The sequence below is a fragment of the Falco cherrug genome, chromosome 13 (assembly GCF_023634085.1).
Source record: "Falco cherrug isolate bFalChe1 chromosome 13, bFalChe1.pri, whole genome shotgun sequence".
Classification (NCBI taxonomy): domain Eukaryota; kingdom Metazoa; phylum Chordata; class Aves; order Falconiformes; family Falconidae; genus Falco; species Falco cherrug.
Window position 1 is genome coordinate 34595442 of NC_073709.1, and position 69733 is coordinate 34665174.

Genomic DNA, 69733 nt, shown 5'->3' on the forward strand with positions numbered 1-69733 from the left:
CAACATCAAGTGACTGACATGTGCAGGGTCTCTCCTGCTCAGACTGCAACAAGTTTCCCAGGAAGCTCCCCAAGGCATGGACATTTGGGTCTGAAGCCCCCCGGGCCAAAAGCAGGTGCTGCCAGGGAGCAAGAGCCCATGGCAGGCTGGCCGTCACTCAGCAGGCAGGTGAATCTGCTTCCCCACGCCCCACTCCATCCAGCCTGCTCCCCCCGCCCCACACCCCCATGCTTTCTCCCCATGCGACAGCTGCAGCAGGCGCACACCAGCCTCCCGAGCCCCCGGCTGACGCGGGGCACTGGCACGCTCAGCCGGCAGCGCTGGCCCCGCTGCAGGAGGGCTAATCCACAGGCTGCAGAGGAATCACTCATTGACCCAGGGGAGGGAAAGCCCATTTATTTAGGCTACTTGAATTTGGCACGCACAGAACATATCACAGTAATGCACGGGAGGCTAAGGGGTTTGGTTTGTTTTTTTCTTTTTTCTTCTTCTCTACAGACATACAGGAAAACTCTATGCAACTCCCATGTACACATTACACAAAGGAAACAGCTTTAATCAACCACCAGTGAAACGTGGAAGCCTTTTAAGATCTCTGGAGCTGGCACAGGAATGTTCTCTACCCCCCATACAAAAAGGCATTTCAATTTCAGGTCAGACTTTCTAGGTGATATTTCCATGCATTTCTACAGAATTAAAGAAGCTAACAGACAAAAAGCCCAGATCAAGCCATATTAGTCAGGCTGATTGGTTCTACCAAGTTAGATCAATAGTAATTACGGACCAAGTGACCAAAGACTGGGGCTGAGAATACCACTTTTTGAGATGTGGTTTCTTCTCATTGTACTACCCATAGAACTGGAGCGCTCTGATAGAAGTATCTGCATTTGTAGAAGCCTCAGAAGCATCTGACCCACTAGTGTGTATTAGAGAAACAAAGGTAGTTCTAAATTAAACTATATCAACAAAAAAAGCAGTTTTGATAGAATCCCTCAGGCTGAAAGAGAACTCAAGGCATTTCATAACAAGAACATTGAACCTCTAGAACAAGTGAACCTTTAAATATTATTACTGCACTGTGAGTTTACAAGAGTGGATTAGGACTACTTCTCCAGAAAAGTGTGTCTACTTTATCTCTATTTCACTTCAGGATTAGCCTTTATTAGTACTGCTCTGCAACTGCTAGCACTAAGAATTTAACCCAGTTTTTGTGCCAACAAGTTGTTTTAGCCTAACTTTCACTACAGGTTTACAGTTTTGTATTAAATGCTTATAGGGGAAACTGATTTCTGAGTTTGGCAATTTGACCAGTAGCCTCAAAAAGACTGACTGAATTTTGCTTTTTGCAATTTAGAAAATTAAGAATAGGAACCAGATTGTTCTCACCCCCACCCCCCTTTTCATCCCATGATACATTGACACATTGCAGCATTGGACCAACATTTTGGGAGACCTTTAGTGTTAATCCATCAGGGAAAGTACTGGGCTGGACAACCAATGCAAATATTAATACACCAAGATAAATCCTTAGATTTGATTTATTTAGGGTCATTTGTACATACGAGCTACATCTCCAAAATCTACTTTATTCTACAAGACAGCTTCCCTACAGTTAGTGAAACCCTTGCCTAGAATGGTTGCTTTACATAACTGATATATTAAAACATGGAATGCTTGTAGAGTTGTGGCACTGTATGACATCTACACGGGACTTCCTTCAAAAGCTACGACTAGGGAGCCTCCTAGCTTCTCAGCAATGCAAGCTCGGTTGAGGTCCTCTGGCCCATTTGCTTGGCATTCGTGCTTTATGCCTAAAAAAAGAGGTAAAACACTCAATAATGCGGCATTCCAACATGCTAGTAATCAATCAAACGTACTTGGTAGTAACATTAGAAGAGGCAATCGGGTCACTCAAGCAGGTAAGCCCTGCCTTAGCTTAGGCATTTGGATGGTTTTCTCTGCTGTGTGTCAGAGGAGACATCTGGCTACACGCCAAATAGCAATGCAGAAATAGCGGGGAGAACATTTTCACTACATCCGTGCTCAGACTGTTCCCCTTTTCGCTGCAGGCTCTCTCAGGAGCGGATCTCTCCTTTCTAGGGCTACCCTGGGTATGGCGGGTGAGGAAGCTACATGCAAGCAGGCTCAAATGGCTGACTCAGCTCCCGCTGGCTCTGGAGAGGTGGGTGAAAGAATCAGAGTGAGCATCTGGGCTGTAGAGACCAGAAAGGCTTTGCTGCTCCAAGGAATCAACAATGGATTCTTTTTTTGGAGGGCAGGGAGCTCAACCCAAGCCTGTCTGATGTGGAGAAAAGCTGAATTTCTTCAGGATTTTTTTTTTTTTTTTTTTAAACTAACTTCCACATATGCAGCACAGCCTCCCTGGGTAGTTCCAGTCCACTGGCCAGCTGTCCTGTGAAGGCTGGCACTGCTGCACAACGATCCTGTCTGTCTTGCAGGCTGCAAGATTTTGGCCCAGTGCAGCAGGAGGAACTGAAGGGGGTCAGTGCTCTCTGGCTACAAGCCAGGCCGACTGAGCATGAAATCTCTGAATGCTGCAGCAAGATGTTTACTCCTTGGTTAACCGTGTCTGACAGGCTGAATGGAACTCTGCTTCTCCACGTGGAGATGCAATGCCTTTTGAAATGAGTAATCACAACCACATCTCTAAATCAAGCACATTGTTAATTACTACCATTGCACAAGGTGTTTGAGTTCTCATCTCTCACTAGTATCTCAAAAAAACCCAGCCATCTACAACCAAAAACTAAATCCCAAACCAATTAGCCAATGGTTAAGCCTTGCTGTGAAAGCATTCTAGATGCCAGGGACAGCTAGCAGCATTAGCTGTGTTACATACCTTGAAACTTCTTTTTGATTGCATCCTTGGAGCTTGCGTAGATCATCTTACTTTTGAGAGGTGCTTGTTCTGGTGCCCTGGTGGGATACACCAAGAAGTGTGATTAGTGACATTTACTACCCAGCACAGACAGAAGCAACATCCTACCAGTTATGAACAAGGTGAAACGTGTCAGGGCTCAGAATATAGGCATCACGCTGCCTGACTCATTTTAAGCCTGCCATCTTGCCAGTCTGGGCCACACAAATACTCAGAGACCTCACCCACAGTGCTTGGACTGCATGTTAGGAATGAGCAAGTTGGGAAGACTGCTTACCACAAGAAAAACATCAGCTCTTCTTTTTTGGATTCCTTGGTCTCAAAGCTTGCATCATACAAAGCGTAACGGCAATCCTTCTCAGGAAGCATCTGCACAAAATGCTTGAAAGGGTCGGTAACTGTCACACCGACATCTCCCACCAGAATCTCTTTGCCTTCTTCCACAATAATGCACTTTTTGTCTGGACTGAGGCAGAAGATGACAGCCTTCTTCCTTTTCTTAATTTCCTCAGGTGTAGAGCACTTCCGCACTTTCATATCATAGAAGATACGGCATACCTCATCGGCAACTTGTACTCCAGATGCCTGCAACGACAAGAGCAAAGATCTTTAGGGCTACCACCACAAGTTTTCACAACTACATTACTGCATTGCCTTAAATCTGAGGCTGGAAGACAACCAATACTGGCAATAGCCACCAGTGGCCTGAGAGTCTCGTCAGAAATGGCTGCAGGCCCCCCTTTTCCAGGCCAAGTAAAGAATCTGGAGTCTCGATGCTGCCCACAGCCAGCTGCCAAACCAAAACTATTCTGAAGAAGGCACAATCCTACTTATACTAAAACATTGTTTTGGGGTAGTTTTACATGCATGTCCACTCCTTGTCCCCTGAGATTCAGTTGTGGTAGATCCTTTGGCATTACAGCAGCTTAATTTTGTTACTCATTTCAGGCTGGCTAGACAATCAAGTCCACAAAGATCTTCTGCTCAGTTTCCTAGCACGCTTGCTAGCAGCCTTAGGAACATAGGTAAAACATGACCAGATTCCATGTTTGTCACATGGATCTGGTTTAGAGATCAAGACATGTGGGGTGTACTGGGAGTATAGTGGTACAATTTTTAGCTGAGCAAGCCAACTTTCAGAATTCACTCTGAATTCAGTTTTAAAGGGAGAACCTGCAAGTCTAACAGTTAAAGTGTCTTCTTCCCAGCAGTTCCTCCACCAGTCTTTAAAGCAAGCTGCTTGCCTTGCCAGCCTCCCCCACCTCCAAAGACTAACAGGAAATTATAGTTACTTAGTGGTATCCCCCTGTGCTAGCTGTAATAGGTGCAGATGCAGCATTACCAATCTAATGTTACAGGCAGTTGCACAGAATAAAGAGGACAAGACCTAGCAACAATGATGAGATGCTGAACTGCATTTTCAGTCTGCTGCTTTTTTTTTTTGGGGGGGGGGGGGGGAAGGGGGAAAAAAAAAAAAAAGTAGGGTAGAAGCATTTGTAGCCAGGTTCTGTTTTCAGAGTGCAGTTAACTTGGGAGAGCTTAAAAACAGCTGTGCAACAGTGAATACTGCAAGTATGGGAAGCCATACTGGCCAGCAGAGACTGCTGGAAGTACATCATGGCCAGAGCAGTAAAGACCAAACTGAAGCCTGTCCAACACACATTTATCTGCTCAAAATGCTGCATGCCGTGTAAACAGAGAGATTTCTTTCTAATACTGCTTCTTCCTCTGTTGGTTTTTGGTCTTCTAAATTCATATAGCATTATCCTCAGATATGGCAATCATATCTCGGAAGGAAAATCACCCTCCTCCCTCTGTGTAAACTACTACACGTCACTGTTATGAGCACAGTCAGCAGTACTAAACAGTCAAGTAAAGCATCATACAAGGTATACTAACTGAAAAAGCCTAAAGGTTGTTCTACATTGTATTTTTCCTTAAGCTCAGCCCCAAAACGATGCATTTTGTGGGAGGCGATGTACCTTGTCAGAGTGGGAGTGTTCTGAAGAAACAGCATTGTTCAGCTGCAAAACCAAGGAGATCAGTGGTGAAGGTGAACTGCTTAGTGCTAGCTTTCAAACAGGCAGCCCTTGTGATGTGGTTACTGATTGGACAACTACTTAAGATGGTTTTGTTTTTTAGGTTTTTTTAAGCCTTCATCAACACCTACCTACCATGCAGGACCTCATATAAGCCCAGATTCTCCTTTGTACCATCACCTCTCCTCTAACTTCTAGTGACTGGCCAAGCTTTGCTAACCCAGTGAAGAGAGGTAGCACAGCTGGCAGAATCTATTATCATGGAGTTCAGCATCTAGATCTCCCAAGTGCCAGTCATGCAAAACCAGGGCAATCTAATACAGCAGTGAACCTGAGACAGAAACTTTACTTTAGCGTGGAGAATAGTGATCTTTAGGGGTTTACTCAAATACAAGGGACTTCCCTCAAGTTTTACAATGAATTGCTTGTCTATGAGGGGTAATCTATCCAGAATCCCTTACATTTACTTTGGGATAGGAGAAGAGGGAGCAAAGTGACTGTGCCTCAACTCCCTGGCAGGCAGCCACCCTTCTGCATATTGCCAATAAGTCAAGGAAAATAAGTGGAGAAAGCCTATTCCAGGATAAATTCAAGCAAAAGTGCAAACATCAACTCAAAGTGACTCATGTTCCTATGTTACCTCCTCCATATGGAGGACTAATGAGAAATAAAGGTCTTTTTCCTCCCATCCCTGTGTTTGGTGTAGGCAAGAGTTCTCTGGGAAGACTGGAAGCAATACAAGGTTGCCCTAATAAAGCAAACAGTGCAGCAACTAGAACTATTGCATCATTCACTAAGGAGAAATCCACAATGAACTCAAGACAATCTCCCTCCCCCAGCTCCACCTCAGTAGCTGACAACAGGCGTTAATACTCAGTTTACAGCCACTAAACCCTCAGGATCCCAAGTAGAAAATGCTTAGGAACCCTGAACTGTCATGGGAACGAGTCTAGTAAATCGCACAGAAGTGGTTCATGTCACCTAGCTCTACCTTTGTCAACTCTTAATCTTTGCTCCAAGACCACAACAACTAATTCCCCTGCACCAATTCTTGTTGCCAAAAAGTTAACTTTGAAAGCTCAGCAGCGTGTCAGAACCAAGCAGCAGCAACCAAACTGCAGGCTGATGCAAACTCTTGTGCAGTCAAGAGCATATGCTTGTGCTACTGCACAGCCAGAAACGTATCTCCCAAGTCGGGAGACAAGTTGTTTCCTTATAAAGAAACTGAGCGCTGCTGGCAAGTCATTTCAGATTCCAAAAATGTTGAGAGTACTTAGTTTGGAAACTCAAAATTCACTGTTAAACTGCAGCTGATAACTGGGACAGACCAGAAGCTGAAGGGACAATAGTAAGAACTGGGTTTTTCAGCTTTCCAAAGCAAAAGGCTGTTAGTAGCTGGTGCTATTTCTTTTTACAGCTGCTATACAACCCCCGGATTCATCACACAGGCTGACATTAGCAGCCATTATATTCCTAGAGACAATGCAGATTTGTTCCATCTGAGAAAACCCTATAGCTGTGTCACAGTATGGGTTGAAATGAACCCATAAACTCCCAGTGCAGCTAACTGCTTCCAAAAAGAGGATCTACTTCTGTTAACTGTAGGACGCTTCAACCCTGGGCTTGTACCAGCCACAAATGGCTTCATAAACTACTTAAAAAGGAAATAATCCAAACCCTAGGCAGTTTTTGTTGTAAGGTGCTTGCAACCATTCTGTGTAGGGCAGCAACACGATGACTGTTAAAAGCACTGGAACAAGGAAAAATGCCACACTTGTATATACATGTCCCCACTCGACATTTTAACTGTCTCTCTGCTGATCTCTCCAGAAGAATAGCTGACAAGAAATTGCCACCCTGCCAGCAGTGACAAAATAAACGTTTGTTAGTCTGGTTTCTCTCTTTGGCCCACTATCGCTCTGCTCAGAGGATTCAATACAGCACATGATTTTGTGCATTCTGGCTTGAACACTGCAGGGCTACAACTGCTAGCATGGTTTTGTTCCTTTTTCAGTATGAAAGCAGTTAGCAAACTCTGGACTGGTGCATGGGTGGCTGTCCATTAGGCAGCACATTGCAGATACTTGTGGCATACACAACCATAAGCTGATGATGTTTTGCTGTAGGGGACAGATCAACCCTGTAACAGAGGCAACACCAACTTAAAACCATCTTCAGAATACAACTGCAGAGGAAAGGCTACATTCAAGCGGCCAGCCTGTTCCTGTGTCAAGCACCTTAGCTGCAGGGCCTGTTAATCTCACCGAAACAAGGCAGCTGCAAGGAGGCAAGCCACCTAATTACCAGATGGGAAAATGATGCTAGTGCAGCATTTTCAGGGAGACATTCAGACAAAAAGCGACAGAGCAAGTTTCTCTGAAGGAAATCAGCAAAAATGAGCTCTCCCCCAGTACCTCCACACAACTATTGCAAAGGCAGCATGTCTTACAGGCAGTGTTGCCTCGTACATTATTCTGGAATGCTTATACCAGTCTCTCCATTGTATTTTCATATAGACTGCTGTAGGCACATGAGGTAATGGTTGCATTAAATGCCTTGTCAGCATGCGCTGCAGTAACACAACAGCTCTTATTCCCTAAACAAAGCCATCGTTCCTGCCTTAAGTGCAAAGCACTGCAGAAGTCTTGTGAGAGCAGAATGCCATCCCTACACAGGGCAGCCTGAAGAGAGAGCCTTCTGTCTAGCAGGCTTCCAACTGCAAGAGCTGTCCCCAGCTGCCTCCACTAATAGCTTCCAACATTTTGCCTCCATCACCAAGTACCCTACAACCGAAATTTAATCTAAACTGTGAATGACTGAAGAATAATCCAAAGCTTTCTCAAGAAAATCCCCATATACAGAAAGCCATTTCAGGGGTGAGACACATGCCAGATGCCTGAAACTGGATTTGTAGGAAGCCTGCACTGAAATGCAACCGTAACACAATGAAATCTGCCTTCTCTTCTGTTTGGAAGCACCATGAACTCCAGCATTTTCCTTCAATGTTTAAAATATTTTACCTAGGAAAAGCCTTTGTTCCCTCCTCAACTACAAGAAAGCCAAGACGACTTTAAACTAATGACTTCGTTTGCCTCAAGGCAAGTTTGAAGGACTAAATTTGTCTTGTTAGTATTGACAATTTTACAGTGTGGGTTTTCTTTCCTGTGACCAGAACCTAATAGCCCTCCATAGCGGTGCCTGTGCATGCGTTACCTACAGAGACATGTCAAGATGTAGTTCTTGACTTGTTTTGTTTGGGAACAATGCACACACATTGTGCACCCGCGTGGACTATCCACAGCTGTTCAAGTGGAAACTTTTGCTTCTTGGAAAAACATCATCAATTTTTTCCAGAATTTGACACCAAAAACTTCTTAAAGTATGCCTTGTTTAATTGCAAAGGCAGATTTGAGAACACAGTGCTCCCATGTTTGCTAGGCACACTACTGCCATGCATTTGGTTCTCAGTTTCTTCAGCAAGTGCCCCGTTTTCCCCTTTGCTTGGCATACCATCCCTCCTATCTGCCTTCAAAATACCCTGCCACTGCTAAACTGTCCATGGAACCATGCAGCATTTCCATCTGACTCAGTAATGTGTCATAGTACATCCCTGGCACAAGTATTTTTTTCAATTAACTATTAAATATTTTCTATTAACCAACCAACTGTTCTGGGACAGCAGCATTCACAAAGCTGTCCCTTGCTTACATTGCCATGCAATACCCTGGGACATCATCAGAACAGAGACCTTGAAGGGAAAACTAAGCCAAGTTGGTTGCGAGCACCTAGACAGAAAGGGAGGGTCACATAGCCTGGCTGCAGCTAACAGACTGGGAGATTTTGCCAAATCAGGCCTCTGAAAAAGTGTCAGCTACAGCCACCAAGCCAACTGAAAATGTGGGTGGTTAAAAATATAAGGATCTTAAATACTGCTTTGCTTTTAATCTGTTATTTGAGCACTGAAGCAAACCCATCTGATATTACCACCCCCACTGTGCTGAGCAGGAAAGGAGGCAATGCATGGAGAGACAAGTTTAACTTCACCCCAAAGACCAGCACCAGTGTTGGAACACCAGTGACTTACGAAGTCCCAACAGGCTCATGTCTTCTGCTACCTATAGCCGGATATATACCTATACCTACAGACTGCCCTGTTTACTCCAGGCAGCCTAAGCATCTGAAAGTCCAAGGCTTACATTCAGATCTGAAGCATGATAGGAAGCACAACTAACTGCCTTTTTACCACTGTTGTGTAAGAAGCCATTATTTGCATACCATAAACCAGCAAGCAGTAGTCATTTGCATATCACTTGTAGGCCAATCTTGCTAGCTAGACTCGAGTTTTTTATTTTGCAGTATTTGCTTTTTTTTTGGGGGGGGGGGTGCAGGGGGAGCAGAGGCAGAGGGGAAGGAATCTGAGTTCTGTTCAGCTTTTTTTTTTTCTACTGCCAATACGAAAGGTTATTGACTAGACGAGGGGAGATAAGAAAGCAATTGTGAAAAAAACCAGCAGAAAAAAATTCCCCTGAATTCCTGGAGGTCACTTCCTCAGCTTTCAGCCAAAGAGGAAGTTGTCACCTTCTCCGAGCTACCACAAACTTCATTCCTGATATAATTATCCAGGTAGGTAGAACAAGCAATAACCACAAAAGGCAATCCCAGCAATGCTGCTGAAAAAGAGGAACTGTGGTAGCCAGTAGCAGGGCTTAAGTTTTGAGTAGTACCTATTCCTGTGTTGAAACATTTTTGAGGTAATGTGGGTGATAAGCTGGTATACAACAGCACTCTTGCAGGAAAGCAAAGCTCCTCTAGAAACACATTCAGCACAGAGATCAGCTAGTACAAGCCCAAGTTGACTGTATGGATTTTCTTGTGGCCCTCCAGGCACCTATGGCAACCTAAAGCTTAAATCTAACCCATAAAAAGAGGCTTTAAAGACCTGCTCTGGGCACCCAGATACTCGTTACCAAGATACCCTTCCTAGAGGTTGCTGTGAATACTGAACAGTCGGGCAAGTGAAAGGCTCCGAACAGCTTTACATACAAGTTCTGGCTGTCTGCAAGCTCTACCACATGAGATCGCTTAGGTCAGCCCTTGCTCCCAGCAGGAGCCTCTTGATAGCAATATTCTGACAAGGCAAGTAGAAACATGCCAGACACCCACACTACCAATTGTCATGAGGCTGTCATCTTGTATATGAGGCATATGTACCTTGTAATTACACAGATTTGGGAACAGTACTGACTAACAACCAAGAAAAATAATTTGCACGGTCCTCCAAAGACCATGGAGTCATTTAATCCAGCAGCAAAGAAACTCAACCTTGTGGCAAGACACAAAAGCAGAAAATCCAATGCTCTTTTGATACCAAATGATGCCCTCCTGCTGGCATTGCTGTACTTTGCCAGAAGGCCTACACTCTTTGCCCAAAATAAGTTCATTTGCAGCAACTGGAAAGCATCTTAAAAAAGCCAACCCAGACTGTTCCAAAAAGGAGATCACTATGAGAAATACTAGTTTTGACTGACTGGGGAATTCTCTGGTTCTGAAGCAAGATGAAGCCTGACACACTGAGTAGTCATTCTAAACTAGGTTTGCGTACTGCAGAGGTGGTAGCTAGCCTGTTCAGACAAGCCTACTTTAAACAAGAGCTGCAAGTCTCGTCAGACTTTTAGCAGCTTCATCTGTGACTCCCATTAGCTCTGCTCCACACTGCTGACCAGCTCTAGATGCTTCAACTCAAGTGTGATAGGAAGCAGGGAGATTAGTAACATATCCTGGCTGCCGGGTCTATGCAGACTAAAAGTTTATTTACTGGATATACCACATGTTCAAGAAACTAATGGTAAATACCAGGGTAAGGACTCGGTAAGTAACCCCTCTACTAAATGCAACTAGGCAAGTGCATGAAAACACACAGATGTCTGTTGCTGGACAAGTGCTTGTGCATAACTCAAGCAAAAACAGGACAGCAGCTGAAACTGTATCAGCTAGTAATTCAAGTGAATTTGTCAGTCGCAGTAGCCTGAGTTAAATGAGGATGCAAACTTTTAGCAACCAAACAGAAAATGAACCACCATGAAGCTTAATAGCTGTTTGGTCTATTCTGCCCCATTTATGAACGGAGTCCCCTGCTGCCTTCCTAAAAGCCAGAGAAAACAGGCAAGCCAGTGTGCACGTTTAATGCATTTCTATGCTCCCTGTTCCCAGCATTGTATTTTAGATTTAAATATTTCCAACATTGTTTCTTCTCTGTGCAAAAAAAACAAGACAAAAAAAATAATCTCCCAAGCCCCTTCGGCAAGTACCTTCAAATTTAAGCTTCTTCAAGCGGCCGCTACAAAAACGTTTTGTTACAAGCAGCTTTTTCCTTCCGCGGGTTTTGCTTCCCCTCTTTTGTCTGCCGCCAGGACTGCTGACTCCAGCCGGGCCTGATTAAGGGCGGCCCGGCCCCGGGAGGCCGCAGAGCGGGGGCCCCGGCTGGCGGGAGAGCGGGTGGCTCGTCCCCGCCGCCGTTTTCTAGGCCAGGCCCGAATCCCCTCAGCTTTGGGGAAGATGGCTCCCGCCCGGGGCCGCCCGGCGGGGCGGATGCGGCCGAGGCCGCGTTTCCTCTGCGAGGGGGCAGCTCCTCCAGCCCCCCCGGGGAGGGGTGTCCTACTCATCCCCCCCGGGGCCTTTCGGCGACCCACTCCCCACGCAGCCCCCCGGGGTGTCTGTGTGGGGGGTGGGGGCACCGCCCCTCCCCCCCCCCCCGGCCTCGCCCTGCGGCACGGGGAAGGGCCGCACATCGCGCCGCCGTCCCATCCTCACCCCCACCCCCCCTTCCCGCCTCGCTCGGCCGCCTCACCGCAACACCCCCCCCACCCCACCCCCCCGGTGAAATGGACGCGCCTGCCCCTAGTGCCTGTGTGCGGCGCGGAACGTACCATCGCCTCACGGGGGGGGTGGGGGTGGGGGGGAGGACCAAGGGAAGAGGACAGTTCCATCACCTCAAAGGGGGGGAGTAACCTCCCGCCGCCTCATGGCGGGATGGGGGAGGGGAAAGGGAAAAGAACGGATCCACCGCCTCAAGTTCAAAGGCGAACGGGAAGAACCGGGCGGAGGGAAGGAGAAGGAAAGGGGAGCGCGATATCATCGCCCCGCCAAGGCACGGCAGCCGGCGCGGAGGCCGGGATGCGGCAGGCGGGCGGTACCAAGCGCCCCCCTCCCCCCTTTCCCCAGAGATGAAGGCGAAGGAGGGGAAGAAGCCCAAACGCCCCACTCCCCCTGCTGTGGCCGGGCTCCCTACCATGGTGTCGGCAGAGCGCGGTGCGGCAGCAGCTGCTCCCCTCGGATGCTGGGCGCGGCGCGGGCTCCGGCAGCAGGAAGGGAAGCGGCGAGGGCGCGAGCCGGGCGGAAACGCTGCCGACGTCACGGCCGCCGTGCCCGGAGGAGGAAGCGGTTGCTATGGTGGGAGCCCCGCGTGGCAACGCCCCACACCCGTACGCCCCACCCGGCTCCGTGCGCATGCGCCTTTTTGCCTGCACAGGGGTGGGGGGGAGCTCCCCCCCACACCCCTTCCCCACCTGGCTGATGGGGGTAGGTTGCCCAGTCACAGGGGGGGCTGCCGGCTGATTGACGGGCAGTCACCTGCCGGCCGGCCAATGGCGACGTGTTTTCCGCGCGGTGGGGCGGGATTACCTGCCCCAAGGTGTGCAGCGGAGGCGCTGAGGGGAGAGCCGTGGGGCCGTGAGGGAAAGGCGCTGGGCGTGGGGGAGCAAAACGCGGACTTGGAGTGCTGGGAGGGAGGCGAACGGGGCCGAGCAGTCCTCGGGGAGCCGGGGGGCAGCTAAGGGGACAGCTGCAGGGCGGCTATGGCGCTGGGCCGAGCAGGAAGGGAAGCCTGGGGAGGAGGCGGCCTGAGGAGATGGCGAGGAGGAAGTGCGGGGCTTTGCTTTCGGGTTTTTTTTTTTCTTACTTTTTTTTTTCATACCTAGTTTGGTGCGATCTCAGCCAGGCACTCCTGATTGGCCCGGGCCGGCCGCGCTCGCTGCCTGCTGCAGGAAACCCTGCGCCTCGCTGCACGGCCCCGGCCCCGGCCCCGGCCCCGGCCCCGCGTGGGGCGCGGCCGCCGGTCTCTCAGGTGGCTCAAACAATGAGCGGTTTGTCCCCGGCACAAAGCTGAGCGCTGAGAAAACGCTGTTGCTGTTAAGAGCGGCGGGTTGGAGAAGCCGCTGTTCCGTGTTCATGGCAGCGCTGCTCACTCGAAACGCTACGAAAATATTACTTCCTTAACGTTTCTGGGCAGTAAAGCTCGGGCTTTCTGTAATCAGATTACAGAGGCACCTGCTAGTGTTAAAAGATGTATAGACAGTTAGGTTTCATTATTGGACTGCAGTGATGTTCCTGGCGTGAACTGATGAGCAAAAAGCCCCCAGTATCGAGCTTATTTAATGACTGCCTGCTTGTAAGCAGAAAACAAAAAAGACTCGGTTGCATGTTTTCAGGGCTGTGGTCTAAGGCAGCAATACTTCGTACCAGGTTACAGCTACCATGAAGCTTCAACATAAAAGGTGTGAGCTGTATATCAGTTTTCACCCATATTGCTGTTCTAATTGAGAGTGTTACTTCCCCCCTTCATTCCCTGCCCCTGCAGCATACCCCAGTAGATGCCCTCTCTAAATGCTGTCACAACTGTTCACGTTAGATAGAAGTTGCTGAAATTCATATTGAAGATGCATGTATTGGAAAAGCATTCCTGTTGCATTAGGCTCTTGTGTTGGGTGGCTTACCCTGGCCAGGGGTCCCTTTTGCGAGAGCATTTGTACCAGTTTTCACCAAATCGTGAAACTAGCAAGAGACCTAGCAGTACAACTTAAACTTAACTTGGGGTGGGTACGTTGTTCTTTCCTAGGCTCTTTTTTGATTTATTTAATCAAGGAATGCTTAAATTTGGACCAGGGTCTTAACTTACTTTGGAAGTAGTAACAAGAATTGAGTAGGGACACGTTTAGTGTTTGTTTTTTGTTTTTTAAACATACAGTTCTAAATCAAGTCAGATAAAATGCGTGTGTAATAGTGGAACTTCAGTCCTACAAATACATTTCTCTGGACAACTTGTTCTGGTCCTGTCTTTCTGCTGTGACTGTTAGCCTGCTGGCAGCGCATGCTGCATGGCTGAGAGAGAAAATCAAGGCGGGCACTGTTTGGTTACAGGGACCTCCCTGCACAGTGCTGTAGCAGAGCTGCATCTCTGGTGGCACATAACAGAGAGCTTGGGCAGCCGTGCCTTTTAGTCTTAATTGATGTGGGTAATTTGTCTATTATTGTTACAAGCTTGTTCTTCGTAGATCAGTTGCACTATGAAAGAGGGGTACAGAAGTGAGACATCCTGGGGAGGAGGGGAAGGGACGATGTAAGGCCATGAGAACAGGGCTGGGGCTGTTTCATGTTGTATACTTAGAAGGGAAAATTGGTTGGAACTGGCCTGTTGGATCAGTCTGTTTCAAGAGGTCTCATTGCATTTTTCGGAACACTGCAGTGGGTTGAGAAGGTATCTAGCTAGTTAAAGGAACCTCAGCAAGGACAGGGACTCCTTCACCAGCAGAGTAAGGGAGATCTCTCTCACTTGTTTCTGCCTCATAGGAAAGATGCGCTTGCTCTGGGAAGGGCATTTAGCAAGAACCATGACGGCTTTTTGAAAGGTTTAATTCCCCAAAAAACAAACCAGCATAGCCCGGTGAGGCATAAACACAGCGGCTGTGGTGCTTTGAGGAAGCTAGACACAGGAACTGTGCACCAAAATGCATTGACAAGTGCATGGCTCATGGTAGTACCAGTCTGCGTAGCATAGGGCTCCACAGACTCTGTGCTGTACCAGCACGGGCACTGGGAGCTGCCTGCCAGTGATTAGCAGTATGTATGTCATGGTTTGGGGACCCCTACTGTATGTAAATCCTGTGCTGCTGCTTGCGTAGGGGAAAGTGAGTCTGTTTTTCCAGTCCTGCGCTGCTCTCTGGCTCGACAGCCCCACTCCTCATGTGCCTGTGACCTTAAGCATCACCCTAGCCATTTGCAGCGCTGTGTGTTCCCCTCTGCTTGAAGCAGGGTGCTCCTGTGGCAGCTCTGTAGCCTTGATGCCTGAACCAAGGGGAAGCTCCCTGTTTTGGGGAGGGTGGAAGGAAATTTTGTTGCTGCTTTTTATGAGCTCCCTTTGCCCAGTCCTGCCCTGTTGATGGGAGGGGGACCTGGGGCAGAGGTGAGGAAGTAGTGTGGTTTATTGCCATGCTGACGCTAGCTCTCTCATGGCTTACTGCTCTGCTCATGCACACCCTGTTACGGCCAGCTGCTGTGGTGGTGTATGAGTGAGCAAGTTAAAGGCTTATCAGAGTGAGACTTACCCCTTTGCCCCAGGGTTTCAGTGCAATACGAGGCTGTTAACAAAGAAAGAAATCAACGCTGTGGATTGATACAGCATTGTGGAGATGGAGGGTTTTTTACTAGCTTTGCTGCTTTTCAGCACTGAGTAAGCTTTGTCCTTTTTCCTAGCATTAGTGCTATAAATGAGGCTGAAAGCTCAAGCTGGATGTTTGGATGAACCACCTCGAAAGGTGAATTCCCCTCCCTCTCTTAAGGCAAATGGCATTTGCAGTTAAGCTGACACCCCACCCCACCCCAATCCATTCCCCAGCCACGGGGAAGCCCAAGAAATTTCAGCAATCCTGTAGCTGGTGGTGACCTGCTTTGGCTTCAGTCTGAAGCACCAGTGTGAACTGCAGCTGAGCAGCTTCCATCCAGTGACAGACCACTTCAGAACCCAGCATGGTCAATATAAAAAGTCATCCATGAACTCCCACCCGGTAACAAGACCCTGCATCAACAGAAACCAAAGATCAATACATCCATCGCACCGACTCTCTAGCATTTGAGATGGTGACTACTTGCTTACTTTATATGCCTCAGCTATTTGAACTCCCCCTCCCGTCCTGCAAGTTACTGACTCATTTCCTCCTCTAAAACTTTCCTTTTTTAGCCTTTCGCTCTGAAGTATTTGGTAGCTGTTTTGAGCTGCCTGCTCCATGCCTTACTTAGGCAAACTCCTACATGGCAGCCCTGCAAGCCTTGCTTTTGTACCATGGAAATCGTTTTTTTTTCCCTGATGTTTTCAGTTCTGAGGGGCAGTTTTAGCTACTGACTATGCTCCTCGTAGGCAAATGGCTTTTTTGCTGTTTGAAATCAGGGAGGCAGACAATCAGCAAAGCAGCTGGTGAGCTGAGACTGCTGCTGCTTATGCTAATTGCTGTTGTCTCCCTGTTAGCCTCGGCATTCCCCATCTGTCTGCATCCACCTGCTGTCTTTTCATATCCTTTCGCCCTAATCTCACAGTTTGAGCAGGGATCACAGAGACTTCTCTTTGGCTGGACAACCACCCCACAACCACAGAGTACCCAGATGGCAGGATCAGGCCCTGACGTTATGTGCTGTCTCACACAGCAAAGAAATGGGTGGGTGTCCCCTTGTGCAAGGCCTGACATGGTGGTGGCCCTGAGCTTTGGTGTGGCTGATGGATGCTACTGTAACCGCACTAGCTGAGTGTGCCTGAAATGTAGTCCGTTTTTCCCAGGGCTTCTGGAATATTGGCTCTGTGCTCTTGGCATCACAAGGCTCAGCAAAGATAATTTTAGACAGGAACAGAAAGTCTCTGTAAACCTTACAGTCATAGCTGTTTCACCGGCAGAAACAAAAGCCATGAGAAGCCCATTGCTGTGCATTGCTGAAACGTTCTGCCTTGTAGATGCACTGGAGCAAAAATTTAAAAGGAAATTTTGGGGGAGGAGGAGAACCTAAAAGCAATTTCCAGAAACTGCTGTGATGCTCCATTCCTTTTCCGAGGAGATGGTGTGGCACAGCAGGCAGCATGCAGGAACCGGGAGCCCCAGTCTGGTCCAAACGCCTGCCCCAGCCAGTTGGGGTGAGGCTGGGCAAGATGGTTTCCCCCCTTACCTTTGTTTCCCATTTATGGAGTGTTAATGTTGGCACTGCCTTTTCTATAATACAATTTGAGTTTTCGTGGACATTGGAGCTGGATGTTACTTATAAACATGTGCTGTTTTTACAGTAATGAAAATGCTGTTCTGAATTACTAAGGATGAATGCCAGAACTCATATTCTTTTTAATTTGCTGTCAACTTCCACCATTGCTGCAGGTTGCAGTCCTTTTAATTTCTGTACAGTAAAAATTCAGCAGGCTCTGAACAACTGGACCAAAATCTGACCCTGCTTGCTGCTGTAAAACCGGACTGATTTTATCAGCTTCATCAGAACCATTCTGGATTTAGTGTGATGGGGCAGGTAGCCCAATGCTTCGTTACCCCTGGGGCATTTTCACCACTAGGATGGAAGGAGGAAGTAACACAAAGTGGCAGCTCAGGAATGGAACAGCCCTACGTTAATGTAAATATGCAAGAATGACATTAAGCTGCTGTCCTCCCTGGCTTGGGTTTTGTTTGAGTTGTTTTTTTTTTTTTTTTTCCCCTTTTTTCTTCTCCCCTTCGCTTTTGTTGATGTTAAAGCACCTTTGAAGTACTTTGTATGATGAAAATGAAACACATCCTGCCCTAGAATCAGCTTTAGGACTAAGCGCTGCTCAACTTTTGCTTAAATCCTCAAAATAAGCAATGAACAAAACTTGGAGTAATGTGTTGATTTCTCTGCTTACATACGAATTGGACCTTCAATCCCTGTCAGTCTGAGAAGGGAGGCTCATGTTGAGAACACTGAGGCCTTGAACTCCTCTTAACCAGTGCGTAAAGCTTTAAGCAGTATCTCTGGCGGTATTACCCGAATGCTTTGCAGCGTTTAGTGTGGGGAGGCTCCTGAGCTTCTGCTGTGAGGCTGGGCTGTGTGTGCAACCCCTTTTATAGAGGGGGAGGGCTGAGCCGAGAGAGGCTGCCTGCCTCTCCCAGCCTCAGGCAGGAAATCTGTGGTAAGTCTGATGAAGTCTTTGCTGTCTTTACAGGGCAACACCCTAACCTTTAGGCCATCTCTGCGCATGCAAGATGATAATGCTGCTGTATGAAATGAGGCATGGCTGCATGGATTTCTTGGAGAATAAGCACTTGTGGCTTATGTGGGCTTTATTCCAGGGGTGGAGGTGGTTGCTGCTGAGATATATCTGCAGTGCCATTAATAAGGTTTTATTTCCTGACTAAACTAACCCCCACGGCTCTCACACGGTGACCCAGACAGAAGGTTGTTGTTGCAGGTTGTTTTTTTATGATAGGGTTTGCACTTAGCTGCATCAGAATAATGAAGAAACCTTTTGGGGGTGCGTTGCTTCTGCAAGATGGCTCTTTCTCCTGGCTGCGGAACTGCAGGCCTGTTTGTGTTTGGGGCTGTGACCACCTGTTGAACCTGTCTAAGTTTAGCTCTCAGGAATGGGGGGGGGAGCTTGGCTTTTGTTACTGGGGTGGTTGAAATTGGGAGTTCATTATAAGGAGGGCTTCTGAGGGTGAGATTAGACAGCATGTGAATTAGCCCTACCACATTGTATTACTGACTGTGCAAGGTGCTGTACCGGCATAGACTGGAAAATCCCCACCCTAATCTGCTTATTGTCTAGCCATAAGATAAAGAAACACACAGGGTAATGAAAAGGGAAGCAACAGGGCCGTATTAGTCAGCATGATGGATGCTCATTAACAGCAGCCTTATAGCTGGGAAGATTTGTTAAAGAGTAGTGAAAGACCCTTCAAAACTTTCCAAAGATAATGAAGTAGCCATGCATGTGAATTCTGGGAATGTGGTGGTGTAGGAAGGTGGGTGCTCCAAGAGTTTCGGGTGGTTACTGGAGTCCTGAGTTGCAGAGGCAGGTACGGAGAGGTGAGCGCTCCTTTCCAAAGGACAGCCCTGGCTGCTGTAACAGTGGTGAGAAGCCTGTGGAGTATAACTGGGGTGGGCAGCAGGACAGATCTGCCCGCAGCCCGGGACTGGATGGGTCTAAGAGCTATGAGAACTGGCTGCGCCAGTGGTGTTATGGGCGGGTGCTAGGGAGAGCAAGGGCACCAGGTTGCGCTTGCTTACTTTTTTGCCTTCCGATATATCAGGTAGTCTAAAAAGGGTGTTGCTTTCCTGATGAACCTGCCTCACACATAGGTAGAAAACAGTCCTACCGCTTCTGCCACTTGGACTGTGTGAGGTGAGGTGGAGGAGTAGGAGGATGCTGCAGAGAGACAAACTGGGGAAGAGGAGGGTCTGTGTTTCTTGGAAGTGTGCAGGCAGAGAGCACACAGCCATGGGTGGGAACCTCTGACGGTATCCCTGACCTCTCTCCTATCTGTCTTGTGGGTGCCATCAGCCTGTAGGATGTGGTCTTTATGCGTAGATCAAGAATGGAGTCAAAAGTGGCTTGGTAGCTATAGGTCTGCTAGCCACCTGGGCTCATAGCTGGGCCAAGGTGAGCTATATGTTCCTGTTGTGGCCAGCCTTGTCCAGTGAGGTGGCTGTGGGGAAGTCTTCGCTGACAAACAGGGCAGTGTGAGAGGAGCAGACCCTTCCCACCCTTTAGATCTGTTCTGCACCTGGATCTGTGATGGTGGCTCACATTTGGTGTGCTGGCTCTCCTCTGGCACACTGGGAGGAGAAAGGCTAGCTGGTCTGGTGGGGTGAACCAGCTTGGTGAGCCCGTGCGCTTCCTGTCTTCAGCAACCGATGGCATCTTTCTGAGCCATTGCATTGCCTGAGTAGCGCAGCTGAGGTCTCTTGATGGGTTGTCACCCAACAAGCCGTACATGGGTTCTGGCAAGGACTGTGACTGCACCTGCATTTCTGAAGGAGGCCAGGAAATGTGGGTTGCCTGTTGATGGTGTATGGGTTGAATCTGGGCTGCCAGAGCAACTTCTTCCTTGTACAGGCTACCCTACAATCCTTCCCTAGGGCTCTGACACTTCTGCTGGTTCAAAAAGACTTGAATGTAACGCAAACACAACTCCTGGACAGTGCTTCCCCTGTCAGATCCCCTGTCACAGAAGTCTTTTTCCCAACGTAGAAATGCTTTGCTCATGCAGTGCTCCAAAAGGTACTTCTGACCTTCATTTCCTCTCCAGGGGCCTTGCCTCCGGGCAGGCAGTCGATTTACCTTCTCTCCTGGTTCCTGGGTCTCTCGATCTCAGATTCAAAGTCAGCCTCACCTCGTTTCAGGGAGGAGGTGAGCTTGCAGCTGTGAGAAGCCCCACTGGGGAGGCCAGGCCCTGGAGCAAAGCAAGGCTGGTGCTTCCCTCTTTCTGCAGTTCTGAGGACAGTGCCCATCAAATGCAGGTGGAGCAGAGAGCCGTTGTCCCCTGCCGGGCCAGCTGCCTGCCGGTGACTGAAGGCAGGGCACCATCTGGTGGCATGAAAGGAATTTGTCCGCACGTCTGTCAGAGAGCCGTCCCTTTCTCAGCCAAACACAAACTAGTCATTTCCAACTCTTTTTTTTTTTAATGTTCTGTGGCTTTAAGCCCCTCTGCGGCTTTCCTTACCTGCCTGATGTTCTTGTTTCTCCCCAGATGCTGCAATGACCTCTTGCAGAGCGGCTTAAGCTGACAGACTTGGCCAGCTCTAGGTTGTTCCTGGAGCATGGTGAGATCTCTTAGTCCAGGAAGGAGCATTACAGAGGTGCAGAGGGAGCTGCCCAAGGACAGGCTGTGCTAGGGCCTGAGATGTGACAGCGCCACTCCCATCACAGTTGTCCTAGGTCAGATCAGAGGTCTGTCTAGCCTAGAAACCTCTTTCTGCCAGCAGATGCCTGGGGAAGGACAAAGGCTGTGACTGGCAGCAGGAGATCAGCTAGATGGTCTGCCAGCCTCCAGCATGCAGGCAGGAACGTCTTGAATTTGACGTTGTGCCTCTGTTTTGAATAACCTTCTGTGGATTTCATCCTTTCTGATTTTGACTCGTCGCCACTTGAACCCATGAAGACTCCTAGTGTTCACTACACCTTGTGGAGGGGCAGCTGGGCTTTTGCCCCTGGGCTGGGAGGTGGGAACATGTGTCTGAGGTTGCGTGGGCATCTTCGTCTTCGTGCTGGGGCTTGTGGCTCAGAGCACATGCCAGAAAGGATTGGTGGTATGTCACTGCTGTTTCTCTTTTCCAGGTCTGTTGGAGGGACCAGATGTGCCCAGATTGTGGGTCTGCTGATCTTTGAGCACTGAGAAGCAGTGGCACACAGCTGAGAACCAGGTGTCAAGGTGGGCCTTAAGGAGCAAGCCTCGTGAGCTGTCTGTATGAGATGGGGCAGTTTGGCTCTCCCAGATCCCCTGAGACCCCAACTGTCTGAGGGCTATTGGACACTTGTGCTTGACTTCCCTAAGAAGGCAGTGCCAAAAATCAGGTAGAGGAAAGTGGGGGCCTACTGTGTTGTGAAAATCACGGCAGTCCCAGCTCCTTCTCACCCAAATTCTCTTGGTTTTTAGCTGGGTCTTGCTTCTGTTTTGCGGGTCTTGTGTAACCTAGGTGGTGAGGATTGAGGTGTTTCTTCCTTCAGCTGGCAGGTTACACAGCTGCTGGTTTCTCCAAGCAGACCAGTTTCACGCACTTCCCTTTCATTTTGCTGTTGGCTTCCCGTGAGACAGCCCATCATCTTTCCTCTTCTCTTACTGGCATCTTGGATTCCTGGAGCAGTGCCGTCCCCTGTTTTCTTTGGACTGGAGCCACAGCAGTGCCTAGAAAACTCATCTGACTGGTTTCTGTTGCTGTTGTCATGAAACCAAACACAGGTACCTCCTGGCCTGTGAATGTGTGTCCCAGCACAGCTTATGTGCCTGGGCTGGAGAAGGGGCTGCAGGGTTGTGAGAGGCAGGCTGTGAGCTAGGGGTTGTGGCAGGCTTTGAAACAGGCACCCCCTGGACTAAAATTCATCTTGTCCAGTGTTTAGGTCTGACTGCTCTCAGCGCTCTAGGAGAGGCCAGCACAGGACTCATTTTCTGTTTTGCTCCTGTGCCTTCCATGTGAGCAGGGAAAAGCAGTGGGGCCACTGAAAGTGCATTTTTGCAAATGTGTGTTTTGCCACCAGGGAACTCCCATCCTTCACACCAGTCCAAGGGTGAGGAAATAGTGGCCAACATGGCAAAAAAGTCCCTCAGTCTCCACCACATCCCAGCTCTTGTAGTAAGGGCTGGACTCTGGTGCTTGCTGTGCCTTTTAAAAAAAGTATTAGCCTTTTAGTGCTTGGATGAGTTTTGCCCCTTCATTGCAGACTTATTAGGAAAGGGGGAATAATTGAGGCTGGGAATGTTGAGGCTGGCTAATGAGAGAAAACATAGTGTGTGGGTGGGAATCTGGTGGCAGCAACGCAGTTTTCCTCTTGGGCAGCCTTGCTGATAGAATAGCAGGGCTTGAGAGGGTCTGCCTGGTCACTGCTAGTAGTCCTACAGAAGAAAGTGGCACTTCTGCTTGCATCTGTTACTTTACTTCTAGAAAGAGTGTTGGCACATGCGTTAGGTTTAGTTTTGTCCTAATTTGAGTTTGTAATCACCAATGATATCACTCTTGCTGTTTAATTACAAGGTTGAAGTGTTAACGCCCTCAGACAAGGTAATTCTGGCCTTTGCCATCCACCCTCCTCCCTTCCTGGCTCCCTTCACTGCTCATACCTGGCACTTTCACAAACACATACTCCATCCTCCCACATTTCTGCTTTGCTGAGGAGACAAGTCTTCCACACTTGGAGGAAAAGATGAATAATTGGTTTAGTTCATTGAATATGTGAAACTGATAATTGAAAAATTAGTCCTGGATGAGCAACCTGAATGTTAGTGAGTTTGGAAAAATGACTGCACTCCCTTTTTTTCAGGGCAGATGTATCTTGCCTGCCTTCTGCGCCTATTCTCCCTGCCCCTTACCACTGCTGAGAGACTGAGGACGCCCTGGCTCACCTGGAGCCTGTGAGATGTCAGCCAAGGAGCAGTTCTTCCCTTTGTGGCCACCTCCATGGCATCTTGGCAGAGATGAATTTGCAGACTAATAGTCTCGGCTCTGGGCTCCAGCAGAGACTGAAGGGCTCATCCTTGCAACTTCTCTCAGTTTGCTCAATCCTCTCCATTTTCGTTTAGACGCCCCTTTTTTGTGGTACCCTGCACCTGACACAAATCCCAAAGGAACTGAGGGTTGGGGAGCGTAAGGCACTAGAGTTCAGACCAGTCACTTCTCATCAGATCTACTCTCTCTTGTCCTGCTTTAGAGCCATTTCATCCAAGGACCTATCTGCCAGCAGTACCTAAAGTCCGTACCTCAAAAAAGCAGCAGTAGCCCGATATTTAAAACAGCTCTTACCTCTAGAGCCTCAGACCAGTGGGTATTAACTGTGCGACTGTGACCAGAGTGGCTCCTTCCCCTCCTTGGAGGTCTGGAGATGATGAGTGAGGGCCACGCTTGGCTGTAGCTATGGCCAAGAGGCAATCCTGTTCAAAGCCAGGGTGCTCTCCTGGGGAAGACAATGCAGAACTGTAAGGCCCTCTGCTTCCTGCTGTGGCACATTGTGCCACAGCTCAGTCTTGTGGGAGTTTTTATTGCAATTTATTGTGCTCTGAAAAGGGTCTAGTGGAGACCTAGGCTTGTTTTTGACTGCCCGTCTTGCTTCTTGCTTGGAGTCCTTGCAGGTTGTCTTGGGAGGTAGGTTCCCTGCAGGTTTCATTATGCTGAGCGCTGACATGCAGTCACAGGATAGGGGAAATGGGGCCATAGGTAAAGGTCAAAGCTTGTGTTAGTATAGAAAGCATGATCTTCAGGGGAAGGTGGAGGGAACTCAAAGGTTGCTTAATTTAAGGAAGAGAGTGGTTTAGAGGTTATAGCAATCTCAAAACATATGTGAGGTCAGCTGTGGAAAAGTAATGTGTTGTCCTGCTCACTGAAGACAAGCTGTATTCATCATAGATCATAGCAAGGAACATCAGCATTTGGGATCAGAAAAATGTTTACAAGGGTGAGGACAGCAAACCAGTGGACTAGGTTACTTGGGAAAGAAATTAATGGCCTTTCCTGGAGGTTCTTCAAAAGCAGCGTTAAAAAGGTGTAACTTCCATCCATGCCCTCAGCTGATCTGCCAGAGGAAAGGATGTCCTCAGCAAAAGGTTCTGTGGTATACAGAGAGGAGAGTGGAAGCACACCTCCAGAGACCTGCCTGGCAAGTCACCTCATCTTAGGCCTAGAATCTTTCCCGTGACAGATCCACAAAGATTGTGTGCAGTGTCCGTTGGAAACTGAGTCACACAGTGCCAGGGAAGAGAAAGAAGTTCCTCAAAATCCAGACAGTTACCAGGAGAATAATTTTACACCAGGAAAACAAGGACACAGCTCTAGCACTTCTCAGTCCAACGTGGCTTCCTTCTGACCCTGGCTGGAGTTAGCAGTCCAGAACCATTATTCTAGCCTGGGGAGACAAGCCAGTTCTGCAAAGTTATCCTTTCTCTGGTCACAACCAACTCTGGCTGCACTGGGCAGTAGCATTACATCAAATAAGATTGCCCCAAGCTAGAAACAGAAGCTTGTAGCAGTCCTAAATACAGACCTGTCATGTATGTCCCTGTTTGCAACTAGAAACTGCAGCCACTCCAGGTAGATGGCAAGAGGTCCCTGGGACGTTGGTTTTGTCCTTAGGAGTGCTGGGTTAGGCAGAATTGCTAAGGGGAGCCAGAAGCTCTGCTTGTGCTCTGTGACATACGCAGTGAGCTCCATCTTGCTGAGAAGAAACCAGCAGAACCAAACAGCCGCCTCAGAGACAGAGATCTCATCCACAGAACACTCCCTCCCGGTGAGCTCCCTGCTCTGGCTGCAGAGCCTGATTCTCACTCCAGCATGCAGGGGTCTTAAAAGCTGTGAATTAATGCTGGTGCCATGCAAAGTGTCTGGTCTTTCTCCTGAGCAGCATAAAGGATCTTTAGCATGAATGAGAATTGGCTCCAATGCCTCAGCTGTGAAATGAGTTCCACTTTTAGCTGAAATAGGTTGCGTTTTGACTGAAGCATTTTTGCTGTCCAGATTCTCACTAGAAACTTGTATCGAGGGAATGTATGTTTTCAGTGATCATCAGAATAGCTTCTTAGCCTGGAGGAATCCTGCTTTTGCAACAGAGCTGCAACACAACTGCATCACAGCACTAAAACCCTGGATGAGGATGAGCGTACTGGAAAGGTGTCTGACCTGTGAGGGTGCTTCAAAGCAGCAAGGCTCCTGCAACTGTAAGCCTGGTGCAGGTCAGGGGAAATGTTTCCAAAGTTAGGATGAGTTTGGGGGCATGCATACTGGAAGATCTCCATATGCTAGTGTGCATCTGCGGGCAAATATCCACAGGCAAAAAAGAGCCAGGGCTCTTCTAGAGTGGGAGAACTTGCTTCATCATTTATTTACATGCTCCAACACTTTCACAAGGCTTACATAGTTCATATAATTGCCAGAACAAGCATAGCATAGGACTCTTCAGAAATCTTCAAGGGGCTCGGTGTCTACTTGTGGTTTTCCACTTCTTTGAGTTTACTTTGAGATGTGAACATAAAATCTGGCACTCCAGGCACCATGTGGATTTGTGATCATCTTGGGAGCGCTGCTTCTCCATAAAACAATGTCTTGATCACATACAAGCACAGATGTTGTTTGTTTGTCTGTGACAGGTGTAGTATCAATTTGCTTGTTGAGCCATCCAAGTTATGCTTTAATGGAAATTCTTTAAAGTTACAAATAGTTCATCTGGTTCAGCAAACACTGCAGTAAATTCTTTGGAAGAGAGACTGAATTATACAAATAAGAGACTTATGTGTGGAGGGGAAATGGGCAGCATTCTTTTTATGGCATATTGCAGTGGTTACCAAGCCTTATGGTTTTGTCAGCAGTCTCGGGAAGTTGTATATATTTTTTTTTTCTTAAAATTGCAACTGCTGGAAGGAAAGTACTGTATAAGAATCTCCATTCTCTCATTTTAAAAAAGTAAGTTTCTAACCCTCGTGTTTGCTTAGGAAAACCTGAAAACATGAACTGAATGTTCCAGATAGAATGTTGAAATCAAACCCAAACGCAATGGTTTATAGCTTTAAAACCCAGACAGCAAAAAAACCCAGCCTTAGATTGGTTTAGAGATTATGCCGTTTGGAAACATATCAATACGTGACTTTTGGGACCTGACCACTGGCATGAGGGGACATGTGATTTCAGAATCAGAGTTTAGTGTCTTTTTGGTTAGGCAATACTGATTTTTATAGAAGTAAGTGTTTCTGTAAAAATAAATATTTTTTAATATTTCTTTTGTGAGAACCCTTCTTTTTTGAAACTTCCTGTAGCATTGCTTGAGTCTCATTTTGTCTCTTGTTTTGTTTCTCAACTAATTTTGTTTTGTTCTGAGTTGAGAATTTAATCCTGAATCTCTTTTGGTTCATGCTTCTTCCCCTCTTGACTTCAATATTTCTGTCTGGAGATTTCCATTTGGCTAGGTTTTGATGTTGACATTGGATTCGGTGTTTTCTTCCTTTGTTCATTTTGGCTTCTCCATCCTGTTGTTTGCTTTCAAGCTTTGTTTTGAGCTGGTGCTGGAAAATTCCACCTTGCTGGTGGGTGATGTTCCCCCTGGGTATTGCCTTTTATCGTCTGGGGGTGTGATGTTTCCAAGTGGCTCAGGGCAGCCACTCAAAGTCACATTTGAGCTCATCTTCTCGTGACTGGGGAAGTTGTTGGCTTGTTTTGTTTTTCCAGGGGAGATGACTGAATTTTTGGTGAAAGACATGCACAATGCAGGAATTAATGGAGAGGGAATTTCAGTTCTCTAAGCAGAACTGGCCCTGAGGGTCTACAGTAGCAAACTTTGTGTCTATATTGCTGGTGAAACCGTTGGGTGGTGTGAGAGAAGCTGGAGAATGAAAAACAGAGATCCTTCTCTCTCCTATCCACCACTTGTGTGACATGGGGATGATGATTGTGTATCTTCATCCATGCTGCAGCCTTCAGACCAGGTTGTTCTTGCACTCCACTTCTGCAGCTAACAGGCAAATTCAAGCTCAGATGCTGCCTTGGCCCAAACCGTGGTGCTTTCTGAAAGTAGGAATATGGAGGTCTAAACACACTGGCTGTGGGCCCAAGATCTTGTTCTTAGGAGTTGGCTGGGTTGGGCACAGCCCCATCCACAGCAGTTAGCCTGAGCTTAGTCCTTCCAGCATGAATATTTAGAGCTCAAGCTAGCAATCAGCAATGAGAACAGAAAGCCTGTTGTATCCCAGGCCTTAATCCTGCCCTTTGTCTTGCAGAGCAGAAAGCAGTTCCCCTTTCTGACCTGACTGACGGACTGACTGCAGGCTTTATGTCGTGAACTGTATTCCCTATTTTCAGAATGAAAAGAAAGGTTCTGGAAAGCCTTGGTTATTGGAGTCCCAGGGAAGAGCAGTGGGATGAGTATGACCTGCACGGGAAGCTCACGGCAGGAGTACGTCTTGGAGAAGTCCTGGTCCAGGGAAGGTGAGGAGCCAGCGTGTAGCACTGTCCAAGGCAGACAGCCCACCTGAAGAGGATATGAAGAGGTACGTGTGACAGCTGTGGGTGCATGAATGAAAGAAAGGCACGATGGTGGGAAGTTAGTATACGTCTGCATGGTCCAGCTGCAGGATGAAATAGTTTCTTTGGAGCCAGTATAGCAAGCAGCTCTTTTCCAGAGACCCTCATCCTGCTTTATACCTGTCCTGGACTGTTTTGGAAAGGATATGGTTTCTCTCCTAGACTGTGGGAGGCAGTTTGCTTCCCATGTGTCTGCATTTAGGGGAGAAACCACGGCTGGGCGTTCGTGCTTCCACACAGTCCTGAGCTCTGCAACCACCCTTGCAGGCTGCCATCTCCCAGCTTCTCCTGCAGTCAGGCTCCCAGCACGTAGGACCATTTCTCCCCTGGGGAAGTTTCACCTATGTGAAATGATGTTTTTAGACCTAGACCATCCAGTGTTTAGGATGAGACAAAGTAGTATCCCTGGTGTGATTTTTCTTTTCCAGGTGTCTTTGGTTACTTTTCTAAGGTTAGAAATCCACAGAATGAGTTCTGAAGCTTTGAGCATCATATATATGAGACGGAAATGCCTTGACCATAGCCAGGTTTGCTATTTGTCAGAGTCCTTGTCTTCAGAGCTTAAGTGTTTGTATCTGTCGTCCTGTAGTTTATGCTTTAGTAGACCCATGGCTGTCCAGGCCTTCGAAGCCAAATGGATAATTAGCAGTCAAGCTCTTACATTCCATCCAATTCAGGCCTTTCCCAATGTTATTAACCTCAGATGACCCTGTATATGCTGGATGCAAGGCAAGGGCTGATCCATGCATTAAGCAATGTATACGACAGGCTGCCAGAAGGTAGGGGCAGGGGCAGCTTTACTCCCATTTTAAACCCACAAAGAGAGGTGCCTCCAAGGTTTAGCTGCCGCAGACTGGACAAGACCCTGAGTAACCTGATCAGGCTGGATCTGCCTTGAGCAGGGAGCTGGACTTGATGACCTTCAGAAATCTCTTCCAGCCAATATTGCTCTATGATAAAGTCAGCAGTGTTATGTTGCAGGGACTTGCTTGAGACCACATAGGAAATCTGTAACAGACCCAGTCCATCTGGTAACAGACCCTGCATCCTGCCACCACGTAAGGCTGTGGCACATGCTAAGAGAGGCTGAGCTATTCCAGCTGAAATAAATGCAAGAGTGGCATAGCTGGGAAGAGAGGGAAGTGGGGAGAGGCATTCCTTTGAGCCACCCATCATAGCACAGACTGACTTATCTGTGTTTGGTAGCCTTTGGTAAGTGGTGTGTACACATATTTCAGAGGAAGCTACTGAATGCCATATAGTGATTAGAAGCACTCACAGAAGTGGAGGGAGATTTAGAAAGTTAGAGATAGCATGGCCAAGTCTATGAAGATACTGTGGCACTGCTTGTCTCCAGAGCAACTCTTTACCTGCTTCTCAAAACACTAATTTCTGAATGGCTACTTAAAATTCCGAAGTGAGGACTTTGCAGAAAGCATGACCTTAGAATAAGGCTGGTGGGACTCAGCATGCTTGCTGGAGCAAGATGCAGTAGCAGAATGAGGGAAAAATCCTAATTTTTATTTTTCTTTAGAGGCTTTCTCAGCCTTTTCTCAGACTCCAAAGTGTGCTGGAGTTTGACCATCAGAGCCCAAATCTGTGAACTGTGGTAGATCTGAGAGAAGTGGTTTCTGACAGATCTGATGACTTCAGTGCTTATTTCTCCTTCCTTCTCCTTGCCCAGCTGGGGCGTTGTTGCAAGGTGCCTGTGCTGTTTCTTGGCAGTTCTTGGTATTTGTCAGTAACACCTTTGCCCGGTTTGCTGGAGTTTGTTTGGGAGCAGCCTGCTGGAATACTCTTATCTGAGAAATGTTTCCTGTGGGATATTTGTTCTCTGCGAGGAGTTTAATTTTTCCTTTTCTTTTAAAACAGGGTTTGCTGTGTAAGAGCTTGCAGAGAACCTGCATTTCGGCCATATTCTGTAATACTTGCTTGAAATTGGCTGGTCCTGTAAATATTCTTGACAATAAACTTAAGAGTATCAACAGAGTGAGCAAAGCTCAGTTGTGTGGCAAAGAAAGAAACTTGTTTCAGCATTGGGATATAAGTGATCTACTAAAATGTTTAGTTTCTTGTTAGAATATGGCTAGGACAGAACAGATAAAATCCAACTCCTAGATATTAGAGGTGGAAGAGACCCTGAGTGTCCATTTTGTCCATTTCTCTGTCTACATTCAGGGTTAACCTAAGTAAAACTTCATCATAGTTCTTTGTCTGTCCAGTGGCATGGAGTCTGTCCCCTCTCCTGGCAAACTGCTCCACATCTGAACAGGATAAGCTAGATGTGCCTCTTCCTGCAGTGCTTGTAGGGAATCTGGATCTGTTGTTTTATTGAATTCATGTCTTTGAGCATGCATTCCAGAACAAACCGAGCATGCATCTGGTTTATATATGTGCATGTTTGTGCTTTGAACCCTTGCTTGAGCGATTGCCTCATGTGCTGCCCTCCTCTCTCTGTGTTCCCAGAATTTTTGGGTTTGTGAGCAGTTGTTCTTTGGGGCACTACATCTTTGTCCTAATTAGCTGGGGAAAAGTTTGTCTGACCTGGGAATGCCATAAGAGCTGCAGAATGTTTTTGGACAGTTAGTGAATGGTTTGGCAGGGTGTTTTTACTGCAAAGATGCTCAGCTGAAAAGCCATGATGTATTTTCCCAGTGCAATACTGGGAAGATTTGCATTTACGTCCCCATTCCTTGTTTGGCTTCTTTTTGTAAGCCCTAGTTTTTGCAAGTTTTGTGCTGTGCAAAAGGAGGGGAAAGTTAGCCCTCTCCTTGAGGCTAGCAGATGCCTTCCTGTCCTACAAAGTACATGCATGGCTAAGGCATTGCCATGCTCTCCACGACATCCCCACCACCCTTCCTCCTACCTCTGCCCTGCACACGCCTCTGCTATCTATACAAGACCTTCTGCAGTTCATTAAGCTTAGAGGTGGCCTGTGTACTTTGTTTGCAGTGTGCCCTGGGCCTAAGAAATGACTCCTAACCGGCAGGCTTACTTAGTGAAGCGCATTGGAAGTTCAGGGCTTTTGGAGCTGGGTGCTGACCTTGTCATGGGGCAGCAGGTGAGGAGTAACTTTGACACTGCGACATCAGGGGGCTGGTGATCTGGAAGGCTGCAGTTTTGGGTTGCTATAGACCTGGAGACTGCATCACCTGGTGCAAAGAGTTGGTGCGCAGGCCCCGTCACCGTGGCCAGAGGCAGGCAGTAGTAGAGGGAGGTGAAGCCAGGGCTTTCTGCCCTGTGATAAATGAGTTGTAATGCAATGATTTTTGCATTCCAGGGTGTTTCTGTTGTGTTTCTGTATGCATCAGTGGATATGAAGATTGTTCTAAATCTTCCAAAGTCTGAGGAGCCTGAGAAAAACAGGCAGATGGTTTGATTTGTAGCAGGAAAGAAAAAAAGTGGAGAAAATGTTAACTGTTAGAAATTTAATTCCGTCCCTCAACTCCAATAAAACTCTTTGGGGTAATATGCAGAAGGTGTAGGTTTGGAAGGAAAGGAATCTACCTTTGTGGGTATCCTGGGACATCTGTGAACTTGACAGCTGAAATGGATGGAGCCAAGCAGGAACAGTGCTGAACTTTGGGTCAGGAGATGTGCCAGGCCAGATGGGAAGGAAGCTTGGAAAGAGCAGATGGCTCCCTAGCTTTTATATCTGCTGGTAGCCCCCAGTGCACATGTATTTCTGGAGGTATATCCCTGAGGCATCCAGAACAGTCAAGGAGATACTCCCCAGATGAAGCAGAACTGGCTTTGCTTCCTTCCTCAGCTCTGTCTCAGACACTGGCTGGATGTGACCTGTCATCATCTGGGGAACTTCCAGGCTAGGCCTCTGCCTTTGGCAAAGTGTATATGGCAAATGGATGATAAAAACCTACTATTTAAGGATGTGGGGGTGGTGGGGGTGGTGAAGGCCACTCTTCTATAAGTCAGGGCCTTTGACTAAACATGCAGTGGGTTCTTGCAGTGGTGATTAGTAGAGTAGTGCTTTGTCATCCTCACTGGCTTGCCGTGGGACATGCTATTGAAGCATCCTCATGCCTGGAATTCTGCTGTAGGATAATTGTGTGGGTCTTATGTTCCCTTGTTTTCCCACAGGTGTCAAGGAGAGACTTGGAAAATGTTGCCCTTGGCACAGCTGCAGACAGGACTGTGGTGGTGGGGGTTTGTGAGCAATGTGGTCTCGCCCATGACCCCAGATGGCTTTACAGAATCTGGCATCTCCTTGCACTACCTCCCCTCCTGTGCCCGGTTCATCTTCACTCCTCCGTACTTGGCATTGGGGATGTTGTGTTGCAAAGATACCTCGCTGGAGAACATTTCTGCATTTCCTCACAGTTATGCCCCAAGTCAAGGTGTGCCTGGCTACCAGACCAGCTCCATGTTTCCTGGGTTGTGTTTACTGCTGCAGACCCATTGCTGCCTTCTAGCCTTGCTTCATGTCACATGCTTTGCCGTGGGCTTGCAGCTCCATATAAATAACAAGCCTCCCTGCTGTCCGTCAGGTGGGCTTGCTCAGCCTGATCCCAGCTGAGGAGATGCCCTGAGCTTGGCTGAGCCACAGGGCTTACACATCATGGCGTGCCTGGCTGCTTGCAACATGGGGGAGGGTTGCCTGGTTGTTGGGGTGGGCAGGAAAGGAAAGAAAGCAATTTCCTGGCCAAGATGTGAACTTTTTAGAGAAAAGATACATATGTGGGTTTTTTGGAAGGGGGGATGACAAACTGGCATCAGTGAGATGCTTGGGCAGTAGAGTTCTAAGGAGCACTCCCTTGTCATGTCGCCAGAGGCAGGGTAGGATTGGTGCCTGAGCACCGAGGGGAACAGAGTTGAGGCAGGGACTGAACTGGGAGGGTGGCCAATGTGTTTTCATGGCTTGGGAAAGAGAGGAAAAGGAGGGACTTGCCAGCTTGTGTTGAACAGGTGTACCTGGAAGCAAATGTGAGGTGTCTGCGAAGTTTTATAGGACTGGCCTGGTCCTATAGGTCTCACAGAGAAGCCAAAGAGTAAAGGGGATGAAATACATGTGTGGTTCTGTACACACCCTCGCCCATTCTCTTTTTGTCTACTGGAAGTGGAGTACTCCTGCATACAAAGCACAGAGCTTGTGGTAGTCACTAACTTTGTTTCCAGGGGCTTGGCACATTTTGCTGACTGTCACAAGGACAGTGGTTAGATCTGGACAATGTTCATGAAGGGCTTTGTTGTCCTTTGTGGGGTAACTCTTCAGAATACTTTATCCCCCCTTGGAAGTTATCACTGTTGGTGCCTGTGTGTTTTTATGTTGTTTTGCTGCATAATCACTGGCATTGCCTGCCTCTGAGTGCTCAATATATTACACAGCCGCAATTTAATTTTTCCCTTTTAAAACTTCCACTGAGAGAATTGGTATGGTTGGTGACCCAGGCAGGTACTCGGCTGTGTCAATCTTCACAGGATGACTTCTCTACAAAATAGGCAAAATTGTAATTACAGCTAAAGTCTCGTATTTCTTCTGTTTAATTGTGTACGGCTGGCAGCAAGGATGTCAATGAAAAAGCAGTGTGATGTTCTTTTTAGATTTATATTGATGGGAATAGACACATGGGGAGAAATACATGAGAACTGCTTCCAGTCTAGAAGCAGCAGCTGCAGAAACAAGTGTTCCTTGTTTATCAAGACCATGGTATGCACAAGGCTGGGATTCAGCAGCTGGCTCCCAGGTCTCAGCCCCACTAATGTGTGCTTGAGAGCCCGAGGTAAATCATCTGTTTTCTTTCTCCCCTTTCTCTCCATTCGCTTGTACTGGGAGCTCCCTGAGCCAAGGATTGTCTCATGAAGTTGCAAGCTAGCCAGCTACCCTCATCCTATGGGCAATGTCCCCCAGTGCCCATGGGGCCTGGGACTCCTCTCTGATCCTGAGATGAACTGTTGGTTTACTTCTGCTTGGGTTTTTGGTTTTTGTTTTTTTTTCTTTCTTTCTTTCAGGAATCTCTAATCTCAGCTCTTTGATGACTCTTAGAGTAGCAGAACACTTTAACCACTTACACCATGACCTTCCCAACAGAGGATGGCTTCTTGTGGGGACTGGTTGGGCTGTTCTCTTGAGTGTGAGTGAGAGGGTTTTTGGAGAAAGCTGCTTTCATGTGAGGTCAGGGTCAGAGAGGATTGCAGAGGCAAGTACTCTGTCTTCAGTGGGATCACCCCTGCTTGCCACAGGCTTCCAGTCATCTCACCCCAGCACTGAGTCACATGAGACTGAGCTGGTTAGGCCCAGGCAGGGAAGGGAGAATCAGACCTGGAGGCATGTCCAGACCCTGGCTGATCCTTAGGCTGGAGTCAGGAGGGGAGCAGAACAGCGACATCCTAGAGGTCCCTCATATTTCCTTTTTCTTATTGCTGCTCTCTCAGCCTCCTTTGTTCAGTGGATTCCCTGCAAACCCCAGCTTCTGCCTTGTGCAAAGGGCTGGGCTTCCCCTGGTACTGTTCCTCTCATGGTGAGAACCTTCTGTGCTCTTTCTTTCCCGTACCCTCTGCTAGGAGATGTCCAGTTACACAGACACTGTGTCGTAAGGACAGCCTCTTGGTTTAATTCACTGATCATCCATGTTGTTCCATCTGCCCTTGACATGATGTTCCCTCCACATGTTGGCTGTGGAAACTCCCTTAGAAGGTCCCTGGTGTTGCTCATGATGAAGCAGATGAGGTTTCTAAGCAGCCTAACTTGTCTCTTAATGGACTTGTAGAAGCAGATGTTAGAACCCCTGGATTTCAGGCAGCTGAGGTACCATGTAGATGTTCTCTGCATCTTTTCTGCTGTAATCTGTATCATGGTAAGAGGTCTGCTGCCTTCCTTTTCTCTGCTAAGTCAGCCTGAAAACTAGCATTCACAGTACGAAAGGTGAGACACTTTTAGTCTTTCTTGTGGTGCTGGAAACTAGGGCGCTAGTAAGTGCCTTCATCTGGCAGTGGGGAGAGGATGTCCTGGTTCTGACCTAAGTTAGAATCACCCCTTTTCCTTGTGCAAGTCTGTATAAGCACAGGCGTGAAATATGCCCAAAACTGAGACTGCTGGGATGACCTTGACATTTTGGACTTTTACAGCCAAAATCCTTGGGTGGGTGGGTGGTGGGTGTGTGTGTGCAAAAGAGCCTGCATTCCTGACATTATTAAAGTTAACATTGTTAATTATGTGTGAGGGTAGATTACTGTGTGGCATGCAAGAAGTCATTAATGTTAATCAAACAGCAGTACAAGAAATATCCTTTTTCTTTATTAACAATGACCTCCTGGAGGGAATTTTCCCCTAGTGTTGAAAGGAAATATGCTGAGGGAAGAAATAAATAAATAACAAAGCAATTAAATGAGAGGTATTAAGGCATGTTTTCGATCTCCCTTTTCCGATTCTGGGCCTTGATTCAAATCTCATTCAACGTATTCAGCTATGTTGTGTATTCTCGAGGAAAAACCTTGCTTGTGCTGGTTTTGCAAGCCATCAGTTGTACTAGAAGGTCAATTAATAGCCATATTGACAGCTCCCCAAATTCACAGTTTACTTCTCCAGGAAAGATCTGATCTTCAAGAAAGATGCGGAAAGATCATACAGCACAGGTCTTCACCCAATGCAAGCTGACTTCAGTCCAGTGAACTCCAAGTGGTTGGTGGTGTTGTGGTGAACTGAACTCCTTGCTTGTGTCTGCAGATGCTGTACCAGCATTGGAGAAGGAAGCGGCTCTTGCCACTCAGAGCTTCAAATTACCATGTAACATAAGCAGTGATGCCTAGGCAGAGGGACACACTGGCAAGCAGCAGAAAGGCAGGGCTTTAATGCACTACCTTCCTGTCCAACTGCTTTATTTTTTTTCTCATTGAAGTAAAACTTTATCCTGGAATTTGAAGGAAAAAGAGAAGGTGGTTTTGGGAGTAGTTTAGATGAATACTTTTGGAGGAGAATTGAATTTTTCCTTGGGAAGCCAACAAATGGTTCAGGAGACATGTCCTCATCTTTGAAAGTGTGGGATAGCTGAAGTGTTAGTCCTGCTTCTGCTGTTTGCATGAAGAAAGCATCACCCCCCTGACAGAATGACATTGGTTGGTTGCCTGTATATTTTCAAGCCCAGAACTGGAGTGCTGGCCTGTAAACACTTCAGGCTTCTTGCTTTGTACAAACTCTGCATAGTGGGACTGTGCTTGCTTTGCTCTGCTCAGTGGTACTTCTAGGTGGATAAAGCTGCTTGATGCTGAAGTGGCCGTGGCATACTTGTAATGACTGCCTTAGGGCATGCTCAGTTGCTCTCTATTTTCCTAGGGAGGTACAGCCATGGTAAGTAAATAAGGCCTTTCTGTTGTTGAGTGATTTCCTACTAGGTAAAAAACTGTTCAGCTGGAGTCCTGAAGTTTAACGACCAGAATCTAAGTGCCCGGTGGAATTCTTTGACCTGATAGGAAATGATGGAGAATAACTGGAAGGAAAACATCAAGTGTCAGTGTGGTTGGTTAATTCCACATCCAGCTGCCTAACTTCTCTTTATTCTGTCCCTGCTGATTTTAGAGGTCCCCGGCATTTAAAAAGAGGAAGGGTTGAATGCATAATGTCAGTGCATTCTCCAAATGAATTTACTACTTGGTCAGGAAGTAACTGTTCAAACAATTTAGCTTTTAAAACCAGTGATCTCTCAAGAATATGGGTTCATGCGTCATTTTTATTCCCCTTGCTGCCCTCAGTGGTTGAGGTGGGTAATTGTTTGTTGGATGGGCGTCTCTGTGTGTGTTCGTATGTGTGTGGTTTTATTAGTTTACTCTTAGTCCAGTAGTCTTTAGTCTTAGTCCAGTAAGAAATTACTTTTGCCTAATAAATATCTTTGAGTACTACACGTTGCTGTTGGGCTGGTGCAGTGATGTGTCATCACAGCCTTGCTAACCCTGATGGATTTGGTTTCCTCTCGGAGATCTCACAATAATTTGCCGATTTTTTTTTTCCAAGTTCCAGCCCCTGGACTCACATGAACATATGAGAGCCCTATTATTAGTTTTATTGCATTTGGTTATGGCTGCTGGTTTGGCAGAGGGAAAACTGGGAAATCTAACCCTGATTTATGATTAATGTATTTTAAAAAAGGAATAAAAAACAGATAAAGAAAAGCATTTAGAGTGTATTGGTTTTGAGATATTTCGGAGGTGATCTAGCTTTAAGGGAGCATGATAACTCAATTTTTCAACATCTGAGGTTTGCTGTCTTGTTGCTTAGTGACGGCAAAAACTGTTGTCCCTCTTGCAGGCTCTGGTTTCTGTCCTGAGTGCTGTGCAGCGATTAGAGCTGCGGGGCTGTGCTAACTATAATTATCTTTAAACAAATGCAGATAGCAGGCCTGGAGTGGGAGATACTTAGATAACATGCAAGTGACTGCAATAATGGCTATTCTTCTGGGAAATGCAGCCAAACTGCAACTCTGTGCCCAGAGAATAGCTCTGTGTACGTGTTAGGAATTGCCAAAGCTGAGAGCGGATGACAGAATCCTCCACACTTAAATATATTCTTTTCCAGAACATGTGCACCTGTGTTTATTTTCTTACCACGAAAGCAAACTTGGGAACATGGCCCATAGCAGCACTACCTATCGATGCGTGCCATCATACTTTCACCTGCCATTTCTTTATGAGCTTGATCCTATGAATCTTACCATTGAATTAAACTGGGAATTTCATCTTCCCATCCCACTAAGACAGAGTTGCCCATATAACTGTCTAACTGGAAGATGGCCTGGCTGACTGTATTTCACAGGATTCTCTGTGCCCATGCAGATGGCAAGAGGCTTTGGCTGGAAGCTAAAAGACATTTATTTGAAGGATTTTCTGAAAATATGAACATATTCTAATAGCTAGACTTGTAAAAGCAAAGCTTTCATGTTTGAGAAATACATTTTTGAGTGGTAGAGAATGATGAAAATATTATATTTATTACCAAATGCTTCTGAAAGACTTAATACTCATGAAACCAGCAGTGTGCCAGAGACAATGAAGGGGATCCTGTGGTGGGTCTCTGCACGTTTCCTTGCAAAGCAATGCCAAAGCTCCTTAATCCTGATCTTAATTATTTCAGTGGAAGGCATTTGCTGAACAAAGAACTGCGACTGTGTCAAATCCGTGCACTGAGGTTTGTGAGGAGGTCAAAATATCCAGCCAGGGTGGAACTGGGGTCCACCAACACCATAGCATTGTGGCTGGGCTTGTAAGATTTTAAGTGAAAGGCCTGACCCATGCAGCTCTTCCTGCGGGAGCCAGGCACTTGACCCCCCAGCAAACTGTAATGAAACTAAAGCTTCCTTGTCCCTGCCCTGCTTACGTGTTCTTAAAAGTTTATTACACAGCCGGCAGTCTGAGAAGGGATACGTACACACAATTTCATTCTGCCTCCTCATGTTCACACGATTTAATTTTTCCTAAGCTAGCCAGCCAGTGCGTTCACTCACTTTTTCTACAGAAGTATGTGCTATGCAGATGAAAAAAAAATTTTTTTGCAAGTTTTTGTGAACAGCTCCTCAGATAAGCGTTGGCCTCCTACATGCTGAGACCCATTCTTTGCTATTTCTTGCACCCTTCTAAGGTTCCTCTGTAAGGTTTGTGTTGGTGGCATTTTACAGCTCTGTGCCACCAGCTGCATTGCGTGCTGTGATCTGGCTTTTTGTCTCTTTGCTTCGATGACTTGAAACTTTTGAACTGGAGTGAACTGACTACCAGCCGCTGGATATGAAGCAGTCTTGCTCACTCACAAATAACTGTATTTTTGTTCAACTAAAAGTACTGCTCTGAAAGTGAGTCTTGTGCGCTTGAACTTACTGAAACCTGAAGGATGGGTAGCTACAAATGTGATATGCAGTATGGCCTAAGGATTAACTGTGGGGACTTTGATGTATTAGTCTAATTAAAGATAATAAATGCGGTACACTTATTTATGTATAACAATATGTACTCTTCTGAAAGGCCCTTTGATGTTTTGGAGTGGGCTGGTCTTTTTGCTGAATGTGTATGTGTAGAGCAGCATGTGAACGGCTGGCTGGGTGAATTTTGGGGTTATTCACTATTTCACTGCCTTCTTGAGGGAAAAATCTCAGTGGCCAAGTATCCCGGTTTGTCTGGCATGGGTGACTGCTTCTGTTTGCAAGCTACCTTGACTTCCTAAGGATTTCTCTCTTGCAATTGTTAAGCATAATAAACATTCCCGCCCCTTCCCAATGCCTCAAATCCAACAAACGCAATGCAGAAAAGAGCTTAAGTCCTTTCTAATGAGAAGCAGCCAGGAATCATGCTGGCAAGTCAGCCCCTTGAGAACAGGCTGTTCTCTGCACTCAGATGCTTCATAGATCAGAATTTTGCTTCTTCATCCTGAAAAAAAGTCTCAACCAAGCAGAATTTGCTGCTCTGAAATTCTGAGCAGACAGAAACCATAACCACTTCAAAATCTAGCAGAGTTTGTACATATATGGGGATTGTGAATATATCTAGGCTGTGCACCATTGGTTTGTCTTCCAACTAGAAATTAATGCAATTACCTGACAGCACAACAGTTGTTTCTTAAAAAAACCCCAACCAACCAAACCAAAACCATTTGTGACTGTTATGTCTGCCCATGCAGTGCCACGCAACCCAAAGCAGTCTGGCAGCTGGCTGGCAGCTGGCTTGGCTCTGCTGGGAATGTAGCAGAGGAGCTCACTTCAACCGACAAAAACTTGAGGTTCTAGGTGGCCCTTTAATTGTGGTTTCTTGAAAGCATTAGGGGTTTGGAGTCTTGCTTCTCACAAAGGGCCTTCATCATAAATGTGTATAACTGAGGGGTGATATCATGCTTAGTGAACATTCGAATTTGTGTTATGTCCTAAAGCCCTTGGACTTAGCAGTAGTGAAGTTATGGCTGTGAGCTGTTGTCTGGGAAGGACAGTAGTGATTCGCTTTACAGAGAAGACACGTGGTGCGGTTAGCTAACCACCTTCTCCTGGGGAGCTTGGGGGAACTCGGCACGGACACCACGCTACTGTCCAGGAGACCCTGGGCTTCCTGGGACCAGTGAAGCGTGAATCTGAGTCTTTGCAGGCTTCTCTGCTATACTTTGTTTCTCTGCTGTGTGCAGACTGTGGCCCAAACTTGGGGAAATGCTCCTTCTTTATCGCCTGGCTTTTCTTCACTAAGTAAACTTGTGTTGAAACATCCATTTCATTCCAACTTTAGAGCTTGCTGCTGGGAGACGGGAATGGACAGTACCCCAGCAGGCTGCTGGAGGGCCTGCTTCACCACAGCATGAACACACACAAACATACATGTGGATAACTGGCTAGCTGAAAAGGGTCACATAGACATAGTCCAGCTGGCTGGACAAAAATGCACATCGCTCTCAGCTTATCTGAAGTAAAGCAAAAATACACTATCCTTGGCTGTTCTTGTTACACAATAACAGGAAGATTTTGGTGGGAAAAGAATGTTGCAGGTGGGAACAGAAAACTACAGAAGAGAAACTAGGGGCAGGCTTGATATTTAGGCAACTAACCAATAATGAGCTTAACTTTTGTAATACGTATGAGCTAATTATAAGAAGGCATAAAAGGTGACTGTAAGAGACAATAAACGAAGTCTGCTGATCACTCATATTGAGTGACTGTGTCTTCCCTCTGTCGCAACACATACACTTAATTTTAGGCTTATTTTTAGCCGTGTGAAGTCACTGGTATTCTTCAGAAGCTAAGCTTATAAACATGTGCTTTGTGCTTCTGATTGGATTGGAGACCAAGGATAGAACTCCTTTTCTTGTCAGCCCTGAATCAAACAATTCCTGGGGATGAAAAAAAAAATCTAATAATAACTAATAAATACAAAACTTAAGCAGTAAAGCTATTTCTCCTGCAGAATGCAGAAGAAAAAGGAATGGTCAAATTATTCTTGGTAAATACAAACTAATGCAGCAAAGGCACCAGTCTGCATAAAATCTCTGGTGATAATTTTGAATATATGTTATTGCTGTGCCAGCATTTATATTTCTCTGAGTAAAAAAGGATGCTGGTGTAGGGTTTTTTTTGCTAACATCCCAAGTGCACCAGTACATCACTTAAATCAGCATTCATTGTCAATACTGTGGCTTCATTGCTTCGGTTGCACAATCTGACCATAACTGATTGCTTGCAGTTACTTGAAATGCAGCTTTTCTGCTGGCAATTACTTTATTTACTGCTTGCCTGTAAAACAGTAATGCCTTCCCTTGCTAGCAGAAAGGCAGTATAACATCAGTAATTACTAAAGCAGATGTTTGTATTCGAATACCCATTTCTTAGAGGCAGATTGTCTTCTGCATTGCATAAGAGAAAGGGATTCAAAGCCTGCAATGCTGTCATCCTACAAGTGATGTGAGCATCAGGCTTAGCAGAGGGAGCTGCTGCCCCACCTCACCTCCACCTCATACGAGTTGCTCTCTGCAGAGTGATAATCCTTGACTTTATTGAGATCAGTCCTGAGAGTTGTTTGACATTTAATTCCTAAAAGTGACTGCCAGTGACTGAACAGGACTCAGGGCTACTTGCACTTGCTTCCTGGGGTTTTTCTTTGGTTTTTTTCCTTTTTTTTTCTTTTTTTTCTGTTCTTAGGAAATGTAGGGCTGTGCTTCGAAGAGAGCTCAAAACCTAGACTGCGGGCCTGTTTCCTAATAGCTCTGTTCCACTGAATTGCCTGAAAGGTGCACTCAGCACTAACAGCTAAGCTTACTTAAAGTAGATGGTCATTAGCTCCTTCCAGGCTACTGTGAAGAGCAAAGGAAGCATGGTTCTGTCTCGGGGGGGCTGCAGGGAGGGCATTTACTAATCCAGTGGTACTGCCAGGACTGGAATATGCTCAGAGCAGCCCTTTGGTGCTTTTGAAGCCTGTCCTGGCACGTAGTGTTTTTTCAGCTGAGGAATTGCCTTGCCATCTATCCAGAAAAGCCAGTGCTGGCTGCTTGTGGTGAAAGTTTACCAGCATATGAAGGTGTGTGTATAAGCAGAAGAGATGTAGCTGTGGTCCTAGTTCCCTGCAGACTTTCAAATCTGCTGCCTAGATTTCAGAGACCCCCGGCGTTGAAGCTGAGAGCGAAGATAGAGCCCTGATTTTCCTTGTGTGGACAAGCCACAGCATTTCCTCCATTCCTCTCCTGAAAAATAATGCCTCTGCATGCCAGAGCAGGGAGTGGACAGAGGTGGCCCTGAGTCTCGAAGGAAGGCAGAGGCTCCCTACTTCTCCCACCATTACCAAATAGAAGCTGGTACGGGATGGGTTTGTTTCCATAAGCAGAGGGCACTCTTCAACAGCAGTGAAACCGCTGTTTTTCAATTTGGTATTGAATCGCTCTCAGCCCCGTGTCATAAACTGCTGACTATCTTGCTCAAGAGGCTTTCAGCCTTCGAAAGCAATCCTTTTACAAAACACCTCCCTTCCATCATCACCTTGTGTTAGTGACACAGCGCGGTGGGAGGAGAACAGGCAACCATGTCAGCACCCCACCCCTCACTGCTCTAGATTCACTTAGCGGGATGCAGAGCACTGACCCCAGCATAGGTGTGGCCTGCTGTCCCTCGGTTAAGAGAAATTGAAACCAGATGTGTAGTGTTCGATCATGCTTTTCCCATTGTTCCTGCCTCCATCACAGTAATTACTCTCTCTGAGGGTCATTCAGAGTTCAGCTTTGTGGAAAAACTGTCGTTCTTGATTAAAAGACTAGTTGCTTTTTCAAACACCCTTGTCTGATTGTACTTTGAAAGACATGTCACAGTATTCCTGAGCTTTTCAGTTAGCTACAGAGACACCTATAATTGTTCCTTTGGATGTTAAAAGAGAGATGAGGGATGTCAACAGCAAAGGCAACGAATGCAGCAGTTATCCGGAGCAATGAGCGTGCCTGGTAACATAAAAAGCTCACCAGTCTTGAGTGCAATTGAAACATAGACAAAAAGGTAGATGAAAATATAGTGGATATGGCACAAATGTTGTTGAACCAACCCTGTAAGAAGACACAAAAACTATTTTTCTGGTTATACGGATAGTGCACAGTATTACAAACTTTTGCAATGTTATCCTGAGTCTCCTCCTGCTTGGTATATCCCTTAAAGTACCAGCTCCTTTGGTCATCTGTTTATTTGAGAATTTCTGTTTTATTTGTATTTAAAAAAACCCACTATGGTAGAGAAAAATAGTTGTGTCCTCCAGAAACAAAGGGACAAAATGCAGTTTTATTTCATGAACCAGGTCCCCTTTATTTATCAATTGTAGAGCATCCTTTTTTTGTCAAGCCTTTTTTCTCAGAATTTTTTTGGTTCAAGTCTTGATTTTGTGTGGTTTGGACTGGCAATAGTCAATAAATGCACCTTGCTTCTGTTTTCATTGTGGGTCTGCAGGGGCCATCTGGCACTGCCCAAGCTGGGGAACCAGGAGCTCCGAAGGGCAAGTTTATCTTTTCAGCCATTCTGCACAAGCAGAGCAAGACGTGAACTGTGTCAAAGAGGGACTCTGTCAGCCACGCTTTTGCAGAATAAATGTTGGTGTATCTGTTAGGAAAGACAAAGAAAAATCTGGACACCCAAGAAACTCCAGGGTCTGACACTGGGTAAGCATAGGCCAGCTCTGCTTTCTGCTGTTGTATGTGTTCAGCTGAGTGAAGTGTTTCTGGCCAAGGAGGAGGACAACGTGACATTGACCAATGTGCAACTCTTTTCAGACATTTAAAAAAGCTGTCATGCATCTACTGGGTCTCCAGGTATGTCTCTGTTTTCTCTGGGAGGCAGCAGGAATGCAGAAGCACCAGAGGAGAGAACAGGGAATGTTGATACTGATGCTGGAGGACCTCAGTGCTCAGGACCTCAAGCATCTGGCTAAATCCCTTGGCAGACAGGGGCTAAAAATACAGCTGACTCCTTTACTTGGGTTGACTTATACCTAGGGAGGAAACCCTAAGTGGGCATCGTCAGTGACCTTAAGTATCACAGTGATCGAATGCCAAAGTGCCAAGTGCACTGCTTTTTGGGGGAAAAAGCAAGGTGTGGCAGACTGGGCACTGCTGCTGCTACTGGCAATGGGATTGCTCTCCCCTGCCGTGTGGTGCTTGTGGCCAGCGGGCTGCAGTCTTTGCGACCTCTCCCTCTCTGAAATTGAGCGTAAACTTTGCCTCTAGTTTCAAAAATTGGGCAGAGAGCCTTTCTGGAAGCCTGCCTGCAGTGTGCAGGAAGAAGTTGGGAATTACTCCTTGCAAAACGTTCCTTTGCCTCAGAAGCAGCGTGGGAAAGCTGTAGGCAGTGGTTTGAAGAGGAAGAAACTTTGGGTTGAAACTGCATAGAAACACTTCCCCACCAGCCAGAAACACTGGCCCCACCAGGAGCCAGTGTGCCGGGCACTTCCCAGGGAGAGGAGGAACCCAGGCTGAAGGCTCTGCTTCATAAAACTCAAGACAGAAACTTTTCCACATCTGCGCCCAGGCTGTCCTCTCCCTGGGGGCAAGATGGTCCCTGTCTTGGAGAGGATGGTCCCTTTCTGTGTTGGGCCTCTTCCATACCGTGTGAATGATTATCTGCCTAAGATCAGGGATGAACCTTTTCCTCCCAAAAGGTGTCACCACCCCCCACATTACTGAAGCAAGTCCCCGCTGCTTCCTCAGTCTTCTGCTGGAGTAGCTTTGTGGCATCAATTATTGACTGGGCCAGTGACAGACTAACACACGAGAAGAAACTGAAACCCTGGGTTTCTGAGGCAGAGCTGGCAGAATGGGTGTGTTGTGGCATTGAAGCAGAGACATGAGAGACATGAGGGAACACAAGTGTGTTGTCCTGTACCTCACATGATGTCCATTTACAGAAATAACCATGAGATCACCAGGACTGTACCGAGAGCTGACTTACTGCCTGCCAGTGTGAGCTGAAGCCACGCTGGATACCTTAACTCCAATGAGGTGGCCCAAGCAGAGCAAAGACTTTGCTTGTTTGCCTGCAAGGTCAAAGCTCCCTGAATCCCAAAGGCACTGGTTTTCCCTCTTGTGGTGCTTCCCTTGTGTGGCAGTGTGAGGCATAGAACCCTGCATGTGCTGCATGGGGCTGGTGAGCGTCTCCAGCAGCTGGGAGCTGGGGCAGTGCTCGATGGACTGGGCTGGCAGGGCCAGTACTGGGCGGGGGGCACGCTGGAGGTGCAGATGCTGGCTGTTCCCGCTGGCAGCAGTCACTGACAGTGCAAAAGAGAGCCTTCACCTCTAAAGACACAAGGCGAGCTCTTTCTAACGCTGAGCTTGAAACTGATCCAGTCTGGTTCTGAGGCCAGTTAGGGAAAAGGAAAATGGAGACAGACAAGACTCCTGCAGCTGCTAGCAGCTCTGGCTCACATCCCAATACCCACACCCCATCCCCTCTCTGGTGCTTTTGGTGGTGCTCCTGAATGACCCCAGTGCCCTGCTGCTGAATTAGTCACACAGCTTGTTGCCAGCTGTGGGGATTTTTCCAGTGATAACTCGTGCTGGATGTGGCTAGTGTGCAGGCAGCCTTTTCGCTCAGGGCACAGGCCCTTTCCTTTTCATTAGAAGGGATGCTGCAGTTATTTGGGTGCAAAACGTTGCCCATGAAGCCTTAAAACTCACTGGAGCTCGCTCCCTCGTGCTATATTCGGTCCTGTCTTTCCAAATTTAGGATTCCTGACAGGATGGGGTGGATAGGCCTGTGGTTGAGAAGAGACTGGAAGTTAAGAGATGGCCTTTGGCACGGCAGTTACTGTAGATGAGGTAACACCAATGCTGCGGAGGCAGATACGGGAAATTACACATGGTGTTTTGGCCTAAAATGCCCTGTGGTTTTTGTTTTCGTTCAGCAGTAGAGGGAAGTAAGGGCTAGAATAACCCATAAGGAGGCAGGACCTGAAAAAAGTCTCCAACTTCCCGGATTCATGTGGGAAAACATCCTCCTCCAGCTGTGTGCCTCCAGGAAGTGTAATGGCGGTGCCATGTCCTCCCCTCCCCAGGGGACACGGGTGCCCTTCTGTTACAGATTTGCTAATGGTTAGAATTAAATAACTTTATTTGGTTTTATAAAATCATTTAAATAGAAATATAGAGGAATAAGAAATATGTTTTAATGAAACTAGTAGTTGCACAACAAAAACTGCTATGAAATCCTCTGTACAGCCCTGTACCAAGGCCAAGAACTGAGAGCAACCGAATGAAACAACTCGTAGTTACCTGCCAATAAATCGTGAACTTTAATAATTGATATAAAGAAATTGTATGGAAGAGGGACAATAAGTGAAGTGTAAATATATTTACTCAAAGAATGTAGGTATAGTAATAAGGTCATGTAACCATAGTTTGAAAGAAATAATTAATGAGATACCTGATGAAAGAAGGAGTCTGTTTCTCTTTCTCTAACTTTCTCTAACGAGGGGCCTGTTTATAAGTTATCTAGAGGGAGCGAATAAAAGAAACAAGCAGAAGAAACAGATGGTCGACAAGGACATAAATTAGCTCAGACCGGTAAGAAGACTGCGAACTTGCAAGACCATCACATACCAGGCAAAGGGTGAGAAGTACACCATGAGGAAGACCTACGGCTTTCCCCCCAGAGACCCCTACCCACGTCCCAGAGACCCCTGCCCACAATTCTTGGAAGAATTTGTGCAGGCACAAAGGACTGAGAAGCTAATTAACATACAAGGCAAGAGTATGTTAATGATTTTCGGGAAATACTATGTTTATGCATGCATACTTAATGAATACGCATGAATAAGTTCTATATGAGCTGTATGATTTTGAAGCTTGGTGTGCGTCGATCGTGAGAGGACTCACGCACCCGGCCGTCAATAAAGAAGTGTCTGCTTATCTCCATCACATTGGTGTTGGTAAGTTCTTCATTCCGAGATTTCGGTAACACTTCCACCAGCGAGATGGCTTTAGTTCAGGCCTCTGAGATTTCAGGGGCTACCGAACGCCGCCCCCCGTCACGGCCCGGGCCTTTCTGAGGGGAAAGGGGAGCCGCACCGGGCACTGCGGCGGGGACCTGGCGGCCTGACGGCCACGGCCGTCCCGGGGCACGCCGAGCCCCCTCACCGGGAAGCGCGGCTCAGCCCGGCGCCTGACGGGGCGAGGCGAGCCCGGTGGCGGCACCCCCGGCCCAGCGGGGAGCGCGGCGGCCGCGGGGGGCCGGGCCGGGCCGGGCGGGGGGCCGGGCCGGGCCGGTGTGTTTCGGGCCGAGGCCGCGGCCCGCCCCGCCCCGCGGCCTTAAAATGGCGGCGGCTGGCGGGGCCGCGGCAGAGCGCGCAGCCATGGCGGGAGGGCGGGGGGCGCTGCTGCTGCTGGCCGCGGCGCTGCTGTTCGCCGGCGCCGTGCTGGCCGCTCGCGATCGCCCGCGGCTCTTAGGGGCCCCGGTGGACATCGCCAACACCGGCAATGACGAGGGCCTGCAGCGGGCTCTGCAGTTCGCCATGGCGGAGTACAACAAGGCCAGCAACGACATGTACTCCAGCCGGGTGGTGCGGGTCCTGAGCGCCCAGAAGCAGGTGGGTGCCGGGGTGGGCACCGGGCGGGGGGCTGGGGGCGGCCCTGGCGCCCTCCGGCGTGGTGGTGGTGGGGCAGCTCCCCTGGGGGCGGCCCTGGCGCCCTCCGGGGCGGGGGGGCTCCCCTCGGAGGTTCCTTTGGAGAAGGAGCAGGCCTCAAGCCTGAGGGGTTGTTCAGGCTGGTGGTTTTTTTTACGGAAGGGGAATAAAAGCCTTTTTTTTTTAATAGTGTGGGTCATACCAGTCTGAATACCCTGGAGTCTGTGTGTTACTGAAGCAGCTAGTAAATGCCTTATGCTGCTGCTGAGCTAACGCACATCTCTGTTTACTAAGGAGACTGTGCTGTGCGCCTTGTTTACTTGGATTTTGTTTGCCCTTTTTGAAAGGGTGCCAAGTGCTTCTGCTGTGGAGGCTGCCACAGGTGGTCCCCTCTGTACTTTTGGAGTTTGGTTTCCACAGTGTCATCGGAAAACTGCGGTTCCACTAGGCTTGTCTTGTCAGAGAACCTTTCAGTATGTGCTGCAAATAAAACTGCTTCTACCCGCTTGTCTTGCTGCAGATTGTGTCTGGAATCAAGTACTTAATGGAAGTTGAGATTGGCCGGACAACTTGCCCAAAGCCAGCAGCTGATCTCCAGAGCTGCGCTTTCCATGGTGCGCCGGAGATGGCTAAGGTAGGCTCCAGAGCACAGTGTGCTGGCCTCTGATTTCCCAGCCCCTTCCCTCTGGCTGATGTAGCACAGAGAGGTAATGGACAGTGTCTCCTGTCTGCCCCAGCTACGATCAGAGACCTCGTGCCTTTACCCTTAACTAAATACAGCTCTTGTGGAACTTGTCTTGCCAGACGATGGTGGCGGAGAAGGCAGGGCCTTTTTAACCTGTTCTGTAAGTGGGCATCTGAGGCTGTAGCATGTGGAAGACTGTGTGCCTCAGTCCTCTTAAAAAGTGCTTGTGGTCTGGATCACAAGGATATGTGGAGGAAACTGCCAAGCCTACAGGTGTCCTGGCTCTGTCCTGAGTCCCCGTACCATTCACTGCTCCTCTTGTCCCATGGTGATGTAAACATGCTTGACTTGGCTAAGCACTGATCGCAAGAGGCAGATTACCCCTGTTATCTGTGTCCACCAAGCTGTTATATGGGAGTTTTGCCTAACAGCAATGCTCTTTAAAAAGAGTACTTCAGACTTTCAGGTGAGAGCACCAGATGTATCTGCCTGCATCTGGCTTGCGTCTAGTTCTTCCATAGTACTTCGTTACTTCTGCTAATCAGTGATAGATTTAGCTTCTCTGTGTACCTGCCTCTTCTGCCTGTGTGTATGAGAAGTGTAACTGCACACAAGTGTTGTCAAACACATAACTAGAAGCTTGGGTGTACCATCATGACTGTTGCAACAGCTTGGCATGTGCATATACAGATAGCTGTGCAGGTGTGCTTACCTGCCCCAGAGACTTTATGTTGGCTGTTACCCATGCTGAAAGCTTTCCTGTGTGTGAATGGACAAAGGAGATGGTCATTCTGAAGAAAGGTTGACTGCAGCTGCTGTGTTAGTGTTTGGGAGAAATGATTCATACTGAGCAGGTACTAACAAGGGTGGTGTTCCCAAATACTTGTCAGGAGGGTGCAAGTCTAGAGAGCCACAGAAGCTGCTTACATTCTGGATCACATGGGGTAGTAAATTGGTGTAGAACAGTGGTCAGTGACACTGCTTTTTTGCTCTTAATCTGACAACTGCCTTTTTCTTTCTCTCCTTAGCACACCGTTTGCAACTTCACAGTGTATATTGTTCCTTGGCTGAACGAAATTAAGCTATTGAGCACTAGCTGCCAATAAGCCTATCTTTGTTCCAGCAGAGACCAGCAACCAGTCATTCGGATTTAAAAGAAAAAAAATAAAGCAGTAACAAATTGAGATGGGTTTTATCAATGCCTGTTATCTACTTATGTATGCTTGTGCTATGCAAGTTAAACTATGTTAAACAACTTTTTCTTCTTGGTAACTTCATTTTAGGGCATTCTTCCTGCAGCTTTCCTGATTCTAATTTAAAAAAGTGACTACTGTAAACATAAAAACTTAATAATTGCTGTGGTGTGTGGTTTTTCTTTGAGCTCCTGCTGTCTTGGAGGGAGGATTTGCTTTTATTTTTGACCTGGTCTGTCATGACCAAAGAATGGGGTGAGAAGGAATGTGGGGGAGGTAATCCATGCCTCCTTCACCTGACCTCTGGTTTTGAGTAAGAGGTGGAAGTCCTTAGCTGTTTCCACTGAAGGAACACTCTGCTTTTGAAAACACTGCAGTATGCCAGCACTTGATCTTGGGAAGATTAGCCAGAGCTTGTACTAAGGCTGTGATTATTTCAGATCCTGGCTGCTAACTGTGACGTGGCAAGGCTGCCCCCATGGTAATGCAGCTGTGCTGTGTTAAGAATTAACTGCTCTGGTATCTTCCTGTGCTGCCTTTGTGTTTTAGGAACCCTTTCTTCCAGTGGCACCTGGTCTGCACAGGTTCTGTCCCTAGCTTTTTCTGCGCAGAAAGCCCCAGAGCTTTCTAGTTCAAGTAGCAGCATTAGTTCACTTTATTTCTAACCTAAACTGTGATCTGTGGAGCTGGAGGAACAGCTTCTTGTGTGTGTGCCTGACCTGTGACGGCCTACGCTTACAAGCAGAGACACCTACACTGGAGCAGGTTGGTGACAAACCTGTCTCGGGGTGGGGGGGGGGACTGAGCTCTGGCTGTGTGTTAACTGAGGGCAATTTGAATGGTGTCTCATCTGGGCAAATCCCTTTAAATCGGCAGGCAGAAAGAATCAGCACCCATGAACTCTTACGAGAGCTGGATGAGGTGTTTCCTATTGTGCTGTAATGGATTTGTATTGCAGGGAAATTGGGGATACTGTACCTGCATGGTAAAGGACAGGTGACCCCAGTACCCATAACCTACTTAGCCTCTGGGCAGCCTAGTGCAAAAAAACCCTCTGAAAGTTAGTGAAGTTGGTGTTAAGTGGATAATTATTAAGAAAGTAAGTTACCAGCCAGTGTAGTTTTATAGCAGATGGGTATTATCTGGACAACCTGGTTTTGTTCTGTAAGTGTGAATGTTCCCCAGAAGCAGCCCTTTAAATCCAAGTGGCTGGACAAGCCTGGTGGGGTTTTTCTCTCAGCCAAGTGCGTTGCTGCTAGTTTCAGTAAGTAGGGCACCATGTTTGGTGGTGGTATGAGCGTTGCAGGGAAAGAGCTCCAGGTCTAGGGAAAAAAATGTAGCTTTTCAATGTCTTGTGATGTCCCAGAACTCAAGGAAAGAGACAAGGAAGCTTCCCTGAGCAGAAGGCAAGTCAGAAGGGAGCTTAGGATTGTGCACAGGAGGGGTCTCTTCATTTTTACTTCTGGGGGAGGACTGGAAGGAAAGGAGCAGGATTCCTCTGAAAGAAATTTGATTTTCAGGTAATAGGGGAAGGTACAAGGTCAAGAGAAGGAGTCTTGGGAGTGGGTGAAGGTGCTGAGGTGAATGATGGGCGTGCTTCTTGTTTTTCATAGTCCTAATAGTGCATTTCCCACTTGCGTCTGCTTTTCCATGTTTTGAAGTAAACATAGTCCTTTCAGTGTAAATCTTACCCAGGGATAAAATCAGTCTTGTGTTCTGTTGTGCCCTATGTTAATCCTCAAGCCCGGGAGTCCCGTGCCCTGTGCTGGTCCTGTTTTGAAAGGAAGATTGGAGAGGTGCAGAGAAGAACTACAGAAGTGATCTGATGGCTGGAGGAAGCAGCTGGAGGTGGTAGGTGTAAGGATGCTGTTATTTGCCTGAAAAATGAGAGCTAATGCAAGCACATCTTTGGGCATGGGGGAGCTTGGATCTAAGGAAGGAGAGAAAAACAAGAGAGTAACCAGAAAACAAGCTTCTAGTGGGAAATAGAGCTCCCTAGGAGTGCATCTTCTGTGGGTTGCTCTTTCTCCCAAGGGAAATGCCACTTCCCATCGCTGCCGGGGTCTGATGAGCTTGTGGTGAGCACAATGCCAGATCTTGATTCATATTGCCAGGGGGATGAGCTGGTTGCCCAACACTAAGGATCTCCGTCCAGGATATGCCCAGATCCAACAGGAATTATTCACTCTGCCTCCCCACCATCGTTGTCCCATTCCTTCTGAGTGTTGTGCATGAAGATGGCCCATTTCTCTTGCCTACCGGGTCAGTGACTGTGCAGGTGTCCATCTGCTGCGCCGTTGGGTCAGTTAACCCTGCTGACCAAGGAAATCCTGCTGCCAAGCTGTGCAGCTGCCCTCACTTGCCATTTTTCTAACTGCTCCCTTCATTCATACATGCTGATTCCCCATTTTCCAGTCTGTCTGTACAAGTGCTCAGCAGCAGTGAAGGGGCTTTATCATGCATTTGGTGGGTTTGCCTGTGTTTCCCTTTTGTTGTCTTGGCTTGATGCCTGGGTGGGTAATTGCACCGGTCTCCTTAGTAAGGAGGCTAGGCAAGAGCGGAGGATGCAGGTGGGTGTAAGCAGGCGTTTCCTCCACTGTAGCTGTATTTATTAGCCAGCAGCTCTGAACAGCATGCAGGAAAAAGGGTGGCTGTGACAGAGAAAATGAGACTCGAGTGTTTTGAGTTCCTGAATCCAAAGGTCTTGCATTTTCATGTTGAAATGCCAATGACTAAAGGCACGAATGAAGGGTACACATTACCCCATCCTCACAAGCTGCTGAGTGTCAGCCTTGGTGACTGTCCCTATGTGCTCTCCACTCACAAGCTGCTGAGTGTCAGCCTTGGTGACTGTCCCTATGTGCTCTCCACTCAGAGCAAATGCCAAAAAAGCTTGACCTAGTTTAATAAAGCACCTTCCACTGTGGGCTGTGTTACTTTGCAGCAGGCTAAGAGCATTAGTGGAAGTTCCCCTGCCAGGAGCATTTTGCTTGGCAGGCCCTTCTGTTTGGCTGGCTGGCAGTAGCTGGGTCAGCTGAACGCGCTGCCCTCGTTTCTGGCTGCATTCGCTGCCTGACTTTTTCAAATGTCGGTGGCAGATGTGAATGAGTGACTGGAGAAGCATTTATTTCGTGTTGTCTCTTATGCTCTGCTTGTGTCTGACAGATCAATTCTGGGGTCATGCTTCCTTAAACTTTGGGGGGTCAGAGCTTTGCTGCTGCCACAGCTCGTGAACCCAAAGCTTCTCCCTGGCTCCGGGACTCAGGGAGAGATTTGGGGCCAACTGGCTGAGAAGTGTAGCTCTCCTTAGCAGTGCCTGCACCTGCAGGCCCATAAGCACATGGACTTGTAGCTCCCAGCTCTGCAAAGGACAGCTGAGGCACAGAGCTGTGAAAGTCATGATGGTTTTGGAGCCCGAGTATTACTGGTGTGCCACAGCTATGGCATGTTCAACTGAAGGCAATGGGGCAATATCCCGATCAGCGTGAACAAGCAGAAGTATTGATCCCACCTGATGAAGCTGGCAGGATTGAGCCCATCTGGCTTTTTTGGAGGACATCTGTGGGATTCTGTGATAAAAAGCAGTTTTACCACAAGAACTGAAGAGCCCAGAGTGTTGAGAAGTGTGGTACAGGTTATCTTTGGGTTTTTTACCTTGTCTGAGACCCTTGCCCACCCCTTCCTCTGCCCATGGCCCAAGACCTCATTTAAGCTTAAGCCTCGGTCCCCTGTCCCTGCATTAGATATGTCCTTATCTCCAGCCCTGGCTGCTGCACGGACCTTGGACCTTGTAGCTTTGCCTCCAGCCCCTTCTTCTGCTCCAGCCCGGGCTCCCTGGAGGGCCCCTGGTCCCAGTTCATCCCCTCGCTGTGTTCTGGGGCTGTTGATGAGCCCTGTCCCACCCTCAGCTCTACTGGCTGTGCTGAGACCCCGTGGGACTGTGCCCTGTCGGGGGGACATGGCCAGTGCTGGGGCCCCCTCAGCTCCTGGCTCATCCCCTCCTCGCGCTGCTCCCTGGAACCTGGTCCTGCAGGGTCTTTCTGAGATCCTTGGAAGCCATCTCAGCACTCCTGCCAGGTACCGTCACCTCCCTCTGCACACAGGCTAAATCGCAATTTCCTGCAGTTATGAAGGGAAATGACCATGAGAGGATCCAGCTCACCACGCAGCCCTGCAGCCCTACGGCCGGGCTGCCTGCTGCTGTGGCCAACGCCCGTGTGCTCAGGATGTGCAATATTGCTTACCCGAAGGTGTGGGGACCTCTTGGTGAGTGTCTGAAGGTGCTAGGTTGGTTGTATTCATCCTTAACATGCAATGTCTTAGTATCACTGTAGTGTGGATCCTTCATTTACCGATCAAACCCGCACCCCAGTTTGAATCTTGGTGCTTTACCTCTTGATGACGACACCGGAGAGGTAAGACTTCAGATCCCTTTCCTTGCGGGATGCAGTGGTGATCTAGAGACCATTTCTGCAGGGTTCAGCAGGAAAGTGTCCTAAGTTAGGTCACTGCTGATGATGCTGGGCTCCTCCTGTCACCCAGCTTTGGTGGTGGCCCGCTGGTGAGAGGGTGCGAGGCCAGGTGCCTGGTTCTCCTCTCCAGGCGGCATGGCCCCAGGCTTGGCAAGGAGGGGTGAGGAGGACTCTTGGTGCCCACCTGGCTTGAGTGAGAAGAGCAGCCAACCTGCAGGCTCCACAGTGCAAATCCCTCATGAGCATCTCCCTGCTGTCCCCCTCTAACGTGGGGCATGGCTCACCGTGACAGTGGACCCTGGGGCAGGACCCAGGGCTCAAGGTGACACTTGCTGAAGCTTCTTTTCTGTGTCACTCACATGGCGTTGCTCAGCCTCTGTGAGCGAGTGGGCTCCCACTGTAGGATTTTGCAGTGGGGAAGCAGAAGCTCCTCTCCATGATAAGCTGGTGCGTGAGTGTTGGGGTGTGCGCTGGGTGTTCCTTCTGACCTTGCCAGAGGTGGGTGTGGGGATGTGTGTGCGTAGGACTGATGATGGGGAAACCTGTCTCTGCTTCCAGCCGGAGGAAAAGCACCGGTGACTCATGTTGCCCTCGTTGTACCGTGCCTTGCTGGGAGGCACCGTCCCCTCTTCCCCACCAGCTGAGAAACATCATACCTTGTGCCATGCCACCTCCACCCCTTCTCATTTAAGCACCCCAGGGTGATGGGGCTGGGGCGAGGCCACCACCAGCAAGCGAAGGCATGTCCCCCCGGTCCTTACCTCCTGGCCTGCATCTGCAGGTGGCTGGTGCTGGAGGTGGCTCTTGCTGCTCACCCGGCAAACGGGCGTCTTGGCTCCTCACAGCAACAGTCTGTAGGGCGTGCTGTGAGGCAACACCACTTCATCCTCTCACCTTAACGTGGAGAATGATGGGAAGAAAACATAAGCTTAAAACAAAACCTGGGTGTGTAAATGTTCTATCAATTAAAAAAAAAAAATAATGTGAGCAAGTAGGAACCAGTGTGAGTGCTAAAAAGTAAAACTTTCTCCCTGAGGGACTCTTCTGAAGAGAGATCTTCTGCAAGATGTTCTCATAGACAAGCCAGACCCAGCAGCCTCCTCTCTGTCCTCCCGTGGAGTGCAGGTACCACAAAGGGCACAACCCCCAGCTGCAGAAGGAACTGGGAATCTGGCCTGGCCAGGGAATTCGTTTTAGATCTTGAATAAAAAAGTTAGCAAGAAAAGAATGGTTTCAGGTGAAGTGGCGACATTTACACTGAGCACACCCCTCTCCCTTGCCATAGGTTAAGTCCCCCCATCCGTACGGGTGAGCCGCAGCTTTCTTCCCTCCTTATGGGTCCAAGGAGGGAAGCCCTGACATCCCTGCAGAAAAGTTATTATCTCCAAGTGCCAGAAGTGGCTAAGGAGCTTAAAACCAGTGGCTTTAACATCAGTGAAGCCTGAATCCTCCTCGTTCCCAGTGATGTTGCCCACTCTTGGCTGTGGAGTGGTTGGTGAGGCTACTGCTGTCACCCTCAGAGGCCTCCGGTGCAGAGACATCCTGCCTTCCCTAGGGATGAGGGGACCATGGACCACTTCTCTCCGAACATCTTCAGCCCTCTGTCATCTCCCGATTGAATTGCTGCACTGACGAGTTCTGCCAGGCTGCAGATTGCTACATGACAGAGAGGACGATGAAACACCACCCTCCGTCACACGGCAGCAGTGACAGCTGCAGGGCTGGTGACCGGCTCTCTTCTCCCCTGCTTGCTCCATCACTGTTGTAGTCCTGGGTTGACAAAGGTGCCAGACAAACTGTGCTAGGATCCACCCTAAGCAGCTGCCAAGGGAAGTTTTTACCTCTGGGAACCAAAGGCCAAAAGCACAGTGATTCCCCCCCGCACTGGAGCATCAGGAGACTTCTGTGGTTAGTGAGCCTGTTGTTGCTAGTCAACAGAGCTGGATGAAGCCAACCGTGCTGATGAGGAAGAGGCTGGAGAAAAGTTTGGCTCACTTTTTTTTTTTTTGGGTGACTTCGGTTTGCAAATGCAGCCATGCTAGTTCTGAGCATGTCTTCTCTGGAGGAGAGGGCACCGGAGCTATTTACAAAGATGCTCTTCACATACCGTGTTGCAGCTTGTCCGGGTGAAGCTGGATGTGCCAAGCTCTGGTTGTGCAAAGGTGTGACGCGGTGAACTTGGGGGTCACAGGGCTGGTCCCCAAAGGGGTGTCTGGGAACCCTCCAGGAGCTGGCTCCCCTCAAGAAAAGCAGTAGCCTCTAAAATTAAATTAGCTTTGGACCTCAGCATGGCTTGGCTGGGCACGTTGGCTAATTACACTGACCTTCCCTTGTTAAAACTCATGGGGCTTGTTAAGGTGGCTACAGATTTTTTAATTATCTATTTTTCCTCCCCAGATAGTAGGCCTTTTCACTGCTTTCCAGATTACATAGCTGGGACTGTTTTTCATATTCAATCTGACACTTTGTCTCCTGCACAGCCTGGGTAGCTCAGTAAAAATTATTTTTCCTGTAAAATGTTGAGAGAATAATGAAATATAGTGTTTCCACATGTCTGATGTGCTTTTTGCCCAGCTGGCGTGCTCAGAGGCTTTCCAACAAAACTGGCTCTGGGATCTCAGTGTGATAAGAAGCTGGAGAACTGGGAAGAGACTTTTTTGCTCTGTGCTGTTTTAAACTACCCTCTCCCAACTATAGCCAGTGTTTCTTGCGGAGGCTTGTGATGGGAAAGCAAGAAGCAGCAGTGTTCAGGTATTAGTGGAAAAGGAGCACGGACATGCTTTCAGCAATACAGCACAAATCAAGAGCTCTCAGAAAAATCTCATTTTGACCCCTTGATTGCCACCTCTAATGGGAATAAAGCAAGCCCCACGCCTGCACTCGCCGAGGGAAGCAGCTGCTGTAGAGGAGCCCACTCTGCAGCACAGGAGGGTACAGCTAGGTGTTTCATCCCCTGAGCAGGCGTCGTGGGGGTCCACTGTGCCTGGAGCTGCCCGGGGAGGGGGGGGCAAGTGTCTTTTGTGCAGAGGGGGGACAGGCTGATGTGTGGGCAGGACTCACGGGGAAAAAGGCTGGTCTGTGCCGGGGTCTGGTGGGGTAGGATTCACCAGGGAACAGCTGTGGCTGCTGTGAACCTATTTTTCCACCTCATCACAAAGATTGTCAGCTCAGTGCTAACCACAAAGCTTCTCAGCTGATGGCTGGGGGAGGGGGGGGTAGGGGGTAGGCAGGGAGGACAGTGCCTGACAGATTTTCAGACCCTCTGCTGAGTTTGCAGTGCTGACACTTTGGAAGACCCCAGCATCCTCTGGCTGTCAACAGGAGCAATTCGACCGGGAGGTAGCAAGGATGAGTAGTGAGCAGTGAGTGGGAAGTTAAACACTGGCCGCAGGCTGGCATGTTTTGGTCACGTTTCAGATACCTACCACATTTTATACTGAGTACGCTGAAATTGGCCTCTTTGTCCTCAGAAGGGGAAAAGCGCTCAGTGCTTCACCATCTCTGGGGCTAGGAGGGGAGAGAGGAAGGTGACGGCTTTGCCTCCTCATATGTTGCCTATCTGGAGAGCTTCCAGTGGGGACCGATGCTCACTGTGCTGCGCAGGGACAGGACGGGAAGCACCGGGTTGGTGCAAAGCCATGGCCCAGGGATGCTGTCCACAGCATCCTTGCCCATCCTGCTGGTGATACTCACGGCAGAACCTGGCGTGGGAGACAATTTTTGATCTAAAGAAAAAACACCGTGTGCTGAAGTGACTTGCTTGGAAATGAGCCTGCCTCTGGGCCTGCACTATAAGCTGCATGCCAGCCCTAACATTTTTTTTGCTTATGATTTTTTAAAGAGGATTGGAGAAGTCTTTAGCATTTCAATTGTTCTTCGAGCTCTTTAAAGGAGAAGTGCTGCCAAGGTGCATCCCACAGGGGGTGGAGGGAGCGAGCCCCTCTGTGGGGCTGAGTTGCCAACTGGGGTTAAAGCACATCAGCCATTTCTGGCACCCAACGTGGGGCTCAAAGGGTTCGAGATAGTTACAGGTTTGACTGGAATGTGCTAGATTGGATTTACAGCTGTTATTGCTGTTTAGCGCTTAATTGGCAGGCTCCTGTGCTGTCAGGAGGCTTGCTTGTCTTACTGTATATTAGATTCTAGTGGTTGTTGGTGGCTGCTTTTTGCTTTCACTGCTTGCTGTGCTGCAGTACGGCTGATCACCGAACCGTGCTGTGCCCGGGAACATTTTGGTGACAGCAATGGGGATGTGCCTGGGCTGGCGGCCGGCCAGGGCATGGCTGCTGTGTCTGTGCTGCCCTACGGGACAGGCTTGACTCCAGTGTGCACTCAAGTGGAAGGAACTGTGACCTGTGGATGAATCCATGTGGGAGAGGGACACTCTGAAGCATCTGTGGCCATGAATAAGTCCACGCTAGAACAGGTACATCTCAAAGTGTCTGTGGCTGTGGTTGTTGCTGTGCTGCAGCCGGTATGCCTTTGAAGGGATTCTGGCCCAAGGATAAGGCCAGGCTGCTGCAGGCGCACCTTGAGGCATCAGTGGCTGTGCATGAGGTCATGCTGGAGCAGCTCACCACCATGGAGAAGCCCATGACAGAGCAGGTACACCCCTGGAGGGACTGCAGCCAGTGCTAAGGCCATGTTGGTGCAAGTTTTGTTCGGAAGGCGTTGTGGCCCGTGGAGAAGGCCACTCTGGAACAGGTGCATCATGAAGTGACTGTGGCTGTGCATGCATCTATGCCGCAGCAGGTGTCCTCCTGGAGAGACTGTGGCTCATACATAAGGCTCCACTTGGAGCAGGTGCAGCCTTAAGGGACTGCAGTGGGTGGGTAAGGCCAAGCTGGGGACCAAGGGCAGGAGTTCATTGAAATGTTAAACCTGCCGGTCTGGTCCAAAGGAACCGGGGGTGGAAATGGTAATGGAAATACCTTTAAATTATTGTCACCAGAGATCTGAGTTGCATGTTATGGGAATTACTATAGCAGGAACCCCTTGTTGGCAGCCAGGCTAGGAGCAAGGGGAGGAGTTTTGCACAGTGTTAAACCCTATAACCTGGCCCAAAGGGACCAGGGGTGGAGACTGTAACGGAAATACCTTTAAACTGTCGTAACCCATGATTTGAGTTGCGTATTATGGGAATTACTATAGCAGGAACCACCTGAACCAGCGGAGGACAAGTCTTACAAGAAGCAGCGCGAGTGCAGCAGGGACCTGGCCTGAGCTGGCTTTGGAGCACAGTAACTCCCCCCAGCACACCACCTCTCCTCTCCGGAGTGACCACCACAACAGACGGAGCCCAAAGCCATGGACTCAATGAACATTTTGTGGACGTTGGTGTCCACCATTTCACAAGGGTGGTCTCCATAGACTAAAGGAATGATACCTGTGTATTATATCAAACGAAGGGAAGGTGGGTGGTGGTTAATGAGGATGTATTGGGTATGTGGGACCTGGGCGTGACAGAAATGGTATGGAGTAAGGGGTGGAGAATGTGCTGGTTTTGTCTGGGGGAGTTAATTTTCCTCATAGCAGCCGGCGTGGGGCTGCGTTTGGGTGTGTGCTGGGAACAGTGCTGGTAATTCAGGGATATTTTCGTCGTTGCTGAGCAGCGCTTGCACAGCGCCAGGGGCTTTTCTGCCCCTCCCCCAGCCCACCAGCGAGCAGGCTGGGGGGCACCGGGAGCTGGGGGGGCACCCAGCCGGGACAGCTGACCCCACTGAGCCAGGGGTATCCCATACCACAGGGCATCAGGCTCAGCACGTCCAGCTGGGGAAGCAGGAGGAGGGAGGGATGCTCAGAGCGATGGCGTTTGCCTTCCCCAGCCCCGTTGGGCTGCTGGAGCCCGGCTGCTGGGATGGCTGAGCACCTGCCACGGGGCCTGGGGGGGGAGTCCCCTGGTTCGCTTCGCTTGTGTGCGCGGCTTTGGCTTTACTTACAAAATTGTCTTTATCCCAGCCCATGAGTTTTCTTGCCTTTACTGTTCGGCTCTTTCCCCCCGTGCCGGGGCAGGGGCGCTGGGCTCCCGGCTGGGGTTTGGCACCACCAGCTGCCTCTCCCGGCGCTCAGCTGATGCTCCCACCTCCTCCAGCCTCGTACCTGTAACCCGAAAGCTTTCCACAGGGGGTCAGCATCTCACAGGGGATGCAGGATGCCAGCCAGGCTGGGTTCTTGTCCTTGGCAGGAAAGCAAGGCAGAGCCAGGCATCTGCCACAACCCTGTCCCCATCCCAGCAGGTAGGTGGCCACCTCCTTCCAGGTGCCTCCTGAAGCAAGGTTTGATACAGCCTGCCTGGAGCTGCGTTTGAATCATGGAATCACAGAATCGTTTAGGTTGGAAAAGACCTTTAAGATCATCAAGCCCAACCGTTAACACAGCACCGCCGTGTCCACCGCTAACCCATGCCCAGCCCCCCCTGCAGAGCCCCCTGCCCCCCGGCAGGGCAGCACTGTCCCCAGCCTGGTGCCACCTGCCACTGACTGAGGGAGCGCTCCATCCCCTCGCCCCGAGCATCGACACCGACATTAACCAGGGCTGGCCCCAGCACGGAGCCCGGGGGACACCCCGTGTGCCCGGTGCCAGCGGGATGGGACTCCATTCCCCACACCCCTTGGGCCCGGCCGCCAAACAGCTTCTAACCCAGCACAGAGTCCCCCCAGCCCAGCCATGAGCCGCTGGTTCCTCCAGGAGATGCCGTGGGAAACGGTGTCCAAGGCTTTACCGAGGTCCAGGCAGACACCATCCACAGCCTTTCCCTCATCCGCCGGGCAGGTCACCTTGTCACAGAAGGAGATCAGGTTCATCAAGCAGGACCTGTGTTTCACGAACCCATGCTGGCTGGGGCTGATCACCTGATTGCCCTGTACACGTAGCAGGATGATCTGCTCCATAACCTTCCCCATGGTCAGGCTGACAGGGCTGTAGTTCCTGGATCCTCCTTCTGGCCCTTCTTGTAGATGGGCATCACGCTGGCTAACCCTCAGTCTTCCAGGACCTCCCCAGTCAGCCAGGGCTGCTGATAAATGATGGAGAGTGGCTTGGCGAGCTCCTCCGCCAGCTCCCTCAGCACCCTCGGGTGGATCCCACCCAGCCCCCCAGACCTGTGTGTGTCTCAGTGGAGCAGCAGGTCACTGACCGTTTCCTCCTGGACGGTGGGGGCTTCATTCTGCTCCTGGTCCCTGTCTCCCAGCTCAGGGGCTGAGTGCCCAGAGGGAAGCTGGTCTTGCTATTAAGGACTGAGGCACAGAAAGCGGAAAGTGCCTCAGCCTTTCCCTCATCCTTTGTGGCAACGTCCTCCTTCTGTTCCTAACGTATTTGTGAAAACATTTTTTGTTACCTTCTACGGCAGTGCCCAGCCTGAGTTCCAGCTGGGCTTTCGCCTCTCTGATCTTCACCCGGCACAACCTCGCGACATCTCATAGTCCTCCAGCGCTGCCTGCCCCTTCTTCCAAAGGGGGTGAACTCGCCTTTTCCCCTGAGCTCCACCCAGAGCTCTGTTCAGCCAGGACAGTCTCCTTCCCTGCTGGCTCATCTTTCAGCAATTTTTTTGGAAAATTTTCAGCACATTTTGCTTTGATCACCCAGGCAGAAGGGTACTAGAGGGGATGACACTGCCCCAGTCAGGCCCTCAAAATCCTGGATGTCCCAAACAGATGCTCTCCTGCAGGTTCAGCACCCATTTTTGCAGCTCTTTGCCTGGATATGCCCATCGCCAACAGATACCTCTCAGCATCTTGTGTCCAGGTGGTCTGTGAACTGAAGAAAATTATTCTAATTCCACCCCATCTTCTTTGACTTCTGATGATAATTAAGCTGTTTGTGTAAGTGCAAAGAGCAAAATCAAATGTATCTGCCCCTAGGTGCAGAAGAGCATTCATCATGTTCCTTGGGATCAAGATAAGATACTCCTTGAGCCTTCAGTGCTTCTGAGTTTTCTCCCTGTTTTTCTAGGATTGCTCATATGAACACGCCTGTCCTCCACCGATGATGCCATGTATGCCCCGAAACATGTTCTGCACTTGTGATATGGGGCTTAGCGTGCAGCGGGTCTCAAAAAAGCAGGTTGTGCTGTGAGCACGATCTCAGGATCTTGTTTGTCCACTCGATCGGCAGCAAGGAGGAAACATCTCCCCACCTACATTCTGGGTAGGCGCCATCAGCCGCGCTCGCTGGTTCAGAGGCACGGTTTGTGTGCGGGACATCAAATGCCAGCGCAGCCAGCAAACTCTCCCCCTGGCATGCGGTAAGACTGCAGGAGCAGCCCAGGAGCAAACACAGGGCTTCCCCGTTCCGCTAAAAATCCACCAGCTGCTCCAGTGGCACCTAGAGGTGTGACAGTGGCCGGAGCCCGTGCTGGGCAAAGGGCTTTGTGCCATGAACTGCCAGTGTGACGCTTCTGGATCAGAGGTGGGAAACGGAGCAGAGAAATGCCTTGTCCTGCACTATCCTGCACTACTCTGCTGCTCCGTGGCAGTGGGGCTTGTGCACGCATTTTTTGGTGCTGTGTTCTTGAGTGACTGTACAATGATTTGTTTATTTTTTCTTTTGCTTTGTGATTTCCCTTTGTTTTGCAAGAGAAAATGCATTTTGCTAGATAGCCTGGGTGTGACAAAAATAGTTGCAGAGCTTCAGTTGTGCCTCTGCAAGCACAGGTCCTGGGGCTGTGTAAGCAAGCGTGAGAACCAGGATACCGAAATCTGTGCTTCCTCCACCAGAGACCCTCTGCTGCCCTCCTGCCTGGCAGGTGCTTGGAGAAGCAATCGAACACAAAGGTTGACAAATTGCACTTGTAGCTGTCACGAATTTTATACAGCTGCTGACATAAAAGGTTTGTGGGGAAGGGCTCTGAACTTCCCTGAGTCCTGCTAAAAATGTTACACTGGAGATACCTCATTGCGTGTAGCAACTCAGGAAGGCCAGGTGCTGTGTAAGAAAATACTCCCTTCTGTTGGTGAAAGAATTGGCTGTTTTTCAATATGTTGCTGGAAGAAAAGAAGCAGAAACTGGGTGTTTCTCCAGCACGATCAATAAACTGCAGGAGTTATATTAAGGACAGATTAAATGAATTTAGTGATTCCTCAGATCTCTGGTCTAATGGAAAGGCAGTCTCGTAGGCGGTTGTAGACTTTGTGTCGCTTTCCCAAGAACAGCTGCTGACACATGCCACTGCACTGCTGGTAAATACTGGAGCTGCTCACCACCACCTTCTTGTACCAGCAGATCCTACGATGGGGATGGGAGTAAACCATTGACTGCAGACACTGAAACCACCATTTTTTTGAGACCGGTGGCATTTAATCCTGGAAAATCAGTGCCAAGTAGGAAATTGCCTTTATGCTGCCCCAAATGTTTCAGGGCCACATGCAAAGCCAACAAAAGTCGTATGCACACTTGTGAAATTAGTGGTAGATGTCCCTCCCTGCCAGGAATTTATCGCCTGGAAATTAGATGAGATCTGGAGGATTCATTTTATGTAAATACCTGGAAATTCCCATGGATTATTAAAACAGAACAACAAGAGCCTTACTTTAGTTGGCTCCTGGATCCCTCAGGCTATTAACTTGCATTAATCTTGTTTGCTTCAGAATTGAAATTAGCTCCCTTAACTGCATCAGCATAAAGCAAGTGCCTCATTTTCTACAAACCTTTTTTTATTAAAGGTAGGCTGAGATTAAAAGGCTTGCAACTCAAGCAGATATGAAGGGCTGTGTTGTGGCAATGCAAATGATGTGATATATGGTATAATTGGGATCATTTTACAGAAGAAATGAAAATCATGATAATTTTTTGTTTGCTCGCCGCTTGCTTTCTTGCTCCTGGGACACTGCACCATCAGTTAAGAGCTTATTTCTTGCCTGTGAGCGTGACAGACCCCGCTTTGAGGCAAGACTGGGAAAACTGCAAATTGTCTTGTATCAGATGGAAAAGGTTGCGAAGATACGAGTATTAATTGGGAGTGCTTGGCTTGGGGTCCTGGGGATGGTGCTGGCTGTGCCCAGGTCAGGCACGGCTAAATTCCTCATTTTCTGCTAACAGCCAGGTGAGTTTAATGAGGCGGCACATGAGTGAACACAAGATGTTGAGTAAGGGACATGGGGGAGCCAGGATGTCCCCTCCAAGCCCTCCTCTGGTCACTTGGGAAAAGGATTTGATTTTTGGAGTCCCCAGAGAGCTCCGCCGCAAGGTCCTGCTCTCTGTGACACCTGCTTGGGGAGGTGGAAGGTAAATCGCTTACTTCCCTGGAAGCAAAACAGCTACTAAGCAGCTACTCAGAGCTGGTGCTGGGAGTTGTCTTGTCATCAGCTGCATCTCAACCCTAAGTTACCGGAGTTGGAAAGAAAGCTTCAATAAGAGCAGACAGGCTGATGGTTAGTTCAGATGTTCTTTGATTTAAGGAGAAAACAATGCAGTGAGGTGGAGGGAAACTCTTCGGCTTCTGTGCTTAGTCACTGAGTTTTGTTTGTTTGAGTAACTGAGTGCTTGATGCTGGCGACAACTTCTGTTTAAGACCAGGATGGCTCGGCACCGGGTCAAAGCCAACGCCGTCTGCTGAGGCCATGCCAGAGCAGAGGGAGAACGCCTTTTCACACCCATGTGCAGACTGGGATCGGAGCAGCAACTGGAGGGTTTTGCCCCATTTTGGATTTGATCACCATCTGCCATTTCTGGAGGATCTGGAGATCTGAGACAACACTTAATTCACAAATATGAGTTCATCTCAGAAGTAAGTTGGCTTTAATCATCTGTTTTGCTCTTAGTGAGCCGAATGTTATCACAGGTCAGTTTTGCTGGTATGTTCTATTTTTATCATTATAAAGTACCATAAAAAGACCATCAGACTGCACCAAAGCCCAGTAGTTTGGAGAATGAAGAGTGTCTAACGATGGTTTCTGGTTACTTGGTTCTCCTAAACTCTTGGATTTCCATTGCAAGGCAGAGCCCAGCGTAGGTACTGGTGGTGTCCAAGGCAGAAGCCCTCTGTGTAGTGTTCAAATAACACCTTTCCTGGAGGGACATTCCAGGAGGTCCTTTACATGAGGATTTGTTCTTGCAGACAGGGGTGCTCCCAGCCACCATGGCTGACTAAAGCTCAGACCTTGCCATTGTGCTGTGAGGGATGGAAAAGGAGGCAGTGGGGTTCCGGGGATGCTTCCACAAATTTGGCAAGAGGTTAGAGCGGGGGTGGCGGGGCCGCTTTTTCTCCCAGTCTGACTGCTACTGCTCCCGCAAGGATGCTCAAACTGTGTTTATTTGTAGTGCTTCATAAAACCCTCATAACCTAAATATCACAAAATGGTATTTATTGGTTTTAGCGCACTTCCACTTGGATTTGTGGACTCTGCCCTAGTTCAATCAGAAAAGCCTCATCAATTAAATGGTTCGCATTGATCTGGCTGCTGCAGGGTAACTGGGGTGGGATGGTGGGGTGGTGGAGTGGTGGGTGAGTCGCGAGTACAGGGGTTGCATGCACAGGGGCGTTGGTGGAGCAGGGCATCCCTGCTCACCTCTTTTGTACAGGGGAAGAATTTTGTCTTCTGCACATTCCGGTGGGTCTCCGATATGGCCCCAGGCCACCATACCAGAGAGGGGGTTGGGCTGGAGCACTTTTCCTGTGAGGTTCAGCCAGGAGAAGGGGTGGTACAAGAGGACCTAAGTGCAGATACCTAGTACTACAAAGAGGTCACTTAGAAGATGGGTCTGGGCTCTTCACAGCAGTGCATGGTGAGAAGATGAGAGAGACCAGGCACAGACTGAAATGAGATGATGCGACTGGGTTTCTCCATGAGGTTGGACAAGTGTGGGGAAGCCTCAGCTTGCCCAGAGAGGCTGTGGGGTCCCCATCCTTGGAGATATTCAGAACCCTACCAGGAAGGTCCATGAGCAACCTACTGGAGCTGGCCGTGCTTTGAGCATGGCATGGGACAAGAGATCTGCAGACATCCCTGGCAGCCTGCATTAATCCATGACTCTTCCTGTGAATGCCATGTTTCCAAGGATGTGGTCTTTGGTGTCGTGGGGTCTGTTTGTTGCACGGCTTCAGGCTGTTCTGTGACTGCCATGTTCTTCTGCTCACCCGCAGTCTTAGTGGGTGGAGGAAGCCCCGCTCAGGGTTTGTGACCTTCAGGATGATATTCTGATCACTGATATCACATTCACCCAAAAGGCAAGCATGCAGGTCTGTGTATCTCCATCCGCTGGAGGGAATGCACAGCTCCACCACGGGTTTTACAAGGTCATCTGTTGGTGCTGAGATCTGCACATTTGGCCCGCGGGTGTTCTCAACTTGGCAGAGAGCCTTGGTGGAGGCAACAGGGGGCCAAACTGCTTCGCAGGGGACAACGTGGCCCAGAAACCATGACTGGATCCTAAGAGACTCATTTTCTGGCTCTGCTGCTGACCTCTTGGGTGATCTTGGGCAAGTTGCTTCATCCTTCTGTGCCTCAGTTTCCCAATTCTGTAAAATTTTGATAATAATGAGGTAGTCCCCTCCCTCTGCAAAACCCAACCAAATTCCAAACCCATTTGAGACCTACTGGTAGATATAAATGTTTGCTGCTGTGGTTACACAGGCACTGAGCTCCTATCTGTTAAAGCAATTTTCTCCATATGTAATTTTTAATTTGTTCTGGCACCCACAGAATAACAAGCAATTTTCAATTTTTGCAAGGGAACATTTTCTAACTCTCTCATTCTGACCCTCATGACACGTGGGTCAGTTTAGGACTTGGACAAATTAATTGTGCTGTACAGCATCAGCCTCTTTCTGCTACATACTTTCATGCTAGTGTACAAGATGCTATGATTATGTATGAAGTCTTGGAAAGAAACATTGAAATATTACGATATGAGGTTTCCCTGAAGCAAACCCACCTTTAGAGTCAAAATTTTAGGATCGATTTTGTTAGGTAGTGCTGCTGATGCCTGGACAATTTTCAATGAATTTGACTATAAATTGCTGAGGTGCTTGCCTTATTTTCCTGTTCAAGCTTTCCCAGTTCTCCGTGAATTAAAAAAAATAATGATTAGAAGATAGGCTTTATTCCTTCCCCTTGAAGGAAAATAATAATTTCAGGCAGGGCAGGATCTTCAATTTGCATAAACTGATGCAAGAATGTAAAATTGTTTTTTCATGTTATAGTTTTTTTGTTTCAAAGTTTTGCCTTGAACAAATTACCAGCATCTGCTGGGCACTTGAGACTGTGATTCGTTACCCACAGTAGGTCTGTGCTTCTGAAAACCTGCTCTAAAGGGCTCTGAATAGTGAGGAAGCAATAAAAGCTAGTGGGGCTTCACGTTCCTCCTGGTCTGGTTGGGATGCTAGTACAATTCTGGGGAGGTGCCTCCAGCCAGGAGATGCTGTTGGAGGGGCTGCAAGGGCAGCAAAGCAAGGCTTGGCTGCACTGGCTTTGCTGGGCGTGCAGATATGTTGGATCCCGTATGCCTGACAGCACCTTCAAGGGGTGCTGGGTGCACCCCCATCTCTGACAGACTGGCCGGAGCTGCCAGGGCTCACACGTGTCTGAGAAGGGCAGACATATAGAAGACGTATGCAAGATGCACACGTGCAAGTGCTTCGAGGCAGAGCAACGTGTGAGTGTGTGGGGTGGGTGGCGCTCAGGCCTTGGCTTGGGGTGCGGGGCTGCTCCCTGCTGCTCAGCCGAGGCTCAGCCAGGGGCTGGGGGCTGGGCATTCGGGACTGAAGGCTGCAGCCTAGCAAAGGGACCAGGGACAGTGGCAGCAAAGGCCACGAGCCTGGCAGCGTCGGGGATGAAAGCACAGGAGTGAAAACTGGGGACAGCCAAGTGCTGTGATCTCCAGCTATGCCGCCCGCTGCTTGGTGGCAATGGCTACCCCCCGGCAGCAAGGCGAGCATCGCTCTACCCCCACTTATTCGCAGCCCCAAGCAGAGAGGGAGAGAGGGCAGGCTGCTGCCAGTGTGACATTTCTTCCCCAGCTGACGGTGGTTTTCTGACTTGCTTTTCAAAGAGCACATTATTCATTCCTTTTGCTGCCACCAAATGTTGGCAGCCGAGGCAGGCTGGGAGTGACACCTCCCCGGCAGCCTGCAGAAGCAGCGGGTGTTTAATTGGCTGCTTCACCCCAGGATAAATAAACCTTCAGAGCCTCAGCCTCGAGTGTTTAATCAGAGAAGTTAAATGTTTAGGGGATTGGATTGCTTGATCTCTTTGCTTAGAAGTTTTCCTGCTTCTCCTTGATGAGCCAGACGTGCTGACAGTTGGTAGAAAGCTTAAAGATGCTTATGCAGAGGAGAACTGTAGCTGAAATGTTTTTTTCTGATTGATACCAGAGACTTTTGAATGGAGAAGTTGTTGAAAAATGGCAATTCATTGTGCTATGACATTGGCTTTCCCCCCTGAACACGTCCTCCTCAGCACACCGGCTGTACTTCTGTGCTCATGGGGAGAAATGACCTTTCTTTCCGTCAGGACTTCTGGAAAACACAGCCTGGCCGTTCTCCTGCATCCCTGCAGGGTGGGGGACGGGAGCAAGGATTCGTGACCTGCCCAGCTCTTGCTTTTCCTTCTGGCTCTGTATCATGCTCATGCAACAGAGCAGCTCCAGCAGGAGAGACGTGATGATGGGTCACTGCCTTGGGGAACCCTAGATGTTTCTCTCATGTTGCTCAGGAGGGAAGTTCGGTAAGGCCACAGCCAGGTGTGAACTGGCCCCGAGCCGCCCGCATCCCTGAGGATGCCCAGAGCCACCCGCATCCCTGAGGATGCCCGGAGCCGCCCGCATCCCTGAGGATGCTGTGGCTGAGGGCAGGCTGGGACAAGCCCGCGAGCACTGGCAGTGCGGCGAAGGGAAAGTCCACTGCTTGTGTGGATTTCCTGGTACCTCTTGGTGGAAGGTTTTCGCCACAGCTGATGTCAGAAGTGCCCCAGCACGGGGGAGTGCAGGTGCGTTCGGGGGGTGACCCCCCAGCCAGCTGTCGGTTGGATCTGGCAGAAGCCTTCTTGGAGGCAGAAGTTTGACGGTACAATATCAATTTCACATTATTTAATTTTCATCTTAATCAAAGCAATAGGCCTTTAGATTATGGTGTTCTTAACTCTCTCTGGTGCAGAGGGTAGTCAGGGTGTCAGCTGAGATGTTTGAACGCCTTGTTCCTTCCAGGCCTCGGGGGGTTATTTCCAAGAGTTGCGAGGGGAAGACAGATGGTTTGCAATTGCTTTTTTTTTCTGAAGACGGACAGCAAAATGAAAAATAACTTCAATGTTTTAACTGCAAATAAATTATTTGCAATGCTAAATGTCTCCTGTTTAATTAGATTTTAAAATTAAAATTGTGTTGTCCTTCAAAATACTTATTTCAGATATCACAAACCTAAGGTGCCACTTTTGCTACAAACTGACATCCCATATTTCATAATCTTTTTTTTACTTTGGGAAAGGAAGGAAGAGTCAGGAAGGAGTAAAACCACTTTTGGCCAGTTCTGGTTAATTAAGACGGAGAAAGCAATAACCTCTGCTGCTCACATTTGCAGAGGACAGTTGCTGTAATTGGCCACTTCTTTTATTATCCTGGGTTGCAACTTTTCAGCATTTATATGTGCTGAGTATTGCAGAGGGGAAAAACTCTTTTAAAAACAATTCTAAGGAAGAAAGTAGAGGGAGAAGTGTCTCTATTAAAAAGCTAATTTATTCCATTAAAAAAAAAAGAAAAGCCTAATCCAGAAGGCCGGGATTGCTCTCACTAGGCGGTACTCCCAGGAGCTGGGATATGAGGTGCAATAGGTGCTCAGTGTAATGCCCTGCACTGATTCAGGGAGGGGGGGGGGTGTGTCTATGTGTGAGAACCTGCAATCCACATCCAGAGGATGTGCAAGTAAAATATGGCTAATACACTCCTGGACAAATAACTGGCTTCAGTAAGGATATTTGGGAGCAAACTCAAAGGCACCTCAGTTTCAGCCCTCTCTGACTAAATTACATGCACAAAATAGGAGAACGTTTTGCCAAAGCCAGTCTTGGGCTTTCCCGCTTGAGTGCTGTGCTGCAGGAAGGGTATGAGGCTGAACACAACGCAGCTCTCCTCTCCCTGCGATGCCTTGGCTTCGTGTCCTTCCCACTTTTAATTATTACGTGAATCAGCATTAGCTGATGGAAAATAGCCCCATACCGACGGACAGGGAATGAGATTTTGCTCTGCCTCTGGCAGCCGCGCAACATTTATCCTTCTGAGGGTTTTTTGCTCTGTCTCTGAAAGCTTCATACATCAATGCTTACGTTTTAGCAGCAAAAAGCGGGATTTTTTTTTGCAGCACAGAGCCCTTCAGGGCTATGTTCCATGCTGCTGTGGGGGTCCTGGGGTGCTGGCGTTAAGTGCTTTAT

At 48.5% G+C, this 69733-nt stretch overlaps 2 protein-coding genes and 2 long non-coding RNA genes across 7 annotated transcripts; 3 read left to right on the plus strand and 1 right to left on the minus strand.

Moving 5' to 3' along the window:
* Positions 1-1520: 1520 nt before the first annotated feature.
* Positions 1521-12333, minus strand: DSTN (destrin, actin depolymerizing factor). The gene is made up of 4 exons (XM_055725395.1): positions 12227-12333; positions 3177-3484; positions 2861-2937; positions 1521-1811 (listed from the first exon to the last, which is right to left on the minus strand). The coding sequence occupies exons 1-4, from the start codon at positions 12227-12229 to the stop codon at positions 1702-1704; spliced, it is 498 nt and encodes a 165-aa protein (XP_055581370.1). The 5' UTR covers positions 12230-12333; the 3' UTR covers positions 1521-1701.
* Positions 12334-12377: 44 nt separating this feature from the next.
* LOC114017788 (uncharacterized) lies at positions 12378-46321 on the plus strand. 4 transcript variants are annotated; one of them, XR_008734865.1, is made up of 5 exons: positions 12378-12516; positions 21050-21143; positions 27262-27449; positions 30436-30544; positions 31582-46321. It is a non-coding gene; the product is annotated as an uncharacterized LOC114017788 (long non-coding RNA). The 4 variants fall into 4 exon arrangements; XR_008734866.1 differs by having other exon boundaries at positions 12510-12628; positions 30436-46321; XR_008734867.1 differs by lacking the exon at positions 12378-12516 and adding an exon at positions 12994-15849 and having other exon boundaries at positions 30436-46321.
* Positions 46322-46704: 383 nt separating this feature from the next.
* Positions 46705-49070, plus strand: CST3 (cystatin C). The gene is made up of 3 exons (XM_014285743.3): positions 46705-46992; positions 47549-47662; positions 48742-49070. Exons 1-3 carry the CDS (start codon positions 46720-46722, stop codon positions 48817-48819), a joined length of 465 nt encoding a protein of 154 aa, XP_014141218.2. The 5' UTR covers positions 46705-46719; the 3' UTR covers positions 48820-49070.
* Positions 49071-51731: 2661 nt separating this feature from the next.
* Positions 51732-55923, plus strand: LOC129737248 (uncharacterized). Its single transcript, XR_008734864.1, has 2 exons — positions 51732-54503; positions 54664-55923. It is a non-coding gene; the product is annotated as an uncharacterized LOC129737248 (long non-coding RNA).
* Positions 55924-69733: the final 13810 nt, after the last annotated feature.

Bases quoted from the DNA above. Each gene is read 5' to 3' on its own strand.
- DSTN (XM_055725395.1), bottom strand. The intron at 2,938-3,176 runs GTAAGCAGTCTT...GTATCCCACCAG, and splicing joins GAGCTGATGTTTTTCTTGTG to GGCACCAGAACAAGCACCTC. The intron at 1,812-2,860 runs GTATGTAACACA...CTCTTTTTTTAG, and splicing joins AATCAAAAAGAAGTTTCAAG to GCATAAAGCACGAATGCCAA.
- CST3 (XM_014285743.3), top strand. From the start codon at position 46,720: ATGGCGGCGGCTGGCGGGGCCGCGGCAGAGCGCGCAGCCATGGCGGGA. The intron at 46,993-47,548 runs GTGGGTGCCGGG...GTCTTGCTGCAG, and splicing joins TCCTGAGCGCCCAGAAGCAG to ATTGTGTCTGGAATCAAGTA. The intron at 47,663-48,741 runs GTAGGCTCCAGA...TTCTCTCCTTAG, and splicing joins GTGCGCCGGAGATGGCTAAG to CACACCGTTTGCAACTTCAC.